Source organism: Bos mutus, chromosome 11 (assembly GCF_027580195.1).
Source record: "Bos mutus isolate GX-2022 chromosome 11, NWIPB_WYAK_1.1, whole genome shotgun sequence".
Lineage (NCBI taxonomy): Eukaryota > Metazoa > Chordata > Mammalia > Artiodactyla > Bovidae > Bos > Bos mutus.
In genome coordinates, this window is record NC_091627.1 from 21828522 (window position 1) to 21900610 (window position 72089).

A 72089-nucleotide genomic window follows, 5' to 3' on the forward strand; every position below is an offset into this window, starting at 1 on the left:
GGAAGAGCTGAAAAATTCAGAGATCTGGCTCAAAGCTTTCTGTTAACTCCTAGAGTCCTCACTCTCCTATCCAGTAGTTTTCAGATTGTGTCAATCTATTGGCAACGAGTGGATTCTAGAGTATAATCCTAGATCTGAATAATAAGGAAACGGTCAATGAGGGTGAATTTCATTTTGTTAAAGGGGATCAACACAGCACCGTGAAGATGACTGAGCAGTGGGCAGGTGAAGGGGGACCTCAGGAATATGAAATAGAAGAAACCTGACTGAGGGGGTGCTGTGTCACAGACCACTGGGCCATCAGCTTAAATTTACAACAATAATATAACAGAGTTCCATGCTACTAAAGCATCCTAGCTCACTCTTCCTCTTTCTTTCATTTTCCCTTCTGCTAAAAGCACCATGTCCAACACTGTTTAATATCTTTTAGAGAATGTACCTTTTTGAATGATTAGCCCAATGAGACACTTGACAGCCTTACTGCAGCCAACATTTCCTTTGCACAGATTGTACACTGGGTGCTGAGGGACACCCAGCTCCATGCTCTGGATTTTGCCTCTTCCTTTCATAGCTGAGAAGGACAGAGCTGTTTTGTCCGGATACTTGCAGAACATCATTTCCAGACTGAACATCGCCGTACTTGTCAGCATCAGCAGGGGAGTGACTGCTGCTTATCTGATGCTGAGGCAGACAACCAGCCCAACATCTGTAAGTATCAGTCCCCAGGAGGACTTCTGCTGACATTTTAGTTTTTATAAGTTTAAACTAGAAATTAACTAAGATGCTCAGATTGTGTGGAGCTGGTTAGATAACATTAACCAGCTCCTACCCTACTGGTTCCTATCCTAGGAACTCATTCCTAGGTAGGGTAGGAACTCGTTCTCCAGCATCTCTTGACTCATACTGGAAAGAATTCCAAACCCTTGTGGTTGGGGTGCTAGTTCTCTTTCTGCTTGAGGTTCTGCATCTCTTCTGTCAGGATGGTTTCTCTGCTTTTGCTACAGGTGGTCTGGTCTGCAGTGGAGCATAAGCTATTAACTTCAGGGACATAACTGGGTCTTAGTTTTGCTTCAGTATTTGCACATAGCATGATGTCAAAGTCCCCAGTGTCCAGGAGGATGTCTAAACTTTGCATTTTGTTTCCTGAGTCTGTGTTAAAGCAGAAGCTCTCTCTCTGTCTAAACTGAAGTCTGCCTTTTCTCAGCAGGATCCGTTGTTCTGTGACTTGGAGCAGTAGGAGGGACATTTTAAACCTCTGTTTGGAGGGAAGCATCACTTTATGATTAGAATCTGAACATGTGGACCCCAGGGTACTTCCTCTGCAACATCATTAAACACGAACCAAGAGCAGCGGCAGCTCAATAGTAGTTTGGGGGTATTATTGTTTATCACTTCATGCCTGGTGTCATCTGGGCTACATTAGCAGCGGTTGGAAAGCCCCCAAGCAATGCCTCCATCCCACGGGTCTCTGGCCACCTTTAGGCCAGATGTCATTGCATTATCTAAGGTCTTATGTGGTACAGATGCAAACCAGGCAGCCATGAGCTGTAAAACTCCAGATGATGGGCGTTTGTCCTGTGTGGGTACAGGAGTTATGCATGAAAAAGAATGAAGACAGAAGCTCTGTAGCCACAACCTGGAATTTATACTAGGTGACTGCAGCCTTGGGCATGAAGGCTAGACCTTGTCCATGTAGATCAGGGCCAAGGATGCTAAGGGGACTGGTCAACTTTTGGGAGAGAAACCGCCTCTTTCTGATGCCTTGCAGCCAATTGACCAACTTAGGGGATGCAATGATGGTTCCCCTGGTCCTTCACCCACACCAGCAAAGGCCTTGGAATCAGTCAACCACCCCCAACCCCCACAAGACTGTCTGTCCTCCTCCTGATGGTTGAGCATATTCCCAGCACCAACAACTTGCTTTTTTCTTCTGCATGCAAAACCCAGCTACCATCAGCTGGAAATATGATGAGCCATCTTAGGGGACATGAGGCTTTGTTCTACAAGGTAAAGTTAATGTACTCTCAGCTTAGTCTGTTCATGGCAGACAGAGCTTTGCCTCATTTGCAGAACAAATATATACCTTTGAACTTTTGGAAGATCCTTGCATATAGAAGAAGGACTGGATTGATATTTATATCACTATGTTCATAAGTATAAATAAGTCTCTGTTTATTACAGCATTCTCTTTCCAGGCCCAGCACACGCTCATTTCACCAGAGAAAGCAAACATCTGAAAGATTTTTAATGACTTTATCCTTTGAATCTCTGGCCACAGAAAGGAAATGGAAAATAAATACATCCTGCTTATTACTTCAGTGTATGGTTAACTCTGAACTGCATTTAATTTGATTGTTAGATGTACCTCTATGTCACTCTGAGTCAGCAAGCACACTTCCAAAGTTATATATACTCTCTTTTTCCAACCTCAGAATTCAGTTTTTCTTCATCTTAATTAAAAATGTGATATGAGCTAGCAGGAAAAACATCAGTTTTGGAATCATCAGACATTACTTTGAATCTCAGCTCCCTAAGTTATCATAGGGAGACTAGATTATTTACACTTTCTCAGCCTGCTTCCTTGACTAAATATAGAGATATACACTCATGTTTTGTGATGATTATCAAATGAGATTACAGTGCCAACTGCAAGTTCACAAAAGGAATCTTAGTTCAGTTTTCCTCTCTTCCAAGGACCTCCTAGTAGAGTTACAATATGAAGATTTATCTCAATTTTGCTTTGAAATGCTTACTGATTTGCCATTAAAAAAAATACAGCCTTTTGGAATTACTGCTTATTTCTTAATCCTTCAATCCCTCTGCAGTTCTGCTAACCGGCCTTCCAGCTTTCAACCACTCCACATCCTTTGTGGATGCTCACCTACCACCAGACTGCCACCATTCCTAAGCACATTGGACACATCATCTTGTCCAAATCGATTATAGCCCTATTGCCCACATAAGCAAGTTTGAAGGTTGTCATTCATTTACTCTTTTATTCATTGATTCCATAAACAAGTGTGTATTTATCCCTGGGATGCATATATTCCTTGGAAAGTGAAGTCGCTCAGTCATGTCCGACTCTTTGCGACCCCATGGACTGTAGCCTGCCAGGCTCCTCCATCCGTGGAATTTTCCAGGCAAGAATACTGGAGTGGGTTGCCATTTCCTTCCATTTCCTTGCCATTTCCAGGGGATCTTCCCTACCCAGGGATCAAACCTGGGTCTCCTACACTGCAGGCAGACTCTTTACCATCTGAGCCATCAGCGAAGCCCATACCTTGGAAGGTACAATGGAAACATGGGTAAATAAGGACCATCCTAAGACCACAAATCTCATGAGAAAAGAGACAAGCCATCTCTTTGAGTAAGACGATCTAAATATTCTTCTAGAGGGCAGTAGTCTCTCCCTAACTGTAATCCCTCAATTTAAAAAAATTTGATTTTGCTTGACTTTTATTTTGCCTCAATGGTGAGAATTCTGAATGACTCCAAAAGGGTCACTCTGAGTTGATGACAAACAATTCTTTAGTTTGAACCTGTAGCACATGATTTAAGTATTGGATTTCTTGGTACAATGTGAATGCCTATGGGCAAATGCTTTGCCACAATTATCTCCAAATCCCAGTACAGGACATGATCTGCTTTTCCCAGTAAATAGATGAAAGATGGAAGGAGAACTGACTTTACAGATGTGCTTTGAATTAAAGTTTTGCTTTGTCATCTGTAGGAGCCAGAGCTGAGACTTCATTTCCCTGAGGCTCAGTTTCCTTGAGTGTAAATAGCTACCATCAAGGATTACCTTATTAATAAAAATAATGCAAATCAGGTACACGATTCAAGACTTAGCACACAGTAGGTGCTCAAAACTTGTTAGTTCCCTTCTCCCTCTCCTTCACTCATGAAAATACACTGTAATAACAGATAAAGGCAGGTATTACAATGCTTAGTATCTAACCAGGAAACAATTACTTACCCCTTCCTCTGTTCACTGTGGAATCAGGATGCTGTGGTCCAGGCTTGTATTTGATTGGCAGCAGGTGGGGTGAATCTGTACATGTCCATTATCCCATGATTTACGTAGCATTCAACCACATTTCTCTGTGAGCACTGGATACCTGAGACCTGATTACTTAGCAACAAAAGATCAGCAGGCACAAGAGTATAATTTATCATTTAAATAGTATATAGGTCTTTGATCTACTGCGTAAATCCGTGGTTAATTAAACATCCATGAGTGCTGAATCTGCCTGCTGCTTGTACTTCTTACTGAGATCTTACTCCTTTTTTAAAAATATTGAGTGTGGCTCTTTCTCAACCTAGGTACATAGATCTTTTGTACATTTGTTCTGAATTTACTGAAATGCTAACTTTGCCTCAGGCTTTCCAAAAAGTTGGAATTCTTGAGACCTTTAAATGCCTTTCTGCTTAGATAAAAGGAAATAACTAGTTTCCCACACTTTGACATTATGCTATGTATTTATGAATTTTTGAAAACTTCTTTTGAGTCACAAGGCATTATGTATACGGGAAGCGGGGAGTGCCTGAGAAGAGATTGGATTGGGAGACTGGAGATTCAGGCCACAGGCTCTGTTTCTTGTTGACAATGTAATTCAACCTTTCTTCACCATCTGCGCTGGTAGCAAGGTGCTTGGAAATTCTTCGCTGAATGACTTTTTTGCAATTAAAAGCATATGTATAAAGTTTGGAATCAGGAAACACATTTTTTTATACTTTATATTTTTCTTTATGGCTTTACCCCCAAAGATTCAAATATTAAAGCCATAACTTCTTAAGTAGAGACAGGAGGAGGTTTGTGGCTGTAAGCAAATGGATCCATCACATGACTAGAATCTTGACTTGACTGATGCTTGTCCCATCAACTGTTCTGCCTTATCTACTTGATACACAGTTAAGGAAGAAGTTAAGCAAAGCTAAATGCTGTGAGGTAACATTTGAGAACTGTATCAGTCCCATTATCGATTCTGGATGACCTAGCGAACATGCTATTTCTTTTTTTTTATGTATGCACTCAGCTCACAAAGACTCAGGTCCTCTTATGTGGCAGATACTATTGAGTGGAAATCACTACAGCAATAATTCAATGAATTATTGTGAGTGAACCAAAAATTGATGAGAATCTGAGAAGACATCTCATTCTTTCACTCATTCTATCTGAAATTACAGCTCTGTGCTTAAAGCTGATTTCCAGGCTAGGAGGTGACATATAAATGAAAAGCACCACCCACCCACTCACTGCAAGCACAGCTTACTTAAGGGAGCTAAAGTGTGAACATACTGGTTAATTCACTGCGGAAAGAAATTAAGGCTCAAAGAGACTTTCAGGTGAGACAGAGTATGAATCTGGAGGAGAGAGAGGTCACCCCCTTCAGCCTCAGGATGTGGCAGCCTCTTCTATTCGCCTATTCGTTGGCAAGCTTATCCCATAGAGCAGAAGCTCTGTGCTTCCATTGGGTGGACTCTGTGAGTGTGTTGTGTTTCTATGTCTTAGAAGCTCCATGACCTCAGACCCTTCCCCTCCATCTGTCATTGTGGAGGTCGGCCTGGTACAAATCCAGACTGGAGTTAGAGTCTGGTCCTAAACTTCAGTCTGCTTGAATAGAGAAGAATTGACTCCAATCAATTCATCCCCATGGCTACCTGTTCCCAGAGAGCTTGAACTGGGCGTTTATTATTTTCATCTCTCTGGAACTCAAAATCCTCCCTTCTTTTGAGGAACTGCTCTTCTTAACAAAAATAATGTGATGCGGGTTAATGCACTATGATCCTCTATGACCAGAGACATTGTCCCAGAAGTGGACTTGCCACCAACTTAAGCCACATGGAGTCTATATGCAGTATTTTTAAACTCCCAAAGACTGAGAGGAGGAGAAGGGACCTGGATCCCAGAATCATAGGGAAAAAAAAATCTGTAGACATGCTTCCTGCCACACACAAAAAAGCCTGTCTGTAGTGCAGAAGAGAATCATCAAGTGGAATGGAGGAGGGGAAGGGGGAAGGTTTCCAGCCCCTCCTTTGTTAATAAACCTGGGGGCAGCATGCATTTCTGGTTTTCCCCAGGGCTGGTGTTTTAACCATCCCCCTCCACCAGCAACATCGTGTTTTCACCAGTGCTTTCAGGACAGCCGTGTTTACTGACCTTTCTCCTACAGGAAAGCCTTTTATTTTCCTGTGGAACAGATGTGGAAAAAGAATCTGGGCGAGGCCTTATGCTGCCTGCACCGTGGAAGCTGTTTCCCAGGTCTACTCCACGAGGGAAACTGTTTCAGCCCTCTCACCCGTCTCTTCTGAAAAAGCCTGGTGAGGTCCATGGGGCAGAGCCTGTGAGTGGGTGAACCCCCCTTCATCTGTGATTTCCAAGGACCCAAGACTGTCACCAGAGTATAGAGAGTATCCACTAATTTGCAAATAACTCTAGCTGAATTCTGACTGGTACTCAGCTGCATGTTCCCCAGGTGGCAAGTATTTATATTTTGTTTTTTGCTGAAGGTCAGACTTTCTATTCTGAGATTTCAGACCGACTGGGTCTCCTGTTAGACATTTTCAAGTCAAGTCTTGAATTGATAATTTGTCAGGCCTTTATTCTTGTTAGGTTAGAAACAAAGCTCTTTCCAGCTCTCTACATTCTAGAGAGAAACCAGGAGTCCTATTAACATCTAAAAAATATACGTATTTTATTGAACCACTTTGTATTTTATTAAGAAAAATAATAGCATCTTTCCTAACCACACTTTATCCATTATGATATGATGGTTTTTTCTCTCTCCAAAACCCATCTCTCATATTTTCTATAAATATGAATTTAAAATACAATAACTAAGGAGTTTTAAAAGGTAGAAATACCAACATCATATTTTAGAGTGATAGAAGCATACTAAAAATAATTAATTAAAAGAGTTAAAATGGGCACTAGGGCACTAGGAATGAAGGAATTTTCTTCCTCATATGCTGTGTAGAACTGTTGAACAATTTCAATTATATGCAAGTATGGACTTCCCAGGAGGCACTGCTCTGCTCTGCTAAGTCGCGTCAGTCATGTCCGACCCTGTGCAACCCCATAGACGGCAGCCCACCAGGCTCCCCCATCCCTGGGATTCTCCAGGCAAGAACACTGGAGTGGGTTGCCATTTCCTTCTCCAATGCATGAAAGTGAAAAGTGAAAGTGAAGTCGCTCAGTCCTGTCTGACTCTTCGCGACCCCATGGACTGCAGCCTACCAGGCTCCTCCATCCATGGGATTTTCCAGGCAAGAGTACTGGAGTGGGGTGCCATTACTAGCGGTAAACAACTCACCTGCCAATTCAGGAGATGGAAGAGATGCAGGTTGGACCCCCCTGGGTTGAGAAGATGCCCTGGAGGAGGGAATGGCAACCCACTCCAGCATTCTTGCCTGAAGAATCCCATGGACTGTGGAGCCTGGAGGGCTAGAGTCCATTGTGTTGCAAAAGTCAGACACTACTGAAGCGACTTGGCACACACACATGCATAGCTTTTATAACAATAAAATTAATTTAAACAACATGAAATGAGATAACATAATTAAGGTAACTTCCACACCATCCAGTATCAGGAATTCCACTTTCTACCAAATTATTTAACTGCGGGACCTCAAACAAGTCATTGTCCCTGCTAGGCTTGAGTTTCCTAGCTCAGTAAATGAGAGAATTCACCTAGAGTATAATCCTTTTAAAAACTAAGATTTTTTATTAACCTACTTAATATTTACAAACAATTCAGTGTAGTTATGCAGATGCCATCTTTGAAGATCAAAGATTTTGTCCTTAATTTTAAGATTTAACCTTTTATCATAAGCATGTTATTAAAGCAGGCAGGATCTAAAATAAACTTGCCATCCATCTTATTATGAAAAATTTGATACAATGAACTATCTAGAAGAATACGACTTTCACATCTTCCCATATTTCACGAAATGTCAGTATGCTTACCTTTTCTTTCCCCTCTCACTGACAGAAAAAAGTCTCCCCACCCTTTAAGAGAGGTTAAGTGTATCAGCAATAAAAGAATTCTCTCTGCTCCTAGAAACTGGACGCCACCAGGGGAGCATGGCAACTTGACATACATAAATTTGTTTCACAGTACCTGGTCCTCAGTAGACTCTGAACAAATACTAGTTTATAGGATCATAAATTCACAGTATATATTTTGGGGTAATTAAGAAGAAAAAAAAATCCAGAATCATGGCAGCCATATTCTACTGCCTGATTGGCAAAAAGTGTCTCTTAGAAAGAAGCACATGCTTTCTGCTCAGCATCCTTATAAGGGCTGATGCTCCAGCTGTGACTCTGATTAGCTCTTCTCTCTGCCTTCCACAACTCTGAACTGGCTCTCTGTCCTTACAAGAAAATCAAAGGGAAATTAAAACTGAACTCAGGGAAGATGGCTGGTGGGAGTTAAAAACAGAAGAGCTAGTGGGTTTGGAAGTTTTATAGGAGCTCTTATTCTCACCCCCCACACAACACAATTAATTTCAAGTTGAAACAGATTTATTTATATACATATCTTACAGAACATTCTAGGGAAGTTTTCTTGACTTGGGCCAATTTCTAAGTGCTCTCCTCCCTTTCATTTTAAAAGAAACTTCAGACTCTGGTCCTTATTAAAGAGGAAGAAAGCATCATTGATGTCCAGCTTTCCTCCAGCTCCTCTGAATTTGAGCAGACTGCATGACTCATCTTTCCTAGAAATACAACAATGAGATCATCATGTCTGTTTCCTTCCCACTCTGAGTACAGTTGAATTGGTTTCCTCTGTGTTAAGGACTAGGTTTTTTTTTTTTTTTCCCCCTGAAATAACATTTGCTTGTTAATACACAAGAATTTAACGATATAATTGGAACACAGCAAGAAAGAAAATGAGCAGAACTCAATAAATTCTTTCAGGTAGCTCAATCCTTCTCTAAAACCAAGACTGTGTAAATGATGGAAAGAGATGTCTGCATTTTGTTTTAATGCCTCTTGGGACAGGGGACTCACCATCTCCAGAAGCAATTAGTCCTGTTTCTAACAATTCCTTTAGATGATTCTTTCTTACAGGGATCTAAAGTCTGATGGGCTATAACCTTTGTTTGTTTCTTGATAGCTGATATCCCTTCAGATATGTGAAGACAATTATCATATCCCATGATTTGTTCTACGTCAAGCATAGGGTCCATAGAACATGGTTTACTTCACTTTAGCTATTTAGTTCTGCTTCTAGATAAGTCCTGGAGAAGGAAATGGAAACTCACTCCAGTATTCTTGCCTGAGATATCCCAAAGACAGAGGAACCTGGAGGGCTACAGTCCACGGGGTTGTAAAGTGTCAGATACGACTTTGCAACTAAACACACACATACACACACAGAGGATAAGTCCATGGGGTAGCAAAGAGTTGGACATGACTGATCACACATGCATGCACACTAGATGAACACGTTGTCCTAAACTAACAAAAAACCCCTCAACTGTCAGGTTTTATATTTCTTAAATTGCTGTTTCACCAAATTGACAAGTTGCTACCATAGAATAGGCAGCATATTTTTTGTCTGAATTACATGGATAAGTTGGCATTGCTGCTGTACAACAATCTAGACCAAGTCTATGGACAGAACTATGAACACTTCTATTTTTTTGATTTCTTAATCTATTCCTGAAAGATAGTGTCTAAATCAAATTACTATGTCAATCCATGTAGGATTCAATTTTTAATTTCTCACTGATTCATTTTGTATTATTTCTGTACAAACAGAATGTAGCAAAATGTATGATACTTATTCTATTTTTCTAGAATACTAATATTCAGAGATCATCCTCCCAGGCTATTCTGAGATTCCTCTTGAAACTGAAGTTGGATAGAATGCCAGATTTATACCCAGCTGCAAGACAAGGTTGCCCAAAGCAACAAACAGAAATGAAAACAATACAAAACAAAACCAGAGCATTAGGAAAATATCTGAATATCCCAAATAGTGGTCCAGCTGTAGGTCTATACGTGAGGAAGCATAAAATGAAATGGGATTTTAAATATTCAATCTGGAAAGAATCATACGATTTACTGTGTAGGTTTAAGGGTACCAGTGAGTTAATTTTCAAATGAATCTAATCTTGAAAGTACAGATTCAGAATGTGAAAGCTAAAATAGAATCTAGAGAGACAAGAGCTCACAGGTTAAAAAAAAAAAATCAGCTGTCAGAAACTGGGAAAAATGGCACCTGAGTCATTCTCTTGGGTTGGCCACTTGAAAACTGCCGTGAGAAGGATAAGAATTGAATGTCCTCTCTTCTAGATACAGTCTCTTCTTCCTGTTGTCCCCAGGAGACTGACTTACATTCTGCAGCATCACCGCCTTGGACATCTGAGTCAGAGAACCTAGCAGAACACTGGAGCCTGAAGAAGAGAAATCTGAGGATTCATGCTCACATTGCCTGTTCCCATCCACCGACACACAGCTTCTATTGTGTAGCCCCTCTCCCGTGGCCCCGGTTCTCTTGGGTTTCGTAACGTTCCTTCCTTTTCTGGTCCTTCCAGGCTTCGAGGGAGTTGTTACCGGCTCCCAGCTGGGCATGAAGACTGTCCTTCTGCCTGTTGGTTCTCTCAACCCTGCTCAACCAACAGAAATACTGCTCAGTCACGTCCGACTCTTTGCTACCCTGTGGACTGTAACTTGATGGGCTCCTCTGTCCATGGAATTCTCCAGACAAGAATACTGGAGTGGGCTGCCATTTCCTCCTCCAGAGGATCTCCCTGACCCAGGGCCTGAACCCAGGTCTCCTGCAAAGGAGGCAGATTCTTTACCCTCTGAGCCACCAGGGAAACCCTGCTCATACCTCTATGAATAAGCCCTTCGTTAAAAAGCCTTTGGTTACCCCTTTGAGCCTATTTTCTGCTGAAACTGATTGCTATGACACCTGCAGGTATCACATGGTAAGAAAGACGGGGTGAATATCTTGGAGGCAAGCACGTGTATTTGATGTTTTTGGAGTTAACAGTGGGTTCAGATTAAAATGACCTAGATTCTACTCTTAGTTCTGCATGTAACTGCTTTGTGACCTTGATAACATTAATCATCCTCTTAGAAACTCAACTTCCTCATTCATAAAGTGGGGATAATATTTAACTCTCAGTCTCACTGTATAAATGAAACCGTAAAAGCTTAATATAGTCATCCACTGCTTTTTCCTGAATTTCTATCTCCTTTGGTTTCTGATAGCATTTTAGAAATAACTAATAACTATGATAGGGGTTGTCCCCAGTATTATCTTTCCAGTCCAGTCTCCTAATATCTCCTGGATTCCACTTCACATCCTAAAAGATCCTGCAAGCAACAGCCCTGGCACCCAAACCCAGATCTAGTGAGCTCAGTGTCTGTGTGAGGACCACCCAGGCTAGGAGTGGCCCACTTTGGGGCAAATCTTTTTCCATCACTCGCACCTTCCCCAAGCCCACCCATAAAACCTTTCTTTATACTCACTTTTCTGAGATGCAGTTAAGTGGCTTGGACTAAGTGCCTTGTTTAAGACTTTGCCTGAGTATTTTCAGAGTTTTTGTAGGAAAGCCTTTTTTGGCTTTCTCCATGGTGGGCCAAGAAGGGCTTGTGCTTAAAAGATTCCCACTCTGACTATCCTAGGTTTCTGCTTCTCTATTGAATTTATTTGGGAATGTTGAAGGAAGAAAAGCCCAACAAGTTCTCTTCCCTGAAAGCAAAGCAAGTAAATATGCAAACTGCAATATGTGTATAAATTTGTTTTACAATAAAAGCCTCCTTTTATTGTAGCCCAATTGGATTGGATAAGAGCCAGTTTTCATAATGGGACTGACCTGAACCACTTTGGGACTTCAGTATCCTTAACCATTTCTGAGTTCTGATTTTTTCAAGATAGACACATTAAGACCTTGATGAGGAAGTAGCCAAGAATAAAGAACTTTGGGATAATAAGATATCATATGAGAAAATATTCAGCACAGTGGCACCTCGCCAGCCCTCATAAAGAGTTTCATTATGTATAACTTATTTCTCCTTTCATAGTATATGTTTTTTAAAAGGCCATGTTGACTCCTCTTTCTACATTTGAATTATTTCAACCAGCTTTCTACCAGACACTGTTTCTTGATAGCCATTGTGTTTTCTATGCATAAATAAATTGCTGACTTTGAATATATCAGGATTATCAATTAAAAAATGAGTGATTCATTCAGATTTTATGTGCAGCTGAGAAGCTAGGTTCTCCATTCAGTAAGCCAAGGGAAACTGTAGCAGTCATAAAAGTAGTAATAGCTACTACTCAAGAAGTGCTTACTCAGTGCCACACATATTGTACATAAATATTGTACATAATTAATGTGAGTTTAGCAAACTGGGAGATAGTGAAGGACAGGGAAGCCTGGCCTGCTGCAGTCCATGGCGTTGCAAAGAGTTGGACACAATTTAGGGATTGATCAACAACATACTTGTGGAATCCTCATAACAAAGCTATGTTATAGCTACTATTAATCACTATTAACAAGTGAGAAAACTGAGGGATGGAGTTCCACTTGCCCAAGCTTTGTAGACTGAATGATGGACATATTCTGCCCCCGGGGTGGGTGGGATAAAAAGACACCTGTCCTAATTCTTCTATCCCGCAAATTGGTTTTTTTACATGGAAAAAAGGGATTTTGCAGATGTGCTTAAACTAAAAACCTTGAGATGCAGAGATTATATTAGATTATCCAGGTGGGTCTAATCTAATCACAGTGGTCCTAAAAAGAAGGAGGCAGAAGGCCCAGAGTTTAGAGATGGTATGTGATGATGAACGCAGAGGTCAAAGTGATGCTGGGCTGTGAGCAAAAATGTGGGTGGCTTCCAGAATCTGGAAAAATACAAGGAAAAGGATTCCCTCTGGGTCCTCCTAACGATGCTCAGCCCTGCTGACTTTAGTTCACTGAGGCTGATTTTGGACTTCTCACCTTGAAGAAAATGAGCTTGTGTTGTTTTAAGACACGAGGTTTTTGGTAGTATGTTAAACAGCAAGGGGAAACTGATCAATCAAGTGACTCACCCAAGGTCATGCAATTATCTTGTGTGAGAATGGAGGGGGCTTGAATTCTAACCAAATAAGTTTGATTCCAGAATTCTTGCTTTTAACACTATATATGATTTCTTTTTAAACTTGTTAGCTAATATTCAACTCGTGAATAATAATGTCCATTTCACAAAGCATTTTCAATGATTATTAAAATTCTTGAAATATATTGTAGAAGATTGAAAGCAACATGGCTGCACTATTGCAGCTCAATTCATGAAGAGATGGCACCTCTTTCCTCCATTCCTGAATCTAGGGCTACCCTGTGACTTGTTTTTGCAGCAGAATGTGGTGAAAGTGATGAGTAAATTCTGCATTTGCATTGTGGAATGCCTTTGCCATCATCTAAACAAGCCCAGTCTAGTCTCCTGGAGGATGAGAGGCCATGTAGGGAGAATCAAGGGGCTTAGCAAACAGCATGAACTGCCAGACCTGTAAATGAGGCCACTTTAAATATTCCTGTCCCAGAAGATCTTCTGCTTTAAGGCAGAAGTCCAGGCAAGACAAAGCAGACTTCTCAGCCAACCCACAGAACCATAAGAAATGATTCACTCATTATTGTTACAAATCACCAGATTCTAGGGCTTTCCAGGTGGTGCTTGAGGTACAGAATCCACCTGCCAATGCAGGAGACACAAGAGATGTGGGTTCAATCCCTGGGTTGGGAAGATCCCCTGGAGGAGGAAAGGGCACCCCACTTCATTATTCTCACCTGGAAATTTCTACAGATAGAGGAACCTGGTAGGCTGCAGTCCATGGGGCCACAAAGAGTTGGACACAACCGAGTACACACTGGATTCTAGGGTGATTGTTTATAAAGCATTAGATAACTGATACACATATAAATTGCATGAACTGTATCTCCACCCTTTAGAACAAGAAAACATTGAATTCCCCCCAAAAGTCAATTTCTAAAGCAATAGCAAACACAGGTTAAATGGGGATTGAAATGAATTTCCTCTCTCAACTCCAGGTCCTGGAAATATGTTAATAACACAAAGTTGATGTCTACCAGGGTGCTAGGGATCTTACGTATTTAATTTTCTCAATAACCCAGTCAGAATCCCCATTTTAAGATAAGGAAATTGAGTCCCAGAGAGAGCTGAGTCTCTTGTCTGAGGTCATAGAGCCAGAAGAAGCAGAGAAGTATTTTTAACCTAGATCAGCCTGGAACAAAAGTCCATTCATTTTCCAAACTCAGCTGAAAATGTTCTTAACAGTCCCCATAGACATCATTCTGCTCTTGTAAATGTGTCCAACTAGTTTTCATCAGTGAGTGGAAAATAGCCAAGATACAATATTCTATGAGTTCTCCCTTAACACTCAGAATCCACTGGTAACGGTTGCCAGGCAAAATGTCTCATGTTAAAATTGCTTGTCTTATAAGATGTTAAAACAGTTTTAAAGAGCCTTCGCCTCTCAACATGCAAGATATTGTTAAATTTGCTCTTTCTCTCTCTCTGTAATACAATGTGGAAAAAAAATCCATATTTTAAATAAGAAACTTTGATGTTGAAAATTGCAGTTGAATCCTCCAAAACAATTGGGGAAGGAAAGGTGCCATCAGTTGAGATGATCTATTATCTTTGCAGAATCCATTCGGAAATGCACAGGCATGGAATATGGGGGAGGAAAAAAAGATTGTGTTTTTGTCCTTTTCCTTGTCTCACAATTTTGTCTTGTCACCATTTTCAATTGAAGGCCCTATGTGAGAAGCACGATGGCTTAGACTCAAGAACGGATGGAAGTGTATCTAAGAAATATAAACTATTTTAATTGGAGTATAATTGCTTTACAATGTTGTGTTAGTCTCCACTGTACAATGAAGTGAATCAGCTATTCACACACATACATCCCCTCCCTCCTGGGGCTCCCTCCCAACCCACCCCGCATTGCACCATTTAGGCCATCACAGAGCCCCGAGTGAGCTTCCTGCACAAACAGCAGGTTCCCACTAGCTATCTGTTTTACAGATATACTTCAATAGAAGTAAATATACTTCAATTAAAAAAGTTAAAATAAAAAAAAAGTAATATAAAAAAGGAAAATTCCAAACAGTTTCTGTCCACAGTCTACCCTCAAGGAGGCTGACTGTGCTCTCTAAATGTGGGTTGTCCATAGTGACTTCCAGGCAGGCTTCAGTACAGAAAAAGACCATCTTTAAATGGAGACACCCAACTAACACCACTCAGCTGAGTGAAAAAGGTCAGCATCGCCAGTGATGAGTCATAATGATCGAAAGCACCCTTAACACGATGTAATGAAGATGGCACTTTATCTCCATGATTTTCCTTCCCAAATCCTATAACTCCAGTGCGATGAGAGAAAAAAAAAAAAAAAAAAAATCAGATCAGTCCTAATTGAGGAGTGTTTTACAGAAGGCCTGACTAGTAGTCCTCAAAACTGCCAAGATTCTTAAAAATTAGGAAAGTTTGAGAAATTGTTATAATCAGGAGGAGCCCAAGCGGACCTGACCTCTAAATGTAACATGATGTCTTGGATGGAATCTTAGAATAGGGGGAAAAAAAGTGTTAGGTAAGAATTAAGGACAAATGAATAAATTTGGAGTGAGTAATAAAATGCAATTTTGCTTATAATTGTGACATATATACTGTGTAAACATACTGAATTTACAACAGAGGAAACTGGATGTATGGAAACTTTCTGTACTATCTATGATTTTTCTGGCATTCTAAAGCTATTCTAAAACTTCAAGAGTTTATGTAAACATTTTGACTCTAGGAGACCATATGACTCAATGGAGTGGCTTTTGATAAGGAATACATCAGTCCCTGGTGGAATTTTGTAAATTATGGGGAAGTTTCTCTTGAGGGGCCATTACTTGAATTTAGTGGGCCAAAAGGGGCTGCCAGATGTCCTGTAATATGAAGGATGGTCCTGAATGATCTCTGGGTATTCATGTAGGAGGGGCTTCTCAGGTGGCAGTAATGGTAAAGAACCCAACTGCCAATGCAGGAGATCTAAGAGACTCGGGTTTGATCTCTGGGTCAGAAAGATCCCCTGAAGAAGGGCATAGCAACCCACTCCAGTTTGCTTGCCGGGGAAATCCCATGGACAGAGACACCTGGCAGGCTACGGTCCACAGGGTTGCAAGAGTTGGACATGACTGAAATGAATTAGCATGCATGCACGCGTTCGCGTAGGAAACAAACAAACAAACCAACCCTATTTACAGTTATCTGTGTATAAAACTCAACTTCTTGTTATTTGGTCACTAAATCGCGTCTGACTCTTTGAGACCCCATGGACTGTTGCCTGTCAGTCTCCTCTGTCCATGCGATTTCCCAGGCAAGAATACTGGAGTAGGATGCCATTTCCTTCTCCAGGGGACCTTCTTGACCCAGGGATCGAACCCATATCCCTTATGTTTCTTGCATTGACAGGCAGATTCTTTACCACTGAGCCTCCTGGAAACTCCAAAACTCAACTTATAAATACAAAATATTTTTCATGATATTAATATACAAATTCATTTCTTGTATATATTGAGGAATGGTTATAAATTACTTTGTTTGGAACTTTACTAAGACTTCGTCACGATATTGAAAAATCATGTCACCAAAGACATCTCTGATAATGAAATTTTCATGTCTGATACAAAGCACAGAAGCTTGTTTGTAGTTATCACATACATAGTTATTTTATATAAATGCACAAGTAACTGATACATTATATCTATTAGGATAGTCATTCTCTGTATTTACCTCTTGAAGTATCTATTATTGCAAGCTCCATTTATTTCTCCATGATATCATATGAAATAGTTCTATCTGCTTGTTCAAAAATTGTGTGTAGGTAGATTATGTAATTTGTGAATTTATTTCCAGATGGTCGAAAAAGCAGTCAACCATTTGTTATAAAATAAGGACATTTGAATCTGATAGAGTTGAGAACCACTAACTCAGTATAAACAGACCTAGGGTGGAATCTCTGACAGAGGCAATTAACTGTCTACCAAAATTTTCAGCTACTTTTCTGTACTGGATATCCAACCTACAATTACATTTTCAAACATTTCAAACTATATTTGCCTCTACTTAAGACTTTGTGACTTGTTTTTAGCACTTACTATTGCAAGATGACCAAGTTTTCTCTACCTTCTCCTTCCTAGAAGGAACTAACTCCACAGACTTGGGGGATGATCAGCCTCAAGCTAGAAAGAACTAAATCTAAAAGAAGAAGATGAAGAATCTCTGATCACCAGAAATATCCATATTTGACTATGTTGGAGGGAGACATTAAGAGTGATGCCATTGACATCATGGGATTTTTGTTATAGCAACTGGTGTTACTAAACTAACCAGAAAACCAGCCTCGTCACTCACTCAGTTAAGTCATTTAACCAAGTGAAGGTCCTTCAAAATATTTACAAGCAGGTTAAACTTAGCAACTTCCTTTTACTGACGGAGGTCTTCCCTGGTGGCTCAGATAATAAAGAATCTGCCTGCAATGCTGGAGACCCACTTTGATCCCTGGGTTGGGAAGATCCCCTGGAGAAGCAAATGGCAACCCACTCCAGTATTCTGGCCTATAGAATCCCATGGACAGAGGAGTCTTGTGGGCTACATTCCTTGGGGTTACAAAGAATTGGACGTGACTGAGCGAGTAACACACACACACACAAACTTAGTAATAATCTTAGTAGAGTTATTGTGAGGTTTAAGTGAGATTATACTTAGAAAATCACTGTACTCAATGAGCTGTAATTAAGTTCCTTCATTCTTTGCTTTTTTATTCCAACTTTTGTACTTATTTGCCTGTCATTTGACTCCAATAATAAACATCCAATAACATCCAGTAATAAACTCCTAGGCCTCAAGTTCATTTAAACTATGGCAGATTGTGACTAGGGCTCTAAGCAGGTCTTTTTAATTCAGAGCTTCCCAGGTCACATTCTCTGCTTCCTCACTCTTTATGTTAAATGTGCCATTCAAAAAATATATAGCCATTACTTTCCCTCTGAATCAAGTCTTACACATCAAAGATTCTCTTGGATAGTTTGCTTCATTGATTCATCAGAAAAATATAGTGTTTTTTTCTTGGTGAAAACTATTGCTAATATCCATCACACTTCTCCAAATGGGAGAATTTGCAAATTAATGTAGTAGAAGTTCAGTGTTCAAATCCTGTTTAACCCCCTTGTATAAGTTCCTAGGGGGGCTTCCAGACTTTGCATTTTGGCCCTTCATAAAATACGGGCATTTGTTTAAAAATCTTGTAGAAACTATGAATATGGAAATGCTGAGGCTAATGCCACTGGGTGCGTCAGCCGTTCAATGTTTTATTCAGGGGCATGGCCCATAGACCCAAAGCACTTGCGACAATCCTTTTCCCCAAATGCCATGCTTCCTATAGGAACGAGTGGGCAAGACTTTTCAAATAGAGGACTTTGTTTGCAAATAATACCTTGTTTAAGACTTCCCAGATGACCCATTTTTGAAAAAACAGAGACATTGCCAAAATTTAAGAAGGGATATGCATATCTGGCCAAAAATCTTTACGTTCTTCTAGCTTATCACAAGGAACATTTTTCTTACACACCATGAAAGCAACAATTGCACTTATTCATATTAATGACATGGGAGCAAATGGTTTCATTGCATGTTAAGGATTTCTAAAGCACTGACTTGATCGTTTCGTCCTCATCTGAATGATCTGAATGTACAATGGTACATTGTAGTCTATGGAAATATTTGGGGTCAAGAATGTCTTTGAAAAGCTCATCACAGTTTTGTATCATTGAATCCTCTCCCACAAAAATTGCCTATTCATAGACAGAATATATGACATTTTAGCTTCCTTAGGAGCATCTAACATCAGCACATGGACCCCAGGCTAAGATCTTCTGGATTTTAGGACGAAGGCCTACCAGCTGAGACTCCTTTCAGACTCTCATCTGCCCCATAGCTTCTTCTCTGGGCCCTTCTCACTCTGCTGTGCCTTTCACCTCCTTCACATTAGCGGTACCACAAACTCTGTCAGATTCTTAAAAAACCCAGCGTGTTCATGCTTCTGCACCTTTCTGCATTCTAATCTCCTTGACCTAGAGAAGCCATCCTGCTCCCACTGTCTATGTGATTCATCCATTAGTCTGTGGAATGTAAGCTCAGATTCTATCTTCTCTGTGAAATCTGATTTTCCAGGTATACTCTCTCACTAACTTCTCTGTGCCCAGAGAGCATAGACCGTGTTACTCATTAAAGCATTCATTAGTCTATATTATATTAATTCCTAGACAAGGACTAGGTTCTACTAATATTTGTATCTCTAATCTCTAACATGAAGTCTGATAGACATAGTGGTGTTCAATCGATGTTTGAAGAATGAATGAAGGAATGAATAAATAAAGGAGTGCCTCCTTTCTATTTTAAAAGAGAGAGGACTAAGCTTACATTTGGACAATTGAAGCAAAGAGCAGCTCCCAGTGTCAGGAGCAAGGCATCAGCACACTTTATCAATGAATGGCGATTGCCAAGCTAATTTAATTAGTTTGTTTCAGATCACATCAGAGGCCGTGTCAAGAGATGAGTACAGGGACAAAAAGCAGTGACCAACAACATTGTCAGGTGGAAAAGGCAGGAGTGGTTATTATGACTTTGAACAGTATTTTATGAGATAAAAATATGTTACAGGAAAATTAGTTTAAACAAAAAAATAAAAGCAAACCATTTGAAAAGACCCTGATGCTGGGAAAGATTGAAGGTGGGATGAGAAGGGGATGATGGAGGATGAGATGGTTGGATGGCATCACTGACTCAATGGACATTGAGTTTGAGTAAACTCTGGGAATTGGTGATGGACAGGGAGGCTCGACATGCTGCAGTCCATGGGGGTCACAAAGAGTCGGACATGACTGAGCAACTGAACTGAACTGAACAGAATGAGCAGAAAGGCTGAGTTGAAGCCCCAGGAAAGGAGTGGGTTGCTGTCCACAGTAGGGCATGGAATTTGGATACCAGGACACATTCTTCACAGATCTGCTTCTCTCACTGAGAGGAGGCTGAGAATACAGAGAAGATAAAAGGAAGCAAGTTTCTGCAGGTGCCCACTCCTCTCTTATTAGGCCTCATCCAGCTCTATAATGCAGGAATCCCACTTCTAAGGCTGATGATGAGGACTGGTGAGCACTGGGTAAGAAATCAGGATTCCAGTATGCCCTGCAACCTACTTGTTCTTGGATACAAGGTAGGTTATTCACTCTGCCACCCCGGATTTCTTAATCTATGAATGTGGGCCAGCTACACTTCCCTCACGGGTGTTAAAGGGGAAGCACATGGGAAGATCTGAGCTCACCAGGTGGCACTGTGAGCACTTTTGTATTGTACATGGTTGGCTGAATTCATGTGTGTTTTCCATGAAACTATGAGCTCTTTGAAGGCAGGAACCAAGTCTTACTTATCTGTACTTCCTGAGAGCCTGGAATACGATAGACAATAAATAATATTCACTGATAAGAAAAGAAAGAGATTTAGTGCACACTTACTATGAAAATGAATTCTGTAATGCGATAATTCCTGGAGGAAAAACCATGAAAAGAATAAAGACAAAATCACGGTTTATTGCTCCCTATGAAGGCTGGGTTTGCCTATGCAGATAGGACATAGGCTATTTCTAAAGCATTAGCATGATATAAAGCAATATGTCAGTAAGTTCTTATAACATAGAGCAGGAGATGTGTGTCACAGTAATTGGGCAAAGCTTGTTCATACACAGCTCTTCATATATCCTTTTAAGTAAATAAAGAATATCTTCCAACGACAGAAATGTTCTCATATTTCTCAAGCATGTTATTTTCCCACTTCATTGAGAAAATTATATGAATTTGACTTTAATCCACTGGATAGAAGTTCTTTGAATTCCAAACACAAATACAGAAGCACAGTTATTAGTTTAGCTGAAACATCTGTTTCCAACTTCCTGAAAGGAAAAGGAGAGGTTGCCAATGTATATATATATATTTGAAACAGGGTTTATACTGCAGACATGGATACAATACACATTTGTAAAAATTTTCCAAGAGGTCTAAGGTCCATTTGGTCAGGAGAAATAAGATGATGGAACCATGTGATATAAGAAAATAATTACTGCAAACTCCTCCTAGGAATTCTAGTTTCTAAGAGAGAGTGTCGAGATCACCACTCAACGGTCAGTACAAGCCAGATTCTGGCCATTTGGTCTGATGTTTACCTGTGGGTAATGCACTTCTGAATGATTCCATCTCTCCCAAAAGAAGGAAGAAAATGTTCTGTTAATAGTTGGGATTGGGGGGAATGACTTTGCATATGAAACTATAGCTCTGAGTGCTGGCAGATTTTCATTTACAAATTTTCTTTATGCTTTTGGGAAAAGCATCTCCTCATTCCATCCTTCTGGGTCTAAATTCTTTCACCGGTGAAATGAAAGACAGTGACAGGAAATGGATCAAAGATTCTGGATTCCTGATCTCTTGAAATGGTAATAGTCCTTAAGTCAATAAACAAACAGCCAATAGGATTGAGAATATGGAATTCCTAGACAATATTCTAATTGTCCTAAGGGGTTAATCTCCTAGCACTCATTAAATCCCAAGCCCCCTCCTCACTCCAGGTAGGAGGGATGTGACTAATCTTAGAAGTTGCTGAAAGTAATCACATTCTCTTCCAGGCTCCTGCCTGACAACTAAAGCCCCAAAGCCAATATGAGCTGGTTACAGAGGAAGAGAGGCTGAGAACTCAGATCAGCAGGTATGATGGTGTGATGTGATCTGAGATGTTTTGGTTGGGATGTACAGATGCGATGACCCGGGAAATCTTTTTATTTTCTGACCTAGAGATAATAAAATGAAACAAAATACAAAGATAGAGCATCCTAAGAATTCTTTTGGAAACTCAACCTCTCCTTGTGTTCCTCTGAGCCATAGGTCAGACCATAAAGGATCTTCCTCTTACTATATCATGAAGAGCATTGAATGAATGAATGAATTTTGGATATAGGGACGCACTGCCTAACATCGTTGAACTTCAGTTTTCTTGTTGATGATGAGTAAATAGAAGGTACCTTGCTTTTAGTTTTTTAATGAAACCAGCTAAAGGAAGATCTAGCACAGAACCTACATGCCACAGAAGAGTAAAAATCATTAGCTTTCCTATGCTACAGAATTGTCTTTATAAAACAATTCCTTTTAATGAAACGGAATCTAGTATCACTGTTTCCTGGGCCTTTTCAGCTGCCTTTTCCTGCTGTACTTACTGTTAGCACCAGGCGCTGGTACTGCCTCATCTCTGATAATCATATTTTAAAATTCAAAGTTATAACCTTAATGTGGAATCCTGAAACCTGGCCCTGAGGTCACTCACTTAGAAGCAGGAGATTTTTCTCTAGGTCCACTGCTATTGTTCGGGGAAGAAAACACTTCAAATGGGACAATTGGGGTGAGAAAGTTGCAAGACATTTCTCCGGAGGGTAAAGGAGTTAAGGCATAAACCAATCTGTAGCATGACTGATCCACCAAGCAGAGCAGAGGTGGCACCTGGCCAGACACCTCAAAGGGTAGGAGGGAGGCAATTAGATGCCCTGGGTGGGTGAGGTGAAGTTGGGGTGGTAGTGGTGGGAATCAAGCTTCATGAATCGCTTCAAAGCACTGGAGACCCACTCAATACCAGGAAACAAAATCCCCTGAGATTCTCACTGGCTCTTTACAGAAATGTTTGCCAAGCATTCAAAGTAAATTATGGCTCATTAGCCAAAGAGGGAGCACACAATATTAAGAATTCCCTGTAAATTTTGATACATTGATACTTTTGAAGGAAAGGGGGCACAAACATATTCTTTGAGGCTCCAGAGTACAGGAAAGGAATGCATGGGTGGAAATCATAGGGAGAGAAATTTTGGATAAATCTAACATAGTTTCATACAGAGTTGTTTAACAGTGAGTGGCTTCAGGTGATGTTAACTTCCATGAGCTTGTGTGCATGCTAACTCGCTTCACTTGTGTCAGATCCTATGGACTATAGCCCACGAGGCTCCTCTGTCCATGGGTTTCTCCAGGCAAGAATATTGGAGTGGGTTACCTTGCCCTCCTCCAGGGGATCATCCTGATCCAGAGATCAAACCCGTGTCTCTTATATTTTCTGCATTGGTATGGAGGGTCTTTACCACTAGCACTGCCTGGGAAACCCCTAATTTCCATGTAATGCTCATTAATTTAGCCAGGAAGCTAACAAACTCAAATATTAGACAATAGCTGAAATAGATGCTCTAATTGGTTCTTGAACATTTAGGGTTTCTTATGTTCTTGGCTCTTTCTAAAATGAACCATAGCCTTTGCTGGTTCTCACACCTTGGGGACGGGTGACACATAGTCTCAGAGTTGCAGATATTATCAGACATCTTGTTGGAATGTTGCCCCTGAACATCAAACCAGTATCGTCAGCACCTGCCTTCATCCACAGTTTCAATCAACCATAGGTCCAAAGTATTTGGGAAAAAATTCTGTAAAATTCCTCAAAGCAACAATTTGCATAGCATTTGCATTGTATTACACATTATAAATAATTGTAGAGATTATTTGAAGTTTATGAGAGGATGTCCTTAGTTTATATGCTTAACACTGTGCCATTTTATATGAAGCACTGGAATGTCCACGGACTTCAGTATCTTTTGTGCCTGAGTCATTCAGTTACATCCTACTCTTTGTAACCCTGTGGACTGTAGCCCACCAGGTTCCTCTGTCCATGAGATTTCCCCGGCAAGAATACTGGAGTAGGTTGCCATTTCCTTCTTCGTGGGATCTTCTGATCCAGGGATCAAACCTGCTTCTCCTCCATGTCCTGCATTGGCAGGCAAATTCTTTACCACTGAGCCACCTGGAAAACCCAGAGGGTCCTGAAAACATTCCCTTTAGGATACCAAGGGATGATTGTGTATCCACTGCTTGTTGGTCATTTCCACAAGGTGACCCACAGGCACTTCATACAACATATTTAAAATTGAAACATGACACATACTGAGAAATGGCTCCCACTGTTTCAGTCTCCTTCTAGCAGAGCTGAAGAGAGACTGCATTTCCCAGACTTTCTTTTTTTTACAGCTATAGTTATAGAAGTGAGACTAGTAGAAATGTTTGCTTCATCAACGTGTGGCATTTCCAGAGAGGCAGGGTAATGGACGTGTGTGCGTGTGTGTGTCGAAAGTTGTCCTGTGATAACTCAGATTACAGCCAGCTCCTTGAGCCCTCCTAGGGGTTTTGCAGGAAACTCTACTAAGTCCCCTTCTTGTTTAATTAGACAGCATGCCTTCTATTTTCTTCAAGTGAACCCTGACGAATGTCATGGTATGATGCTATCTCACACTGCATCTAGACCTGCTTCTCTTCAGGGATCCCTTGCCTTGCTGAATGGTACTGCCCACCACATACACCCAGCCATCCGATGGGCATACGGATTTTTTAAACTTAAATCTAAGTCCATCTCCCCCAGGAAAACATTTTCTCAGTGCTCTTCAGAGCAGCCGTGACCACTCCTTTTTCTGTACCAACTGTCCAGACTCATACCATAGTTTTATAATTATACTTATTTGCTCCCATTTTCCTATGGAGGAATAAGATTGGTCTTGATCGGTTCACTGAATACAACACCTTTTAATCATAAAGTGATGTTACTACCTGACAGGAGACATCACTACAGAAGAGATCCATTGGCCTGGAAATATGCTGTCTCTCCCTCCTTACCCTCATCACAACCCTGTTTGCAATCTGGCTCATCCATCTGACTCCTGCATAGACAGAAACCAAGCCCCTGGAGGCAAGAATAAAATACTCCTTCCTGTATTCTGAGCATCTAGTCTTTCAAAAAGAGTCTTCCAAAAAGTCTATGTTTCTGAGTGAATAAAGAAACAAATCGTCCCAAACAGACATGAATTCGTCACTCATGTTGTCCTTAAGAGAATTTGTAAGACTTGAGTTAAAAAATATCCATTGTAATGTGAGTATGTTTGTGGTGGGCCCTTTGGGACATGGCTCCCAGTGTCTCCACCACCTGCCTCCTCTCTGTCCACTCTCCTGCGTCATCACTTCCCCTTGAAACTGGGTTGAATGCAGTGACGTAATGTGAATGAAGAGGGTGTGGCAAAGTAATGGGGTGATGCACTCTGGCTTGGTTATAAAAGATCATGACGTCCCTCCCTGGATCTTTGCACAAGTTGGCTCTGATGCAGAGGTCACCTGGCCGGGAACTGAGGGAGGCTTCCATCCATCACCCAGCTAGAACCCAGATCCTCAAACTCACGGCCTTAAAGGAGCCAAATCCTGTCTACAGCCACTGAGTGAGCGTGGACGCAGATCCTGCCCCAGTTGAACCTGGAGATGACTGTAACCCTCAACGGCAGCCTTGTGAGAGGCCCCAAAGCAGATGAGCCACACCCAGGTCACTGATCTGCCGAACATACTAGAAAATACACGAGTATTGTTTTAAGCCATTTATTTTGGAGATATTTGTTTAGTAATAGATAAATAATGAAATGTTCATGTTTTGAGTACAATTAAAAATTTAGAGAAGGAATACATGAAAGAAATGATTAGCATGATATATTTTGTTTTTGCTCTGATGTGCTGATCATGACACATGGGTTCTGTGTTTGTGGGTGTGCATGAAACAGCAGCAGGGCAGAGTGAAAAGAACTGATTTTTTTTTTTTTTTAGAATGAGTGAAAAAGAACTGAGTGCAAACTTAAGCTCTGCCAGTAATGGTCTGTTGGAATTTTTATTAATTTCCAAATCGGTTCATACCAATATTGTGTCTCTCACTACCCTGAGGATAAATGGGAGAGTGAACCTGACAATAAATTTTGAATCATAAGGTTACAAAGTGCCAGAGCTCGAGGAAATATTGTGGTAACCTGATGTCATAGAATTCCTTAAACTCATTGCAAATATTTCTGTACAGGAGGGTAACATATAAACTGAAAAAACTACATAAAAAAATAAATAATCTTTTAAGTGGTAATCTATTTTCTGTGTCATCCTATACAAGGAATCCTCTCCATGTGATCAGAATCCTCTTTTATTTCTCTGACCCATGACAAAGGAACAGACTCTCTAACATGGAGAGTCCTCTAAAAGCAGAGTGTTCCTAGGATATTTAAAGTGGAAAGAGCTAGTGCCCCAAGGAGAGCAATGAGCTTTTATGGGAAATGACATTTAGAGTATGAGATCTGATCCTACATAATACAATTTTCTCTTTGAACAGTGACCAATAAAACTCAATTCCATTGTGATAATATTTTTATTTGCAGTCTATTTTAGGGTAGTCATTAATCATGTGTTCAGACAGTAACAAGACTCCTAGAAAACTGAAGATTTAAATATGTGAATATGGCCTCCTGAAAATTACCAAGGCAGTAAAATTTTACAAAATATCTATATCGCTAAAAGTGAATATTATTTTTAGTGCCTGGATTTTAAAAAATAAGCTTTGCACTTATAAATGTATTTATTGAAGTACAAGGTAAGTGCAATTTGCCCTTTCTTGGACATAATTTTCTTTTTTTCCAATCTCCTCCCATTTTTCTTCTCAACTTAATGGTGATTACCTTAAGGCTATATGAAATGATAATTGGGAAAGCCATGACATTCATGAAAGACTCTAGATTTGAGCAGTTTAGTTCAACTGAGACTACATACTGGGTTTTAGTCACTAAAATCACTAAAAATCTCTTTCAATTGTAAGTGTTACTATTTGAGATCTGGTAGCAGCTTGCTTTTCTAATACTGTAGAACCCTCTATCTTTGGATTTTCTCAATTTTTATAGACATCTATTTGAAAATCAGTCCTGTTCTTGCCTGAACCTTTTTTTTGTGTGTGTGTAATACTGTGCTAAGTAAAATCAATATAATTTGACATGCAAATATTGTAACTTTTTCCAACTATTTCTTCTAGAGCTACAGAAATCAAGTTGACTGAGAGCAACCATTTACTAAATATTCTATCATAGTAAGTCAAAGTTCTTCACTCTTCCGACCTAATTTATCTTTACCTGCCACCCTCAAATTAGCCACTAAACCAATACCAAGGTATCGGCTTCTATAATAGTTGCGGGGCAGCATGTGCTTTTGAAACAAATAAACCTTCACACCTTAGTAGCTTAACAATATAGGTATTTATTTTTAAGTTATATGAAGTCTAATATGGTGTTCTGTGGTGGCTTTCTAAAGATAATATAGGATCCATTGCAGTGTCTCTATTTAGTTTTTCCACTATAACCTAGGAGAATGGAGTCCCATGAACCAGTGAACAAGGAGGAAAGGATAAGAAACCATTTGTCAGAAGCTATTGTAATACAGGCCGAGAAACAGTGTATGTCATGTTCATCTTCATTTTCATTGGCTAGAAATAAGTTACACATAGTCATATAAGCTATAATGAAGGCTGGGAAATGTTATCCAGCAGTGCGTTCAGGGATAAGAGGAAATACACCTGTGAATATCTAGGCAGCCTCTATCACATTTACAGAAAAATAAATAGCTAACATGCTAGTCTATTAAAGGAAGAAATAGAACTTTACAGTAAACTCATTAATCTGACACAGCTCATTTTTTATCTGTCTGTCTAAAATCTCCTTTTAGAATCTGCTGGAATGAATCTAGCTGGGGCCTGGCCTGAGCATGGTGGTGAGGAAACTCATGACAAGTTTAAAAAGAGTGGGACCAAGGATGTTTGAATGCTGGTTTCAAAGACCAAAGACAAATGGACATCATGCTGGTCTTTCTATCAGGGCATTGGTCAAAAATGGATGGGAAGAGACATGAAAATCAACTTAGAGACTTCCCTAGTGGCTCAGTGGTAAAGAATCCACCTGCCAATGCAGGAGACACAGGATCAGTCCCTGGACCAGGAAGACTTCTCATGCTGCAGAGAAACTAAGTCCATGGGTCACAGCTATTGAGCCTGTGCTCTAGAGCCTGGGAGCCAAAACTACGGAGCTCATGTGCTGCAAATGCTAAGGCCTGTGTGCCTAGAACCCGGGCTCAGCAACAAGAGAAGCCATGGCAATAAGTCCGTAAACCCGCTCGCCACAACTAGAGAAAAGCCCACATAGCATAGCTTAAAACAAATTAATGTGGGGAGGGAGGAGGAGGAGGGTTCAGGATGGGGAACACATGAGAAGTAAAATATTAAAATTTTTAAAAAAAAAAAAGGAAAAAAAAATTAATGACTTAAAAAAATAAAACAACTTTAAAAGTCAAAACTCAGGGTCGAGCACTCTGAGAAGAATTGGCTCAGATGCTAAAGAATCCACCCGCAATGCAGGAGACCCAATTTCGATCCCTGGGTGGGGTATATCCACTGGAGAAGGGAACGGCAACCCACTCCAGTATTCTTGCCTGGAAAATTCCATGGACAGAGGAGCCTGGTGGGCCACAGTCCATGGGGTCTCAAGGAGTTGGACATAGCTGAGTGACTAACACAAATGAGTGACTAACACTTACGGATGCTAAAGATAAAAATATATGGACTAGCGATGGAGGAGCAGAGTAGGCAAAGTAGTGTCTGAGATGCTTCCACAAAGTCCAAGGCCATTTCCCTAAGGATTCTTAACTCCTGTTAGAAGTGGGGAATGAGCTTTTCGGAGCTCTGAGTGCATCAGGATAGCACTGGCTGTAAGTGACAGAGCTTTGTTTTCTTCTTTGTAAACGTGTAATAAATCCTCAAAACCTAAACGGGGAATATGTTCACAAGTACTAGCATTGCCTTCACTGTCACATTTTTCCTGGCTTTGCAGAGGTTAAAGGGATTATGGCATGGCAGCTTCCAAGCCTGGAAAAAAGAGGTAATCAAATTGGCTCACATCCCAGGGAAACTGTGAGGTCTTACTGAGCTTGAGTGCCAGCGGAAAGAAGCATTTTGAAATGCAAACTGGGAGGGAAAAGTCCAGAAACTCTGTGACCAGGAACTGTCTCTGAGAAGCGACTCTAATCATAGGGTTTCCGCCCAACTCAGAAAGGTTACTCCCCTGGTTTCCTCCTCCAAGTTGTATAGAAAATAGGACATTGTGCCTCACATTGTATTTTTACCCTGACCTTGCCAGTCATCCAGACAAGATTTAAGAAACAGAGGAGGAGCGGTCACTGCCTGACCATGGGCTGTGGGACAGCATAAAGAGGAAAGAAGCCTGCAGTGGGGATCCAAGGACCCTAACTGGAGTCCAGGCCAACCAGTGTTTGGCCAGCAGCCAGTCACTTGACCTCGCAGAGCTTTAGCTCTTCCATCTCTAAGATGTTTACAGGCATTCCTCAAGAGCAAGGACAGTATTACCTTTCCTATGTGTCCTCAGGCTCAGTGCAAGTACTCAGTAAATAATTATTGAGATCATAAACAAGGAAACAAACAAATGATGTTCCAGATCATGGATGTGTTGGTGTTTGGATTACAGTAAGATTATTCATAAGACATTCAATAAAGTTATCATACACATGTTCTACAAGTTAGTATTCCATTGAATTTGATCCTTACAAAGGCAGGTTCCATGGGGAATAGCAGTTTAATCAATTGTCTGTCCCTATCTACGTCTTCTCTTTCTACAGAATTCCTTAAACCAAAGCAACGAGTTCTGGCTGGATGGCAGGCAGGCACAGGGCTGTGCACTCTGAGAAGACTTGGCTCAGATGATAAAGAATCCACCTGCAATGCAGGAGACCCAGTTTCGATCCCCAGGCTGGGAAGATCCCCTGGAGAAGGGAGTGGCTACCCACTCCAGTATTCTTCCCTGGAAAATCCCAAGGACAGAGGAGGCCGGTGGGCTACAGTTACGGTCTATGGGGTTGCAAGAAGTCGGACATGACTGAGTGACTAACACTCACTTTCAGCTGGAGAGTAAACCAGTACCCTCTTGTCTGTGAGAAGCCCTTCTGTCCTCTTTGGAGGGCTGTGCAGCTCTGTGACAGGCACTCAGTAAGAAGGGAAAAGGTCTGATAGGGTCCTTCTGCCCTCATCGTCATTCTGCGTCAGGTTCCCAACTCTATCACCCTTGACTCAGGGATCTCAACCTGGGGCTCCATAATAACCTAGAGGGGTGGGATGGGGAGAGAGGTGCAGGGATGTTCAAGTGGGAGGTGACATGGGTAAACCTATGGCTGATCCATGTTGATGTTTCGTAGAAACCAGCATAATACTGTAAAGAAATTATCCTTCAATTGAAATTAAAAAAATCAAATAAATACAACATAAGCTTGGTTCAATAATTGGTGAGATAGCCACGTCTATGTACTCATCAATAAAAGCATAAATTCAATAGTAAGACAATGTCTATACCAGATAGGCTGTGTGCTTAGATGCAGGGGGAGTTCAAGGCCTGGAGTTGGCAGAAAATGCTTCCTGGGTATACAGCCATAACACCCTGAACACGCCCCATCTCGTCTGATCTCAGAAGCTAAACAGGGTTGGGCCTGGTTAGTACTTGGATGGGAGAAAAGCTTCTTGGACGCAGAGGTACTTGACATGCATCTTGAAAGCTGCTTTGTATTAAGGAAGAATGAGACCTGAAAACACTTCTAGAGTGAGGTCCTTGGGCAAGGAAAACCACAGAAATTCATGTATGATACATTCAGGATGAGCTTGGTGGCTGGGGGTGATTATGCAGGCAGAAGTGGAGATGAGAAAAGGCAGGTCAAGTGGGATTAGAAAGTGGTATTGCTTTTTTGCTGGTGATAGGAAGTCAGTGATTGAAGGCTTTTAAGGACAGGAATGACATGACTAGACTAGGGTTTTAGAAAACATTATTCTGGTAACAGTGTTTGGAAAATGATTACATAGGCAAAGAGTAGAAATGGGAAATGAATATGGTTGGAGTGTGTTACCCACCTAAGCTCTGGAATGCATTCTTGGACCAAAACATCCCTGGGGTCAAAACGGTCAGGTCAAGGCACGTGGTCAAAACATCCTGGTCTTATTATACAACAGTTGCTTGGGAATCCAAACGATGAGTCAGTCGTTACTGGAAGGAGTCTCAGTGGTGATGTTTAGGAAAATTCTCTGCACACAATCTGTTTAAGGAGTGACAAGGGCAAAACACTTGGAATAATGATGGCTGTGAAGTTGTCCAAAAAAGTGATCAGATAAAATTGGGTCTGGGTAAAAGTTCTTCTAAGTCTTGAATGAACTACTTGAGTCAAATGATTGTCAGATGAATCCCATCTACTCTTGACATACAGACAGGTGCATTAAGTGATGCCTGGAATACATGCATTTCTCCATAATCCTTTGGTGGGTTTGCAAACACAGTTTGTGACAACCTCTTCTTTTTCTACTTTTCATACATGTTTTGGCTCCAGGTATCTTGCGAATGATTACAGTGGGTCAAGTGAAGGGTATATTGCTGCAATCTGTTAAAGAAAAGCAAATCCCAATGCCAAGAGCAGAGGAAAATTCTCCTGGGGAGTGAGCCAATGTCACTGTCTTTGCTTGGAGAAATGTGGCCAATAATTATATCCGAGCTGTGAAATAGAACGTTTTTCCCTCCTCCAGCTGGCAGAGGGATTTGGACCACATCTGTTAAATATTTATCAGTAGCGGATACTAGTTTATCTTAGTTTTACATTCATGCACTGATCATCAGAATTTTTACCTCATTAATCTAGAAAGTTGCTGGTGGAACCTGATTTCTCTTATGGAAACTGGTGTGCTTTGTAGATCAGAGGTATGTAAAGAGAGAATGACCTTTGAGCAGATGAAATTGTACACATAGTGTGGAGATTTTCCCTCAATTGCTATATAAACATTTATTTATTTTCTTTAGCAACTCAAATCTGAATTGAACATTTGTAATCTTAGTTAACTTCCAACATATTGAGAAGGTGACTTAAATGTAAAATTTTTCATAGAATAATTTATGCTTCATGACATAGGGCTATGGTATTTGTAACTCTTTAGAGTTGCTATTTTGATGAGAGAAATTTGGTAGTGAGCCAATCTCAGAGAGTTTAACATTATGCCTTAATTCTCTCATCTTCTTCTTTTAACATTAACTGTAACTGGTATGACTCTAAACTTGATCATTTGAAACTACTACATTTAGTGAACTAGATACTCTTCAAAAAATCGACTATTTGATTTCTGGCAAGAATGTAACATACAAAAGGAACAACAATATTTTTCTGATCTGTCCGTTTAAATGATTCAGCTCATTAACTTTTCTTTCTGCAAAGCTTTTTCCCAAATGGAAGAATTTTCTTTCATGGATAGGTTGAGACAAGATGACAAAGGAGAGACCACTGCATCATAAAGTGATGTTCATGTTGCATATCTGTAAATGCAGCCATTCATCCTTTCTAGCCTTATGGTTCCCCCTGATGTAAAACTGGGCTTCCCAGGTATCGCAGTGGTAAAGAAGCAAGGGGAAAGTTGCAAGAGAGGCGGGTTCAATCCCTGAATCAGGATGATTCCTTGGTGTAGGAAATGGCAGCCTGCTCCAGTATTCTTGCCTGGAAAATTCCACGGACAGAGGAGCCTGGCAGGCTATAGCCCATGGGGCCGCAAAGAGTGGGATGCGACTGAGCAAAGGGAAGGAAGTTCAGTTCAGTTCAGTTCAGTTCAGTTGCTTAGTCATGTCCCACTGTTTGCGACCCCATGAATCGCAGCGTGCCAGGCCTCCCTGTCCATCACCAACACCCAGAGTTCACCCAAACTCATGTGCATTGAGTTGGTGATGCCATCCAGCCATCTCATCCTCTGTTGTCCCCTTCTCCTCCTGCCCTCAATCCCTCCCAGCATTAGGGTCTTTTCCAATGAGTCAACTCTTCGCATGAGGTGGCCAAAGTATTGGAATTTCAGCCTCAGGGTTGTAAAATTGGGACAATCACATCTGTCCTGGAGATTCCACCATGGCATTAGGAAGAAAAAAAATGGCAACAATGGTGCTGATCCTGACAACTACAATAATATATGATGGGCACTTATTCCATTATAGGACTATGCTATAAGCTCTGCAAACATTCATCATTTAAAGCTCTTAAGAAACCTATGAGGGAGGTATATTTCCCATACTTGGAAAGTAGCTGCCAACTCCTGGAGTTTGATGCAATCAACAGCCATATCATGTGAATGTTTTCACAGATTCTACAAATGCAGAATGTCATAATTTTACAATGATAAACATAGACATTCTTCTATAACTATTCATTTCATCTTAGATAATCTGTTTCCTATCAGAGCAAATCATCAACTATGTGTTGAGTGTCTTTGTAATCCAAGTCCTTGATAGAATGAAGAAAACACTTCCAGAGGTGGACTGGGCTCAGAGATAGCAGTCAAATGTGCATTCCTCCTGATCAAGGGCCACACTATCTTTTAGGAACTTTCAGTTCAGTTCAGTTCAGTCGCTCAGTCGTGTCTGACTCTTTGGGACCCCATGAATCGCAGCATGCCAGGCCTCCTTGTCCATCACTAACTCCTGGAGTTCACCCAAACTCATGTGAATTGAGTCGGGGATGCCATCCAGCCATCTCATCCGCTGACGTCCCCTTCTCCTCCTGCCCCCAATCCCTCCCAGCATCAGAGTCTTTTCCAATGAGTCAGCTCTTCACATGAGGTGGCCAAAGTACTGGAGTTTCAGCTTTAGCATCATTCCTTCCAAAGAAATCCCAGGGCTGATCTCCTTCAGAATGGACTAGTTGGATCTCTTTGCAGTCCAAGGGACTCTCAAGAGTCTTCTCCAACACCACAGTTCAAAAACATCAATTCTTTGGTGCTCAGCTTTCTTCACAGTCCAACTCTCACACCATACATGACCACTGGAAAAACCATAGCCTTGACTAGATGGACCTTTGTTGGCAAAGTAATGTCTCTGCTTTGGGAATATCAAATTGATTTTGTCTGTGTGAATAAACGCAAGGGTACATGGAGGAGGTTGAATTGAGGGACTCTAGAAGCTGTGTGCCCTAGACAACTCAACTTTATCTGTATAATTGGCAATAATGATTTTTATTCTGTTGAACTGTTATGCAGATCAGCACTTAAGAAAGTGAATCATTGTGTAGAGCAAGGATGAATATTTCCATCATACAAGCATGGCAACAGGCTCAGACACCACTCAAGGGTGCAGTCTGAGTGGTAGGGCTAGGATTCTATCGAGGAACTCCCCAAATCAGATCTGCTTCTCCCACTTGTGATGTGCTGCCCTCCACAGGAGTTTGATCCAATGAATCTCCACCATGCCGGTTATACCTCTGTCTTTCTACAACATTCATCTGCAACCAGAGTTATCACCTTCTTTGACTTTAGAAGAGATAGTCCCTTAAATCAGGAGAAACGTGGCCAGATGACGGTGAAATCCACAGTTTCAATTTGACTCCTTCTGTATTTTCTCTTTCTCAGTGTTATAACCAGACTCCATTTATACCCCAGCCCTGAATTCATGACCTCATCACCATACTTCTGTTCCTCCTATTCCCCCAGACCTTGATTTCCCTTACCCACTTCCCACCCCCCAGTTTCCAGATGATATCTCTGTACAGTGCTGAGCTTTTCATTCTTCAGAACTTAAACAAAATACTCTTTTCCTCCATCAATATATCCTTGAGCTCAACAACCAGATTTAATTGTACCACCCTTTGAATTTTAGCAGAATTTGTCTCTACTTATTTTATACACTCACCACTTATTTTTTCCACCTTGTGTACTTGTATTAATGAACACCTTCCTAACATGTTAGACTGTAAGCTCTTTAAGAGCAGGGGTTACGTGTTATATCTTTCTTTTGGCCACTTCTTTGGCTTTTTCCCCATCTCCACCTCCAAAACTCATACAGGTCCTATCACACAGTTTATTTATTTTTCAGATTCTGATATCTTCTAATAGGCTCCTAAGGTGATGAGTGAATTTTTTTCTTTTATGAGTCTTTTTCAACCTTTATTCAGATGTACTTGACATTTGATATGAAAGTGAAAAACAAAAGTGTTTAGCTGCTCGGTCATCTCTGACTCTTTTGAGACTCCGTGGACTATAGCCCGCTGGGCTCCTCTGTCCACGGAACTCTCCAGGCAAGAATATTGGAGTGGATAACCATTTCCTCCTCCAGGGGATCTTCTTGAACCGGGAATTGAACCTGGGTCTCCTGTGTTGCAGGCAGATTCTTTGCCATCTGAACCACCATGTACACATTGTGAAAGTATCCCCATCAAATTGATGAACACATCCATCACTTCTTATACTTATCTTTTTTATTTATTTTGAGAACAAGATAAATTGTACTTTCTTAGAAATCTCAGAGATATAATACATTATCAACTGTCATTATGTTACACATTTGCTCTTCAGATCTTATTCATCTTACATGTGCAAATGTGCACCTTTTTGCCACCTTCTTTCTATTTCTCCCACACCCCTCTACCAGCCTCTGGCATCCATCCTTTTATTCTCTGTTTCTATGAATTCAATTTTTTTTATTGCCCATATAAGTGAGATCATGCAACATTTGTTTTTCTCTGTCTGGCTTGTCTCACTTAACATAATGCCCTATGGGTTCACCCATACTGTCACAGACGGCAGGGTTTCCTTCTATTTCAAGGCTGAATAATATAAATTTTTATATATATATATATACACACAACTTTAATGAATTCATTAATTAGTTCTAAGAGTTTTTTAGGTGGAATCTTTGGGGGTTTTATATATAATATGGCATCATCAGCAGGTAGAGATAATTTTCCTTTTCAATTTAGATGCATTTTATATCTTTTTCTTGCCTAATTGCTCTGGCTAGGGTTTCCAGTACCACATTGAATAAAAGTTGCAAGGATGGGCATCCTTGTCTTGGTTCTGATCTTAGAGGGAAAGCGTTTAGCTTTTCACGATTGAATAATACTAGCTGTGGGCTTGTGAAGGATTACTCTTACTAATTCCTTTTCTTAATGATTATTTGTTGAGATAAACAGAATTGGAAGTTCTAGTAACAAACAATGATGATATAATAGATGTACAAAGTAGAGAGATAGCTCAGAGAATGGACGGACAGATAATACTGAAAAAGGAAGAACTTCCAGGGGACTCTCCCCAGAATGAATGGCATCTGAGCTGAGTTATGAGGGAAGGACAAAGGACATGAGGGAATGAGAAACGAACTTCCCATGAAGAGCTGTTCAACTCCTCATCCAACAAATTCTTGATGTGGTGGTGGTGGTTTAGTCACTAAGTCATGTTCGACTCTTGAGACCCTATAGATCGTAACCCACCAGGCTCCTCTGTCCACAGGCTTTCCCAGGCAAGAATACTGAAGTGGGTGGCCATTTCCTTCTCCAGGGGGTCTTCCTGACTCAGGGATCGAACCCAGATCTCCTGAAGCGCAGGTGAACACTTTACTGCCAAGCCACCAAGGATGCTGTAACAAACATTTATTTTGTCCTTTTTCTGTGGTTGGCACAGAACACTTTGCTGAATTGAAAATAGTTAATAAGACCAAGTTGGCTACAAAGGTATGAAACAAATTGCAAAAACAGTCACTTTGAAAGGGAATAAAATATTGAAAAGCTTTTTAAATACCTTGGCCACTGTTTCTCACATGTAAAATATAAATCATAATAATGATGATAAAAATACCTAATTCACAGTGTTATGAGGAAGGTCAGGGAGATAAAATGGAGAAAAGAGATCATATACTTCAAAATTATCTCTAAATACCAGTTCTTCTCAGCCAGTAGAGGATAACTCTCATTATCACAGGACTCATAATTTCCTTTAATTGCATATATCTTGCATATAATGCTCTTAAAACCCGAAGGAAAAAGAAATCACTGTGTAAGACAAGTGGTAGGTTCTGAACAGAATCAGCAGGCAAGTTGAAATTACGAATCTAGTATAAGAAAGTGAGAGATAAATGACCTGATATGTCCTGGGCTATCTTTAGCAAAGGCGGGAATCTCATTTAGGCAGTAATTAATTATAGGTGCCCCAACATTTTCAGTTGTTATGATTAACTTGGCTTGGGTGATCCATCTTGGGTGTCAGCTCCAGGAGATAGGTGGGGTTTTCAGTCTGATATGGAAATTATTTCAAAATTAATCAATCCTTAGCCCTTCTCTAATGACAGCATTTCCCTGTTACCAGGTCTTGAAGCTTGATTAGCAGGCTGGACATTTTATGTACATTCCACAGTAGCAAAAGGAATACCACGAATTATTTTACAAAAGTTTAACCAAGTGTTGAGACTAAGGCAAAATATCTCTTCTTTGGTTTGGGGGAAAAACAAAAGAAGGAAAGCTGATGCAATAATCATCTCTGCCTGGCCTCTTGGCTCACATCCTTCCACAAACGCTGTCTTCCTTGCTCTTTTCCAATAGATCAGGCATGTCCATCTCTTAGATGGTTTGCACTTATTCCCTTGGCCTGGAATATCCTTCCTGTTTGTACCCTTTACGTCTGTGACGTCTCTCCTTGCCAAGTCATTTAGAACAGAATAAATCATCCCCTTTTCAAGTACTTCCTGTTCTCCTTTCCTCCTTTGTTTCTTCTCCATAGCTCTGATTAGACAAATGATACGATGATTTCACTTCTTAATTGTTTTTATTCGTCTCCTCCCATCAATGCACACTTGTGTGACGGAAGAGGTTCTGTCCCCCTGTTCCTTGCTGTGTCTCTCAAAGGAGAGCGATGCTTGTCACAGAGAAGCCACTTGTCACAGAGCTTGGGAGTAAATGAATGAAACTTTACATGTGATGGTCTTATCATGTTTTTAAAATATTTCCATGTTGTAAAAATTAAATGTCTCCATGACCCACCTGCCAATGCAAGTAGATGTAAGAGATGTGAGTTCGGTCCCTGGGTCCGGAAGATGCCCTGGAGGAGGGCATGGCAACCCACTCCAGTATTCTTGCCTGGAGAATTCCGTGACCTGGCGGGCTATGGTTCATAGTGTTGCAAAGAGTCGGACATGACTGAAGCGACTCAGTATGCATGCACACGTGACAGTTCTGATTTACAGCATAACCATAACTTGCTAAGAACACAAACACTTACATGTGATTTCCAAGAGGTGATTATTTAAGGGCTGGCAGCTTCATTGCTTATTTTAAAATTTAGGTTTGAGTTTAAAATTGAACATATCCCCAAAGACAATAAAATGGGGAGAATGATAGATCGAAATAATTACCCTTTTCTAACAGAATACAAGGAAATAGAGTCAGTTTACTAATCCATCAATTAGCATATATCTTGGAGCACCTACAAATGGTTTGCCTATTTTATGACCTGGAAGAAAGCCTTAATATGTAAGTTAAAATGGCTTACCCTCTAGTTTCTTTGGGGTAATACTGAGCATTAAGGAGACATTATTGGAACTGGAAGACCACTTTGATATAGTTCCTGCTATATCCTAAAGGAAATCAGTCCTGAATATTCTTTGGAAGGACTGATTCTGAAGCTGAAACTCCAATACTTGGCCACCTGATGTGAAGAACTGACTCACTGGAAAAGATCCTGATGCTGGGAAAGACTGAAGGCAGGAGAAGGGGACAACAGAGTATGAGCTAGTTGGATGACACCACCGACTCGATAGACATGAGTTTGAGCAAGCTCCAGGAGTTGGTGATGGACAGGGAAGCCAGGCATACTGCAGTCCATGGGGTTGCAAAGAGTTGGACAGGACTGAGAGACCGAAATGAACTGATTAACTCCCTGAATCACATTAGTCAGGTAAACTTTAGATTCTGAGTATCAGTATCTCTCTCTATTACATAATAATAGTGCAGGAACTCTACACTCCTTCTCAAAGCAAAATACTAGATTTTACATTAGGAGGTAGGGCAGAGCCGAGCACATGACTGGCTTCTCAATAAACACTCCTCGGTTAGCAAACCTGAGTCTCTTCTTTCATCCTAGTGGGGAGCAGCTCCTGCAGCTGGTAAAAGGTAATCCTCACGCTCGAGATTGAGCAGCGCGGAGTAGTCCGGATGGAAGAAGATACAGAGAGGAAGCACAAACCCATCAGCAGCTGGAAGATAAACACCCTCCTACCGCCAGCAGCCCTTAGGCAGCCTGGTGATGTGGTTCTGGCGCCACCTGGTGATTCTTCTCAAAATTTCCCTGCAGCTCCAAGGACCCGCGTGACAGACTTTTTTTTTTTTTTTTTCTGTAAAACACCCTTCAAATGAAGGCTCATCTGATGAGTCCATGAAACTGAAAAGATTTATTAATAGTGTTAAATATCTAGCTCAGAGAATGGGAGAGGAAGCAAGTATATTCTAAAAAAGATGAAGAAATGAAGAACAAGAGGCCCAAGCACTGCATTTTAAAACAGTATTCCGATAGTGGCCAATGGTAAACCTGAGGTGTTCTCTGTCTGATTAAAACAGTTCAGTAATTTAATTTTCTATCACTGGTTTTCATTCACAACAACACAATTTGCTGGGCTTCTTTTGAGGCTTGATGTTTGTGACGGCAGAGGAGCACAGAGCTGTGTTCAGGCCACAGGGAGCTCCATTCGGGCTTTTCGCCCAGGGAGTGCACCACGGGCCGGAGGGTGGTCATTCTCCTGTGAGAAGTGCAGGGAATGTTACAGGAGCTCACAAGCGAAAAGGACACGCTGTGTCCTGAGAGGTGAAACCTGAGAGGTGAGCAATGCCTGGGAGGCGACTTAGAAGGTGGTTCAAATTGTGAAGAGCCAAAGTGAAGAAACACGGTGTATATAAAACAGAAAAGCAACAAGGACTGACTGTATACACAGGCAACCATATTCAATCTCTTGTAATTACTGACAATAGAAAAGAAGTTGAAAAGTATATGTACATGGATACACAAATATGTATGCGCTTCCCAGGTGGTGCGATGGTAAAGAATCTGCCTGCCAAGGCAGGGGATGGAAGAGACATGAGTTCGATCCCTGGGTGGGGAAGATCTCCTGGAGGAGGAAATGGCAACCCACCCCAGTATTCTTGCCTGGAAACTTCCGTGGCCAGAGGTCCTGGTGGGCTACAGTCCATGAGGTCTCAAAGTGCTGGACACGACTGAGTGAGCAGGCACACGCATAACTGAATCACTTTGCCGTACCCCTGGGACTAGCACGGGGTTGGAAATCAACTAGACTTCAATATAAAAAAGTGAAGGGGTAATTTGAGGTGGAAGGAATCAGTGTCAGGGAGCATTGGGGGTCAGGAAGGTCAGGATGTCCTCTGGGAGGATGGCTGGGTATACCTGCTAAGGTTTCTGCTCAGGGGTCAGGAGGGCTTCTCACAACCCTTACCCTAATTCAAAGGGCTGGACTTACTGCCCATAGTGGCGAGGGCTGTGGTATATTGGGAATTCATGGGACCAAAGCTTCATGTGAATTCAGTAAAGGAAATGCTGCCATTTTATTAAAAATCTGCGACCTTTAGAATTAGCTGGAATTCAATTCTAGGGATCTTTAATTGGGAAAGATATTTATCACACTCATGTTAAGGTTTTCACCTTAAAGATTTTTTTTTGGATGGGCAAATATATTTCAAAAGCTGTTAGTCAGCCTTGAGAGAAAATTGGATATCGAAAAAGTAGAAATACATACGCTTTGTCTAGAGTAAGTCAGACAAATTAAAGTGTGGTCTTTTCCACATTTGTGAATATTTTTGACATTTCCTGTGAGTCTGGATTCAGGGGAATGAATACAATGAGTTAGGTGAATAAAAATGCAGTGCCAGTAATAAGTACAACTGCAGAGAATCTGCTCACCGCTTTAAAGCATAGATGGCTTAAATGTTTCCCACAGAATTAATATATGTCAGATATCAGAATTACTGTAGGAGGATTAAACATACTGGTTATGTTCTGCACTTTGAAAGTGACAACACAGATAGATGAATGGAAAAATATTTGTCATTTTTAGCTATCATTTATCTTTAAATGCTGAAAATTTTGAAATGTTACATGAAGAAGTAGAAATATACATTTTAAAAATTCACATAATGTTTGATATTTGTATGTTATTTTCATGTTTTCTAAACACGCTTTTAAATCCTAGTTTTTCTGGAGAACATTCCAGATCCTCTTAAATCAGGGTGGATTTTCCAGGTGAATTTTATGATCTGGCAATTTGGGGAAACACTTAAAGAAATTGCCCTCTCAAAATCCTCATCCGCTAGCTATTGATCATCCCCACAAGTGTGTGAACAATGGCTCAGAGAGCCTGAGTGGCCCAGGTCCCCAAAGATGGTTCTGACTTCTAACTTAGGTCAGTCTGTGTGTCTCTGAAGCCCAGCTCTGCCCAGTAGTCCTCACTGCAGCACGGTAGTGACGGTTTGATAAAGGACAGTTTGGAAGTCTGTAAATAAAGCATTCCTTCTACAGATCCTAAGGCGCATCTATACTGGGCCATCTATGACGGACAGGGAAGCCTGGCGGGCTGCAGTCCAACGGGTCGCAAAGAGTTGGACATGACTGAGTGACTGAGAAGCTCTATACAGTCAGCAAAAGCAAGACCAGGAGCTGACTGTGGCTCAGATCATGAACTCCTTATTGCCAAATTCAGACTGAAATTGAAGAAAATAGGGAAAACCACCACATCATTCAGGTATGACCTAAATCAAACCCCTTATGATTATACAGTGGAAGTGAGAAATAGATTTAAGGGTCTAGATCTGATAGAGTGCCTGATGAACTATGGACTGAGGTTCATGACATTGTAAAGGAGACAGGGATCAAGACCATCCCCATGGAAAAGAAATGCAAAAAAGCAAAATGGCTGTCTGGGGAGGCCTTACAAATAGCTGTGGAAAGAAGAGAAATGAAAAGCAAAGGAGAAAAGGAAAGATATAAGCATCTGAATACAGAGTTCCAAAGAATAGCAAGGAGAGATAAGAAAGCCTTTCTCAGCGATAAATGCAAAGAAATAGAGGAAAACAACAGAATGGGAAAGACTAGAGATCTCTTCAAGAAAATTAGAGATACCAAGGCAACATTTCATGCAAAGATGGGCTCGATAAAGGACAGAAATGGTATGGACCTAACATAAGCAGAAGATATTAAGAAGAGGTGGCAAGAATACACAGAAGAACTGTACAAAAAAGATCTTCATGACCAAGATAATCATGATGGTGTGATCACTGACCTAGAGCCAGACATCCTGGAATGTAAAGTCAAGTGGGCCTTAGAAAGCATCACTACGAAAAAAGCTAATGGAGGTGATGGAATTCCAGTTGAGCTATTTCAAATCCTGAAAGATGATGCTGTGAAAGTGCTGCACTCAATATGCCAGCATATTTGGAAAACTCAGCAGTGGCCACAGGACTGGAAAAGGTCAGTTTTCATTCCAATCCCAAAGAAAGGCAATGCCAAAGAATGCTCAAACTACCGCACAATTGCACTCATCTCACATGCTAGTAAAGTAATGCTCAAAATTCTCCAAGCCAGGCTTCAGCAATATGTGAACCATGAACTTCCAAATGTTCAAGCTGGTTTTAGAAAAGGCAGAGGAACCAGATATCAAATTGCCAACATCTGCTGGATCATGGAAAAAACAAGAGAGTTCCAGAAAAACATCTGTTTCTGCTTTATCGACTATGCCAGAGCCTTTAACTGCATGGATCACAGTAAACTGTGGAAAATTCTGAAAGAGATGAGAATACCATACCACCTGACCTGCCTCTGGAGAAACCTATATGCAGGTCAGGAAGCAACAATTAGAACTGGACATGGAACAACAGACTGGTTCCAAATAGGAAAAGGAGTACATCAAGGCTGTATATTGTCACCCTGCTTATTTAACTTCTATGCAGAGTACATCATAAGAAATGCTGGGCTGGAAGAAGCACAAGCTGGAATCAAGAGTTCCAGGAGAAATATCAATCACCTCAGATATGCAGATGACACCACCCTTATGGCAGAAAGTGAAGAGGAACTAAAAAGCCTCTTGATGAAAGTGAAAGTGGAGAGTGAAAAAGTTGGCTTAAAGCTCAACATTCAGAAAGCAAAGATCATGGTGTCTGATCCCATCACTTCATGGGAAATAGATGGGGAAACAGTGGAAGCAGTGTCAGACTTTATTTTGGGGGCTCCAAAATCACTGCAGATGGTGATTGCAGCCATGAAATTAGAAGACGCTTACTCCTTGGAAGGAAAGTTATGACCAACCTAGATAGCATATTCAAAAGCAGAGACATTACTTTTCCAACAAAGGTCTGTCTAGTCAAGGCAATGGGTTTTCTAGTGGTCATGTATGGATGTAAGAGTTGAACTCTTAAGAAAGCTGAGTGCGAAAGAACTGATGCTTTTGAACTGTGATGTTGGAGAAGACTCTTGATAGTCCCTTGGACTGCAAGCAGATCTAACCAGTCTATTCTAAAGGAGATCAGTCCTGGGTGTTCTTTGGAAGGACTGATGCTAAAGCTGAAACTCAATACTTTGGCCACCTCATGCAAAGAGTTGACTCATTGGAAAAGACCCTGATGCTGGGAGGAATTAGGCGCAGGAGGAGAAGGGGACGACAGAGGATGAAATGGCTGGATGGCATCACCGACTCAATAGACATGAGTTTGCGTGAACTCCAGGAGTTGGTGATGGACAGGGAGGCCTGGAGTGCTTCGATTCATGGGGTCACAAAGAGTTGGACATGACTGAGCAACTGAACTGAACTGAACTGAGCGACTGAACTGAACTGATTACTGGACCAGGGGATGCAGGAAAGTTCAGGATGTGGGTCCCTAACTATCCTCTCACAGGCAGGGCCAGGCCACAGTGTTAGAAGGCCTATAGGTATGCATGGGGGTGGTCTGGTTGGCTAGTGGGTTACGAAGCGAAGATCTTGACCCTCAACTCTGCTGATGATCCCCAAATTGATCTTTAAAGGGCTGTAGGAAGGTGGCTTGGGATTGCCAGGCCCCTAATCTGAAAACATTCATAAAGCAGACTGGTGGCCTCCAGAAAGATTTCCTGGGCAAACTTACTTCTTATAACTCACATAAGAAAACTGTATGGGTGTTATTTGACACCCATAATGTTTTTAGTTTAGAGATTAAACCAGTCAATCCTTGTTTGATTGGAAATCAGGAAATCAACCCTGAATATTCATTAGAAGGACTGATGCTGAAGCTGAAGCTCCAGTACTTTGGCCACCTGATGAGGAGAGCTGACTCACTGGAAAAGACCCTGATGCTGGGAAAGACTGACAGCAGGGGCAGCAGGGGGAAGAAGAGGATGAGATGATTGGATGACATCACTGACTCAAAGGACATGAGTTTGGGCAAACTCCAGGAGATAGGGAAGAACAGGGAAGCCTTGCATGCTGCAGTTCATGGGGTTGCAAAGAGTCGGACACAACTTAGCGACCAAATAACAACAATGAATATTTAGTTAATTCTTGTTCAAGTTTTATCACTCCTGAGGAATGAATGCATCTTCTAAAGATCAGAATAGAAGCCAGTTAGAATGGGAACATGTATCAACAAAACTAGCAACTTAGAATGGGTTTTCTTAAAAATCAAACAGGAGACTAGTATATCTCCAGTCTCTTTTATTTGAGTTGGGTCATATAGTCTAGTGGGGCTTCCTCAGTGGCTCACTGATAAAGAATCTATCTGCAATGCAGGAGATGCAGGAGACACGAGTTCAATCTCTTGAGTCAGAAAGATCACCTGGAGGAGGAAACAGCAACTCACTCCAGTATTCTTGCCTTGGAAATCCCGTGGACAGAGGAGCTTGGCGGGCTACAGTCCATGTGGTCACAAAGAGTTGGAAATGACTAAGCACACATACGTGTGTAGTCTACCATATCCTGGAGGTCAAATGAAACCAGTCTCTAAAAAGGATTAATCTGTAGGTGAGAGATCGAAAGTGATTTTCCTTTCCTGCGTGGTTTTAGAGAGGACACCTTCAGAGGTTTAGGGGCTAAATTCTGGGCAGGTGACAGGAGACTAGGCTAGTGTGCTTAATGAACTTAATTTTTAATTTTAAATAAGAACATGATTTTGGAAACAATCTGACAGAGAAAATGCTCATATCTTGAAGCAATTACATTAGTAGACCAAGGGAATAAAGGATGATTTTTTCATTGTCTGATATCATTTCATAATATGTGTCCAAAATAGCTAGTCAGAAATAGTGTTTTAACTATATATATATTCAATATATGTACCGTATAGCATATACTATAGTATAATGGACTTCCCGTACTATTCTATATAGTATACACCAATCTATTTACTTAAGTAGTATTATAGATCAAATATTTTGATTCTATGACTAAATAAATCCTAATTTTTCTAGATGGATCCCATGGAAAAACTTTTATTATTTAGGTTCTTGATTAGGTTCACACCAATCTAGCTTTAATTTATTGTAATGTCCTCAAATCATAGTAGTTTTGGGGGTGCAAGGAGATTGAAAAAAGGAAGGAGGCAGGAGCCTAATGTGGGGTTTGCTGAGGAAAATCTCTTTTAGATAAATATAGCAGGCATCACCCAGATACAGACCAAGTCTTGTTTTTCTCTGTGGAAGATGGAGAAGGATGCTGGGCTGGAAAAGGTCACTCTTCAGAAGGAGAGCATCCCAGCCTGGCTGGTCTGGTTGGTGGGACTGTGATTTGCACTGGCTTAGTCCATCAGACACCTGCATATTCCATCATTATAAATGCCAGGCTTGTACCCAGTACTGATGGGGGTAAGATAGAGAGTACATGGGGTCTGGCCCTCAATGGATCTGATGCTCCATTGTGTTGCTGGCTGTCAGACTTGATGGAAAGGTCTTTGAATGCATTTCCTCCTTTGTAAAGTAAGTGAAGTGAAGTCACTCAGTCATGTCCGACTCTTCATGACCCCATGAATTGTAAGCCTGCCACATTCCTCTGTTCATAGGATTTTCCAGGCAAGAATACTGGAGTGGGTTGCCATTTCCTTCTCCTTTGTAAAGTAGGGATAATGGAAATGACTTCACAGGATTGTGAAGAGGATTAGAGATGATGTGCATAAATTTGCCCACCTGATATGAAAAGCCTACTCATTTGGAAAAGCCCCTGATGCTGGGAAAGACTGAAGGGAAAGGGAGAAACAGGCAGCAGAGGATGAGGTAGTTAGATAGCATCACTGACTCAATGGACATGAATTTGAGCAAACTCCTGGAGATGGTGAAGGACAGAGGAGTCTGATATGCTGCAGTCCATGGGGTCACAAAGAGTTGGACACGATTAAGTGTGTGAACAACATATAACGTATCATGCATGGGCCTCACACAGGGTAGGCACTCAATGGTCATCAATCTCTCTCTCTCTGTCTGTTTCTCTCTCTGCCTCTATCTGTCTCTCTCTCTTACACACACTTGCACACACACTCCAAGTCCTGATCCAATATAACAACAAACTGTGACTTTTTTATTTTTTTTTCTATCCTTGTCATTGTTGCTGCTATAACCATGATCCACTAGGTCAGACCACTAGTGTTTACTCAAGGATTATGTACCTACTTCCTCATAACTGAGGATATTAAGGAGTATGACTCACCTTGCAAAGTTTTTTAAATATGTGAAATATTACTCAGCCAGAGGTCATTTTAAAATGATCTACCTTCCAGCTCTCTGTTGTCAATGGAGATCTTAAAACTTTTATTTGTTCTTAATAAAGAGGTTGTAGGATTGAGATTATTATTATTATTTAAAAAATTTTTTTCTCCAAGCTTTTTGGATTCTTGGCTTCAGTATGCTAATTTCCCTGGTAGCTCAGGTGGTAAAGAATTCGCCTGCAATGCAGGAGACCTGAGTCCAGTCCCTGGGTCAGAAAGATCCCCTGAAGAAGGGAATGGCTACCCACTCCAGAATTCTTGCCTGGGAAATATTCTTGCCTCCTCCTCCTGGTCAGAGGAGCCTGGTGGACTACAACCCATGGGGTCACAAAGGGTCGACACGACTGAGCGACTAACACACACTCAGCATGTCCGGTGAGGCATGTGATGGTCTTCAATATGCCAGGTCTGGACTGCAGAGCGCCCTGGCAGGTACCCTTGCCCCATATTAACTGCCAAGCAGGTTTCAAGCAAGAAGGTAGTAACCGACTAGCAAATCCCACTGGATATTTGGGGTTTACTTGCATGTCAGTTCCATAGTCCTGTTTCATATTTCTTCTACTTTGTCGTTAAAGAGTTCAGTTCAGTTGCTCAGTTGTGTCCGGCTCTTTGAGACCCCATGAACCGCAGCACGCCAGGCCTCCCTGTCCATCACCAACTCCCAGAGTCCACCCAAACCCATGTCCATTGTGTCAGTAATGCCATCCAACTATCTCATCCTCTGTCGTCCCCTTCTCCTCCTGCCCTCAATCTTTCCCAGCATCAGGGTCTTTTCAAATGAGTCAGCTCTCTGCATCAGGTGGCCAGAGTATTGGAGTTTCAGCCCTCCAATGAACACCCAGGACTGATCTCCTTTAGTTTTCTATAAAATGTATAAGTTTCCTGGCCTCCTTGATCTGGGTTTCTTAAGATTTCTGCACCGTTTCTTCCATTTCCCCAAATCAAGATGGTCCTTGTCAAGTCCCTACTTAGACTCGATTTCTGCTTATTAAGACCCAGCTCACTGCTTCTTGTCGACCATCCCATATGTAACTCCCCTGGACTTTCATTATACTCTAATCCTGACAGATAGTGCTGTTTGCTTTTGAGCAGCCATTTTTCATTTTCTTCCTTGCTAACCGAAAGCAAAAATGATTTTTGCTCATCAGATGAGTAGCAGGGCATGAAAGGAAGGAAGGGAGAAAGTTGCTTGACCCAGTCCTAATATTTTTGTTTAGTGGAAGCCAGTCTTGTAATCCTAGTTCTCTCATCTGAGGATGAAGTGGGCTGGAAGAATAGAGAGATATAAATGTATATGTTTTCAACTTTTCTTGTTAAGACTTTCTTTCTTCATAGACTGAAAATCTGTGGAGAAAAGGGCTACACACATTTTTTTTTTTTTTTTTTCGCTGCTGCTCCTTCCTTCCCCTTGTGAGGCTGCTGTGCAGCCATCATTTTATGACCGTGAACAAGGGACCAAGAATCACAGAGATGTCCACCAACACCTTCTATCTTGATGCTAATTAACAAGTTTGGGACCATCTTCCTCTAAGCATCTCCCAAACACAGCATTCATGTCATGATTGGATATGTGCTTATAACTCTTTGGGGCTTCCACACACTAACGGTCACTGTGTCCTTGCCTTACTCTTTTCCGGGCTATGGGTTCCCAGCCACAGGGTAACTACAGTACAAGAGTTCATGGTTAGAGGAAGAAGAAAATGGACAGAGAATGGCCTTCCATTAGGAGGAAAGTCCTCAAAGCAATGCTTTTTGTTTGTAATTTTAATAGCATTTTGTTCTCAACCTACAGGAAAGTTTAGTATTATTAGTCCTATTCCCTTGTAGCTCAGTCAGTAAAGAGTCTGTCTGCAATGCAGGAGACCCAGATTCGAAACCTGGGTTGGGAAGATCCCCTGGAGAAGGAAATGGCAACCCACTCCAGTATTCTTGCCTGGAGAACCTCATGGACGGAGGAGCCTGGCAGGCTACAGTCTGTGGGGTTGCAAGAATCGGACATGACTTAGCAACTAAACCACCACCACCACCAAGAGATTAGAAAATTGAGGATTAGAGAGTTTAAGCAACTTGCCCAAAGCTTCAGATTTTGCAAACCATGTGAGGTGTGTATAGTTTCAAGGTTTATATTTATACAGTTTACAACTCTGCCCTGGTGGCTCAGACTGTAAAGCATCAGCCTGCAGTGTGGGAGACCGGGGTTCAACCCCTGGGTCAGGAAGATCCCCTGGAGAGGGAAATGGCAACCCACTCCAGTACTCTTGACTGTGAAGGAGGAAACAGACAGAGCTGGACTCCATCTTAGGCCAGGCTGCAAACATTAGGCTACATGCATGGTCACCCTCCCAATGGACTCTGAACTTTGCACCTGGTGTCTACAGAAATGGCATACCAATGGAAAACCAGACCCCCTGGATAAAAGAGCCTCAGGACTTGTACTTGGACTCTCTGTCACCTAAAAGAATATGCTAATTATCTCTGTAACAGAACAAAGTCATAAATACCGTTATGTTTATTGGGATATGACCACAGGCCTATTAATAAATGTCCACTGTTTAACTATCTAGGCTTATGACACATGAATCCTGGGTTAACTTTGATTGTATCTCTCTTTTACCTTGTCCAGACTAGTTTCAAGGAACTTGGGGAGGTGGGTTTGAGCACGTACGCTTAGGGTATATAAAGTTTTCACAAAAACTGGTCGGGGTCCTTGGCTAAAAGGAGACTCTGGCTTGGGCCCGCTGGTGTAATAAACTGCACTCCACTATCTGCATTGTCCTTCTGAGTGAGTTTGTTTCCCAGAACGTGTGGCTACAACACCTGGAAAATCCCATGGACGGAGGAGGCTGGTAGGCTACAGTGCATGGGGTTGCAAAAGTCGGAGACAACTGAGTGACTTCACTTTTCTTTTACAACTCTGCTCTGTGCAATAAGGATGAAATCTGAATCCTAACATGATTTTCAAGACTATTATTAACAATTATTACTTAAAATTCCCCAAATGTTCAAAGTTCCTCTCTCTTCTGTATCTTTGCTTATGCCATTCCCTCTGTCTGGAATGTTCTTCTTCCTGTTTTCATCTGGGTAAATCCTATTTCTCTGAACTGAGCTAGGACATCACGTTTTCTTGAAAACATCCTGTACTCTCCAGTCAGTCAGATATGCTATCCTTTATATTTAAATTGAACTTGTATGTTCCTGTTTCTTGTGCAAATTTCTGTTCCCTGTGAGCTGCATTCCCTGAGCTGAGAGCAGATTCCTGCTCCACTGGGGAATAGTCCTTATCCATCCTCATCCTTGAGGACACAATAGATTTAACTTTGACTTCAACTCCACATGGTGTATCAGGTGCTCTAGGGCTTGAGGAGGGGAATTTACATTCTGAAATCTCCACTGATGATTATAATGTGTATTCCTGGTGATAAGCGAGAATAGCAAGTGCTCAAAAGTATTTCTTGTGCAAATTCTGTACCAGTTCCTTGACTGGTAAACAGAAGACTAAAGTGAAGTTGCTCAGTCATGTGGGATCCCATGGACTGTAGCCCATTAGGCTCTTCTGTCCATGGGATTTTCCAGACAAGAGTACAGGAGTGGGTTGCCATTTCCTTCTCCAGGGGATTGAACCCAGGTCTCCTGCATTGCAGGCAGGCGCTTTAGCATCTGAGGCACGAGGGAAGCCCAACAAAAGACTAAAAACACAAACAAATAACTAAAAATGTTCAATATTCTCCACCTAGTTATATGGACTAATTCAGTACCATCATAATCACTGAAGCCAAGAATACTGTTTAGAAGTCCACAGTAAAACAAAGAAAGCAAAATATAAATAAGCCAGACTATCCACAAGTATCCCAACTCTAAAAGGTCATTGCACATTCCAATATCGGTCAGACAATTAAATCGTATAGGAATGACCTAAATCAGTTTCCGAGTGAATTTCTATGTTCCTTGAAAAGCATTCAGATTATATATTTTTATCAGAACTTAGAAGGAATTGACGATTTAAGAAAGAAAATCAGTAGACTGGAATAAAAGTGAGTATAAACTCTTTGAAAACTACATTTTATTCAAATGTAACTTTTCTATTTCTGATAAAATAACTCATAGGGTGTGCACATGTGGGGGTTGAATTCCTTAGGAGACAGAATGCTACTGGAGAAATGGGAGCTTAGAATAGAGAAAACAGGTCACTGGCAGATGTCTTGCCTGGGGACAGAGAACAAAGAGTAATTTCAGATGGCATCCTGGAGAGGGTAGAGGAAATCCACTCATAATTATAGATTACATGGGTAAACATTAACTCTACTGAAAATCCCTGCAAAACAGAGTCCTTCCATAAACTGTCAGAGATGGTGCTGATAATTTAAAATGAAAGAGCTTAGATATAGCTAAATAGAAAAAGAGAAAAAAAAAAGTTTGAACTTGGAGAAAAATGATTTTCTGTTCACAGAGCTACAGTTGGCAAAGAGAAGCATTATCATAAAATTTATGTTAAAATGGACATAAACAGGGACCTCCATTTTGAAAGGGAATGTTATAGTCTTGAAGGAGTATGAATGGACAGAAAAAAGAGGTTGAAACAATCTTGTAGTATAACCCTAAAATATCTGTGTTCTGTGTTTAGAAAGGACAGGATTTGGAGTTATCAGGACTTTCAATCAAAGCCAGATCTTCTATTCCTACCAGACATGACACTTGAGTCTTAATGCCCTAATTTGTTATTGTAACAATTAGTAACTTTTCTTTCACAAAAGGAAAAGGTGCCATGAGCCTGAGACAGAATCTCAAATAGGTCTCTAAAATAAATCACAATTATCTATTACTCTTAACATAGAGACAGAGGTTAGAAATAAATTCCCCAACAATGAAAACTGGTCTTTGACATTCTTGCTACCATCACAGTGTTCTAATATTTGGGGGAAAAAAACACATTCTGAACAGTTTCTTTGGTATTAGGAGGCTTTCACTGAGAAGCTGGTACTGGCATTAGATTGTGTCATATCTAGCGGAAATATGATCTTGCTTGTGTGTAATTCTACACATCTCAAAGCATTTTTCTTTGTTTAATTTGATCTTCCCCGGACAGGAATTCACAACTGGATATACAGATTATGGAGTAGTGAAATTTTAAAGTCAGAAAATAGTTCAACTATTTATTAGAATGACCCAGTGCCATGGTTTTTGGCTTTTATCTTGTGTTCCAAGGTAGTGAGACAAAAGCTGGAGGAAGGATAGTAATGTGGGGAGAGAGTCCCTAGCGAGCAGGGTCTTCCTGAATGTAAGGCCAAGAATGGCCCTCTTGTAATTGGGATTAGAGCAGGAGAGGGAAGTTCAAGTTCCTCTGAGACCAGACAGTTCTTCACTGCATAGGCTCTCTGAAAACTGGAAGCAGAGCAGCGAGATTAAGAGAGAGATCCAAATGTATGGAAAGTTCGACGACAAGAAGACGAGGAAGAACATATGAGGGTGATTCAATAACTGGAAGGCAGAATACAGAGGGCAGAATGCGTTTCCTGAGTTCTGAAAGGTAATGGCTACGGTAGAAAAAATAAAGAAATCTTTAGACTCTAGTCAGTGTGCAATATTCCAAAGAATGTAGTTTTGATTCTGCCTTGAAAATACGTGAAGCAAGTTGAGAACTAAACAAAGCCACAACACAGCCTAGACCTATCTTAACTGCAGATTGGATCCTTGTAGCCTCCGTATTGGTACCTCTCATGTCTTTCTTCAGATCCCTATTCTTCTTTCATATAGAATCTCTAGCACACAGTTATAAACTAGGGGAAAGCAAAGGGCTGAAAAATATAAACTATCATTAAGATAAAAAATAGTCTATAGAAACAGGACCAGAGGTGGCCTCAATGTAAGAATCACTAGAACATGACTTTAATAATGATAATTATGTTAACAGAGTGGAAAAGGAAGACAACATGAGTAAAGAGATTGGTGATCTATGAGAATTAATAAAGTAATAACATTTGAAATAGAAAAGACAATCAGAAATTAGAAATGAAGAACTCACTTGTTGAGTTAAATAGCAGACTTGAAATAAGAATATGTCAGTACTTTTGATGACAGTTCTATTTCAATTCACTAAAAAATCAGAATATTGAAGAGATATTGGGACTCCACTCCAGGTTCATTGCAGCATTATGCAAAATAGTCAATATATGGATACAACGAATGAATGAATGAAGAAAGAAATGTGTAAATCAGTGGAATATTACTCAGCCTTAAAAGAGAAGAAAATCCTGTCCTTCGTAACCATGTGGACTAACCTGGAGGGTATTACGCTAAGTGAAATACATCAGTCACAGAAAGACAAATGCTGCATGATTCCACTTACATGAGGTAACAAAGCTCACAGATCTACTTGGAAGCCTGCTCTGCCTTCCCCAGGAAGGCCCATTCTGTACGTAATAAATGTTTTTATCCCTTTCTATGTATGTGTGGTGTCATCAGTCTCAACATCTGCACCAAAGGCTGGATGGGATGATCCATTCCCTCTCAAGTTTGACTAAACACAAACACTGACCATCACCAAACATACACAGTAAGAGCGCCTTCCCACTGGGTGTGCGACATTTCATGAGCCCTATGAGAGAATTTTTGGCAGCTTCTTATAAATCTCAGGGGTACTACCCAATGTTTTCTCTCCTAGATATTTTCCCAAGAGAAATGCAACAAGTACCCAAACACTCATTCAAGAATGTTCCTAATAGTCTCAAACTAGTAATGCAAATAACCTGGGCTTCCCAGATGGCTCAGCAGTGAAGTGCCTGCTTGCAACGCGGGAAACCTGGGTTCAATCCCTGGGATGCGTCCCCTGGAGAAGGAAATGACAATCCACTCCAGTATTCTTGCCTGGGAAATCACATGGACAGAGAAGCCTGGTGGAATACAGTCCATGGGGCCACAAAAAGTCAGACACGACTTAGCGACTAAACAACAACAACCCAACTGTCTATCAACAGTATAAAAAGCACATTGGAATGGAATTGAATGCTAATGAAAAGAGTCAACAAATATTTGAAAGGATCTCAAAAATTATGGAGAGAGCAAAAATAAATATATCCAAAGGATGTCTATAGTATAATTCTATTTATTTGAAGACCAACAGGCAATGCAGATATGAAAAGTGATTGCCTCTCTTGCCAACTGGAATTGCTCGGAAAGGGACTCAGGGGAATTTCTGTCATGGTGGAAAAGTTCTATATTCTGTTTTCTTTGGAGGTTACCATGAGCATATAAAACTGAAAATTCATTCATCTGAAAATTTAAGATCTGCTATTCCTGTTGTTCAGTCCCTAAGTCGTGTCTAACTCTTCGCGATCCTGTTGACCATAGCCTGCCAGGACCCTATGTCCATGGGATTTCCCAGGCAAGCACACTGGAATGGGTTGCCAGTTCCTTCTCTAGGGGATCTTCCTGACCCAGGGATTGAACCCAAGTCTCCTGCATTGGCAGGCAGATTTTTTTTTTTTTTTTTACCACTGAACCATCTGGGAAGAATATATTCAAATTATACCTCAGTTTAAAACAGTGAATACAGGCTAAGCATTCTATACATTAGGAAAATTAATGTGTTAAATTTTCTAGCAGTTAACCTTTATTGCAGCATATGTGCAGTTTCTTCAAGGACACTGAGTGAGCACGGGTGCTCTGTTTCTGAATCATTTCTGACTCTTTGAGACTCCATGGCCTGTAGCCCGCCAGGCTCCTCTGTCCATGGAATTCTCCTGGCAAGAATCCTGGAGTGGGTTGCCATCCTCCTCCAAGGGATCTTCCTGACCTAGGGATCAAACCTGCATCTCCTGCGCTGGCCCACAGATTCTTTACCACTGAGCCACCTGGGAATCAAGGGCACTTTACTTACTGCATAGGACATAATGTTGTGCATTAGGGATTTAATTTATAGACCTGTTTGCCATATGAAGAAACTGGGTCCAGAAATGCAAATAATTTCTCCATTTATGAAACTACTGGTACAAATGAAGAGAATTCTACTCTTTTGACTTGAAACATCATGAACCCCTCAACTTCCATGAGGTTGATGTTTTCTTCATGTGTCTTTATCTTACTGTGACTTTCAGAATTGATTACCCGAGGAGGTGGTTCTGTCCACAGACACTTGCATTGCTCGAGTGTTCTCAATGCAAGTGACTCTGCCTGGGATTTATGATTCTGAAAGTTAGAGCTTTTCTGGAAGTCTTTTCAATGACTAGCTAGCAAGCATGAGCACCAAAAAGCTAATGGCATCTTAGAGTATGAGGTAATGATTTACATGACAAGTCTCTCAAGTGTTAAAAATGCTGGCCATTCACATCCGTGAGGCCACATGCATAGAACTTTTCTCTTCTGCCATGGACTGCTGATAAAATACTTTTAATTATATTATGCAATTATCTCAAAGAAAATAGATAGCTTTCAGCTGCTAAGTTTCCTTTCAATGACCTGATTAAAATGCATCAGGGGAGATAAGACCCAGATGTTCTTGTCATTAACTGATAAGATATTGCCTGTAATTTCTACCAACGGCTGAAATCATAGGGAAAATGCAAATAGCAGGAAAAGAGCAATGTCTTAATAGCAAAATATGGACAGCATCTCCTATGAGCAGTATCTTTTGATGATTTATCTTTCTTTACCTTTTAATGTTTATATGTATTTTCCCTGGGGTTTGGCAGCCATTCCATGCTATCTCTGCTGGTTCACTGGGGAAAAAATTACAACAGGGATGGCAGGCGTGCCTTTTAAATTAAGTTTATATATATATATTTTTTTTTTTAGATTTTTATTTTTTTATTTTAAAGTTTATTATTGTAGAGAAACTTTTTGCATTATATTAAATTGAAGCTAAAAATATATTCCTACAATTGAATATAGCATTGTACATTTATTCATTTTTTCATTTTTTTAAATTTTATTTTATTTTTAAACTTTACAATATTGTATTAGTTTTGCCAAACATCGAAATGAATCCGCCACAGGTATACCCGCGTTCCCCATCCTGAACCCTCCACCCTGCTCCCTCCCCTCCCCTCCCTCTGGGTCGTCCCAGTGCACCAGCCCCAAGCATCCAGTACCGTGCATCGAACCTGGACTGGCAACTTGTTTCATACATGATATTATACATGTTTCAATGCTATTTTCCCAAATCTCCCCACCCTCTCCCTCTCCCACAGAGTCCATAAGACTGATCTATACATCGGTGTCTCTTTTGCTGTCTTGTACACAGGGTTATTGTTTCCATCTTTCTAAATTCCATATATATGCGTTAGTATACTGTATTGGTGTTTTTCTTTCTGGCTTACTTCACTCTGTATAATAGGTTCCAGTTTCATCCATCTCATTAGAACTGATTCAAATGTATTCTTTTTAATGGCTGAGTAATACTCCATTGTGTATATGTACCACAGCTTTCTTATCCATTCATCTGCTGATGGGCATCTAGGTTGCTTCCATGTCCTGGCTATTATAAACAGTGCTGCGATGAACATTGGGGTACACGTGTCTCTTTCCCTTCTGGTTTCCTCAGTGTGTATGCCCAGCAGTGGGATTGCTGGATCATAAGGCAGTTCTATTTCCAGTTTTTAAGGAATCTCCACACTGTTCTCCATAGTGGCTGTACTAGTTTGCATTCCCACCAACAGTGTAAGAGAGTTCCCTTTTCTCCACACCCTCTCCAGCATTTATTGCTTGTAGACTTACGGATCGCAGCCATTCTGACTGGGGTGAAATGGTACCTCATAGTGGTTTTGATTTGCATTTCTCTGATAATGAGTGATGTTGAGCATCTTTTCATGTGTTTGTTAGCCATCTGTATGTCTTCTTTGGAGAAATGTCTATTTAGTTCTTTGGCCCATTTTTTGATTGGGTCATTTATTTTTCTGGAGTTGAGCTGTAGGAGTTGCTTGTATATTTTTGAGATTAGTTGTTCATCAGTTTCTTCATTTGCTATTATTTTCTTCCATTCTGAAGGCTGCCTTTTCACCTTGCTAATAGTTTCCTTTGTTGTGCAGAAGCTTTTAAGTTTAATTAGGTTCCATTTGTTTATTTTTGATTTTATTTCCAATATTCTGGGAGGTGGGTCATAGAGGATCCTGCTGTGATGTATGTCAGAGAGTGTTTTTCCTATGTTCTCCTCTAGGAGTTTTATAGTTTCTGGTCTTACGTTGAGATCTTTAATCCATTTTGAGTTTATTTTTGTGTATGGTGTTAGAAAGTGTTCTAGTTTCATTCTTTTACAAGTGGTTGACCAGTTTTCCCAGCACCACTTGTTAAAGAGGTTGTCTTTAATCCATTGTATATTCTTGCCTCCTTTGTCAAAGATAAGGTGTCCATATGTGCGTGGATTTATCTCTGGGCTTTCTATTTTGTTCCATCGATCAATATTTCTGTCTTTGTGCCAGTACCATACTGTCTTGATAACTGTGGCTTTGTAATAGAGCCTGAAGTCAGGCAGGTTGATTCCTCCAGTTCCATTCTTCTTTCTCAAGATAGCTTTGGCTATTCGAGGTTTTTTGTATTTCCATACAAATTGTGAAATTATTTGTTCTAGCTCTGTGAAGAATACCGTTGGTAGCTTGATAGGGATTGCATTGAATCTATAAATTGCTTTGGGTAGTATACTCATTTTCACTATATTGATTCTTCCAATCCATGAACATGGTATATTTCTCCATCTATTAGTGTCCTCTTTGATTTCTTTCACCAATGTTTTATAGTTTTCTATATATAGGTCTTTGGTTTCTTTAGGTAGATATATTCCTAATTAAATTTATAGATAGTGTTGATTTGAGACAAAATTATGAAATAAGATAACTCTACTTCTAATGCTTCACATGTTTTTGCACAGAATAATTATTTTTGAGATTCTAAATAAAACTTAATTTTTAGTCAGATTATGATAATAGCTCTTAGTCTTGCCACTGGCCTCTCTGTGTTCCTGTCCATCTTTTAAAATGCCTCGAGGCCCAGGTGGTGCTAGTGGTAAAGAATCTGCCTGCCAATGCGGGAAACATAAGAGACCCAGGTTTGATCCCTGGGTCGGAAAGATCCTCTGGAGAAGGAAATGGCAACCCACTCCAGTATTCTTGCCTGTAAATTTCCAGGCAAAGGAGCCTGGCAGGCTACGGTTCATGGGTCTCATAGAGTTGGATATGACTGCAACTGAGCACAGGTTAATATTTGTAGGACATGTAAATCGTCGTGGCTCCACTCTGCCCAAACACTGTAGGTGGAATGGGAGGATATTTAGTATTAGATAAGCCAGAGATCAGCAATCTTTCTCTGTAAATAGAAAGTAAAGTTTAAGGCCCTGCAGGCCATCTAGTCTCTGGTGTTGTGGCATCTACAAATAGTATGTAAATAAATGGACATGGCTGTGTTCCAATAAAACTTTGTTTCCAAAAATAGGCAGTGCATCAGATTTGACCCATGGGTCATGCTTTGGTGACCTCTGAATTAGTGAACCAACAATTTATTCTGATATAGAATTACACACATTTAAGATCTGTAGTTTATTTTCAGTTGTCTGAAAATAATTGCCAAAGTTCCTAAAGTGTCATAAAAACACAAAATTTGTTCACAAATGTGAAAACAGTCAAGGAAGCAATGTTAGAGCTTAATTCTTATTTCCATTACTAATCAAAGTCCTCACTCTTGATAGGGCAAAATATACGTACAATCATAATTGTAAATAATAACTAGATGCTAAATCTATTTTACAAAATAACCTTGGAAAAACGTCCCAAACCAACTTATGATTTGTGGATTTAATATTAGAATATTTTCTATACTCTTTGTTGACAAAATATAGCCTTTGTATTAGAAACAAGAGACTTGGGGGGCTAATTATGTGAATGGACCTTTCTCCTTGAATAGAGCAATCTGAATTGGCAAGTTATGACATAAAGTAATATTTTATGCCTGCATTTGAAGTTGACAGCAAATATTAAATAAAAACATAAAACATCAGAGATCGTCAAGTTATCTACTTGGATGTTCCATGGTTACTTTCAAACTAAAATGGGTAAATCATAATTTTCTCTCCCAAAACTTCTTCGTCCTTGGGTGCCCCATTCATCTGGTATAAAGATATTTACTGAATAAGTATGTGAGGGAAAATAAAAGGTGTGAATTCCTATTAGAGGACTGTTAACATTGCTTTTGTTTTCTTTAGTTTTTAATTTTTCTGTCTTGAGGAGAAGGGGCAGTATTCCTCATGGCATTCAGTCTGTGCTAGTTTTTTGGAACGGAAAGGAGACAGAATTTCTTCTCAAAAAAGCATGCAATAGAATTTTCATCAGTGAGGATGAGTGTAATCAATATAGATGACTCTACTCCTGTCTGTGTTAAAAGTGTACAGTCCCCATGTTACAGTGAGCCCTGACCACAGAAAGGAAGGTTCTCTGACAGAGATCACCCATGGCTTGACCAAGACTAAGCTAATGCAGAAGATATTTTCAAAGGCGATAATAAACCCTCACTTTCTGCATGCTCTTTTGCAATGTGGTCTTGCCTCCCTCCCATCAAGAGGTGAATTCTTAGCCTCCCCTGGAATCTGATCGGGTCCTATGTCTGATGTTGACAGACAGAGTGAAGCAGACAGGATATTGTGTGACCTCTAGGCCTTGCAGCTTCCACTTTCACCCCTTTGAAACCCTGGGTAATGATGTACAGGAGTCCCACTCTTCCTGGAGAGACCATGTGGATAGAGAGGCCCCCTCCCCCCGAGTTATTGCAGTCATTGCGGTGAAGCACCATATGACTAAGACCATGTTGGATCATGCTGCCCCCAGCTCAGCTGAGCCTTCAGAGGATGTCAACAGCAGGAGTGACCACAGGTGAGACCAGAAGAACAACCCACTACACATTGCAGAATCAGGAAAAAATAAATGGTTCTTGTGCAGCAGACATAATGGATATGGTTCCTTCTATGTGTTTGGTCTATATGAGCACAATGGAAAAAAAAATCTTTGTCATGTCAAGGCACTAAGGAGATGGAGGATTGAGTGACTGTTGGCTGTTTGCTTCACACTTCGTTATTATACTAATCTTTCTGCTGCTGCTGCTGCTAAGTTGCTCAATCGTGTCCAACTCTGTGCGAGCCCATAAAGGGCAGCCTACCAGGCTTCTCCATCCATGGGAGTTTCCAGGCAAGAGTACTGGAGTGGGTTGCCGTTGCCTTCTCCGATACAAATCTTAAAAAACACCAGAAATTTGCTCCTGATGTTGAGCCAGTGCTACTGGTGTAGGTACCCTTTCCCTTCTGTAGGGGTTCTTTCCAGGTCTCCCACATTGCAGGTGGATTCTTTACCAGCTGAACCACAAGGGAAGTCCAAGAATAACTGGAGTAGGTAGCCTAGCTCTTCTCCAGGGGATCTTCCCAACCCAGGAATTGAATGGGGATCTCCTGCATTGCAGGTGAATTCTTTACCAACTGAGCTATCAGGGAAGACCATCTATTTACACAGTACTAGTAAATCGGAGGACTTCCCTTGTAGTTTAACTGGTAAAGAATCCTTCTGCAGTGTGGGAGACCTGGGTTCGATCCCGGGGTTAGAAAGGTACCCTGGACAAGGGAACAGCTACCCACTTCAATATTCTGGCCTGGAGAATTCACAAAGAGTCGGACACAACTGAGCAGCAAATTAGAGAGCTTGTAGATAAAGGAAAAAATGACAATTTTATTTTCTGATATTTTGCAATTTTCAAAGAAATTTCATTATCATCACCTAATTTGTGATTTAAAACATATCAAAGAGATTCACAGGGGAGATATCATGACTTACATTAAAATTTTGAGGGTTCAGGAGGTTAATAATGACTTTATCAATAGCTCAGGTAAGAACTGACATAGCTAAGATTTGAAATCATATTTTTAAGTTTAACCTCTGTTTTATTACTGTTTCTCAGGTGTTAAGCTTATGTTGTATATGAGAAACAGGGAGATGTCTTTGGTATAAAACAAAATTCAGCTTTGGCAGTTAGCATTCTATCACTACAAATGTTTGTCAGTGTCTAGGCTAAAATATTCATGATGGTACAGAAGTCTGTTTTTATTGATCTTTGGGTAAACTGAAGCATGTTAAGTGATGGATAGAGTGTCTGTCACATAGTATATTCTAAAAATAGTGATCACTATTCTCATTATTCCTCATTCCATACCATAATTATTTATAACTCCCCCTAGTATGTACTAACACATTATGGATTACACATGACCCAGGGATATTAATGTTCAGTTTTCAAGATTAAAATCATATTTTGGTGCATGAAAAAATCCTGTGTATTGTTTTGTACTGTTAGCACCCTAATATTATCAGGTGAGCTTTGATTTTTATCATTTCTATAAACTGTAAGTGTACCTGCATTTTAATAGCTGGTTTAGACATGGGAGCAGAGATGATTATTTCGAATCTTTCTACATGAGGTTTAATTTTCAAGTAAGAAGAAACATTTATACTTTCATAACTTTTTAATAAGATGCATTAACAACTATTTAATAAGGGGCTATGGGGAGGTTTATATAAGAAGTCTATTTTTGTTGTGGCTATTAACTCTTGCATTTAGGATTTTCAATATTTTAAGGGTTATGAATAATTATAGATAGATCAATTCCTTGCTTTCTCACAAAATACTTTATCTCATTTTTCTCTACTACTGCTCAGCCTTTTCTAATGTTGGATGACTGATCCGAAAGGACAGTGGTTTTATAATCAAGTCCTCTCACCTACACACTAATTCTCATTTTCTATCCAGAATCTGAGCTGGTTTTCCTGTCATATAAATCTTTCTAGTCTTTGCATTAGGATTTGCTTTCTAAGTTATCCCAGCTTTTCTTTTGGAATTGAAATACCTTCGAACTAGAATATTTAATGGAAGGGAGAGAGAGAAAAAGGGAGGAGAGTTTGAGAAGCTATTTCAGATGAGTTTTATGATTTTTGATCTGGCTCTACTTCGAATAGAGTTCAAGCAAACCACATGTGTACTTCAGATCAGAGGCAGCACTCGGATCCCTGCAGTTCTTTCATTAGACCAGATCTTTCTGTAGCTGACCTGACTTGGTCTCATTGAAGAGGGTTATTGTGAAAATCCATTTCCTGTCTACTCAGGTGACAGGAGCTCAGAGTGTATTCTTTATACCTTTTGGAAAAGTGGAATAGTCAAAAAGGACTGATTTTTTACAGAGAGTTTTGCTTCTTTCTACCTGTGGGATTTCCCCTGCAGGACAGGTTTACAGCAGACAATGGCCCTGATGGGAACATCGCAGATGCGGAACTAAATCTCAGAGAACAAAATCCTTGGATTAGATGTTTGAATTTAAGAGAAGATAATAGTTCTCTATAATAAAAGAGATTTAAGATCTATTCTAAGCATTTACAATACCATATAATATTCTTTGGGGCTGGCATTCATGTATATTGCTTCAATTGTACTGAGTAACACAAGGCAGTTACAGTCTGTGTAAGGTCAGGAAAGTACAGTGGGGTCAGATTTAAGATTCAAGAATCTGAACTCACCAAGTCACACTCATTTGAACCTCAGTCCATTGAAGAATCCTAAAAGTCAGTAGATTCAGTGAGGGGATGGAAGAGAGACCCTCTTTCTCTTCTCATTTAGTGAATTTAAACACCAAAGGAATAGGTAGAAGATTGAGGGAGTGAGGAAGAGACAGGAAGGAAGGTTACCTACATCTGTCCTGAGTGATAACTGGAGAATGAGCTTCTTAGGATGAGCTTGCACAGAACAGACTCTGGAGCTTGATCAAGCTGGACCAGAATCCCAGGTCTGCCACTTCCCAACTGTGTGACACTGGAAGAGCTACTACATCTTCCTCTGACTCAGTCTCCCCATCTGTACAATAGGGCTACTAAGAGAATTTTGTTCATATGGTTTTTATGGACATAAAATGAGTTAATTTGCTTGAGAACATAGTTCCAGGCACAGGATAGACTCTATTTAGATTTATGAGCTCACTTTATGATAAAAATGCTACTTGTTATTCAAAGGAATCTGCGCCGGTGAATGAGGTGGACCACTACCTAATTAAATCTCTTGCATTTCCCCCATTTCTTACATATTTCCCAACAGTATCTCTATTTGGGGTCTTATTGTCTCAAATCAATCCACCAATAGGCAGCCATTATCAATGTGTTCTTTTTGAATGACTGTGTCATTAGTCTTTTTTAAAAAAAAATCATGTCCCATTCTGCATCAGATCCCAGCTACTAAGTATGAGACTCAAGCCTTCCCACAATCTCATCTCAGCATATCCTGCATGCCAGGCTTCATCTCCTCCTACGCTTCTTTCTACAGTTTCTGCTCATGAATGTCTATATTTCACTGCGACATTGTTTTGTTTGTTTTTGCTTTAAACTTTCTTTTCCTACAGTTTACCTGTGAAAACATACATAAACATCCAAGAGATAACAATGATGCTCTCTTCCATTCTTTAAAAGTCTGGGTGTGGACATGTACACACTGTTATATTTAAAATGGATAACCAACAAAGAACTACTGTATAGCACAGGGAACTCTACTCAATGCCGACTGGATGGGAGGGGTATTTGAGGGAGAATGGATACATACATTGATATATGTATTAATATGGCTGAGTCCCTTCACTTGGAACTGTCGTGACATTGTTTATTAATCTGGCTGAGATTCAACCAGTCCATTCTGAAGGAGATCAGCCCTGGGATTTCTTTGGAAGGAAGGATGCTAAAGCTGAAACTCCAGTACTTTGGCCACCTCATGTGAAGAGTTGATTCATTGGAAAAGATTCTGATGCTGGGAGGGATTGAGGGCAGGAAGAGAAGGGGATGACAGAGGATGAGATGGCTGGATGGCATCACTGACTCGATGGACGTGAGTCTGAGTGAACTCCGGGAATTGGTGATGGACAGGGAGGCCTGGTGTGCTGCAATTCATGGGGTCACAAAGAGTCGGACACAACTGAGCGACTGAACTGAACTGATACTCCAATATAAAATAAAACGTTTTTAAAAAAAGTCTGAGTGAAGATATGTGTTTCTGATTTAATTCCGATCTATCTGTCTCTTAACTACTGTGTTTACTGCATTGAGTGTCAAAAAGGGGACATGTCTTACTTTAAGAAAATTCACCATTAATTCAGGTTTTCCCCTTCTATAACTTCTCTCCTTATCTTGATACCTCTATTTGATGCCCAAAGCTTCAAGAATTCCTTCTTAACACTTTTGAAAATGTTTCTAATATATTGCCATAGCCCAGACCTCATTATTTTAAATCCAAACTACTCCCATGTCCAGACATATACCTATCCTTTTTACAGGTCTTAAGTTACAAAGAAATGTTTTTAAAATGTCAATTCGTTTTGCCTATCTGCTGAATACTTTCCAGTATCTTTGCTATAGTGCAAATCCCTTCAGCTGGTGTGGTGAGTACTGTTTTCATTTCAATTCATTTCAATCACTCAATTGTGCCCAACTCTTTGCTACCCCATGGACTGCAGTACACCAGGCTTCCCTGTCCATTACCAACTCCCGGAGCTTACTCAAACTCATGTCCATTGAGTTGGTGATGTCATCCAACTAGCTCATCCTCTGTCATCCACTTCTCCCCCTTCCTTCAATCTTTCCCAGCATCAGGGTCTTTTCCAATGAGTCAGTTCTTCACATCAAGTGGCCAAAGTATTGCAGTTTCAGCTTCAGCATCAGTCTTTCCAATGAATATTCAGGACTGATTTCCTTTAGGATGTACTGGTTGGATCTCCTTGCAGTCCAAGGGACTCTCAAGAACCTTCTCCAACACCACAGTTCAAAAGCATCAGTTCTTCAGCTCTCAGCTTTCTTTATAGTCCAACTCTCCCATCCATACATGACTACTGAAAAAACCATAGCTTTAACTAAATGGACATTTGTTGGCAAAGTAATGTCTCTGCTTTTTAATATGCTGTCTAGGTTGGTCATAACTTTTTTTCTAAGGAGTAAGTGTCTTTTAATTTCATGGCTGCAGTCATCATCTACAGTGATTTTGGAGCCCCCCCCCCCAAATAAAATCTGTCACTGTTTCCCTATCTATTTGCCTTGAAATGATGGGACCAGATGCCATGATCTTAGTTTTCTGAATGTTGATCTTTAAGCCAACCTTTTCACTCTCCACTTTCACTTTCATCAAGATGCTCTTTAGTTCTTCACTTTCTGCCATAAGGGTAGTGTCCTCTGCATATCTGAGGTTATTGATATTTCTCCTGGCAATCTTGATTGCAGCTGGTGCTTCATCCAGCTCAGCATTTCTCATGATGTACTCTACATAAAAGTTAAATAAGCAGGGTGACAATATACAGCCTTGACATACTCCTTTCTCTATTTGGAACCAGTCTGTTGTTCCAAGTCCAGTTCTAACTCTTGCTTCTTGACCTGCATATAGATTTCTCAAGAGGCAGGTCAGGTGGTCTGGTATTTCCATCTCTCAGAATTTTCCACAATTTGTTGTGATTCACACAATCAAAGTCTTCGGCATAGTCAATAAAGCAGAAATAGATCTTTTTCTGGAACTCTCTTGGTTTTTGGATGATCCAGCAGATGTTGGCAATTTGATCTCTGGTTCTTATCTTTTCCAAATCCAGCTTGAACATCTGGAAGTCTCGGTTCATGTACTGTTGAAGCCTGTTGAGTATTGTTTTAGGAATCTCAATTATATCTATTCTTAATACCAGGCTTCCCTGGTGGCTTGTCTGGGCTTCTCTGGTAGCTCAGGCAGTAAAGAATACTACTGCAATGAGGGACACCTGGATTTGATCCTTGGGTTGGGAAGATCCCCTGGAGAAGGGAACATCTACCCAGTCCAGTATTCTGGCCTGGAGAATTCCATGGACAGAGATGCCAGGCAAATTACAGTCCCTGGGTCATAAAGAGTTGGACACGACTGAGTGACTTTCACTTTATTCACTTTTAATGCCAGGCATGTATGAGTCCATCCACACAGATTTGGAATGAAGACCACGCTTGCCTACTGCGAAGGAGCTTTCTTGAAAAGACATGGTAGTCAAGTCACATAAGAATGATCCTATCACACTATTCCAGTTGTGGAGGGAGAGGGTAAGATGGAAGGAATAATTCTGAACACAGTCCCTGTCTACTCATAGTATCATCCAGCCAGTCCTCCCAGAAGCACAACTCAGCTTAAAAGAAAATGTCCACAATAAAGTGATTACATATTTTAGATTCTTAATAAAAGGGGAAAATAAATCTTTTGAATCTTAAGAGAACAAACTAGCAATGATACATTAGAAACCAGAATCCCTTGATATTTATCCAGTTTCATCCTAGTATTCTTGTCTTTTGGATAAAGCAAGATAGAAAGTGAGGTGATAAGTGTTACTGTTAATGATTCAAGTTGGGAGTGATGGAGAGGGTTTGTCCCTTTATATTCCTGGTAAGTCCATGAAGAATAACTGCAGTAGGTACTGGGATCTAACGGGGGCCTTTGCTCTTATTTAATGTTTTTATGAATATCAAAACTCCAAGGCAATGTGGCCCTGTGCAAGCCATCTTCCCTCAGGAGGCCTCAATGTCCTCATCTGTCTGAGAAGAGTTTCAGATGAAATATTTAGGCTTACTCACATACACATTTTTCTGTCCACTAAGGAGCATGTATTGTGAGTAAAATCCCAGCTCTGTCTTCCCCGGGGATAAGAGTGGATCCCTCTGCAGTGACTGATGCAGTTTTCCTCTGTGACTCAGAATCAACGCAAAGGCATCACTGGCCCACCGAGCCAGCATGTGTCAGGATGTGTATACAGGCCCTCAAAGTTCTTTTCCCATATGTCACTTCTGAAAACCTAGGACTCTCCCCTCCTTTAAATCAGTGCTTCGTCACTTAATAAGATACTAGAAGGTAACACACATTTTTGGCTTGTGCTAGATATGATATTAAGTCTGTGAATCCACTGATAATAAAGAAACTATACGCAGCAATTTTAGAAGGAAGGGAAGATAGAAGGCAGGGAGGGAAAGAGAGAGAGAGGAAGGAAGAAGGAAAAGGAGGAAGGGAGGGGGAAAGAAAAGGGGGAAAGAGAGAAAGAAAGAAAGAAAAGGAGGGAAAGGAAAGAAAAATAAGAAAGGAAGGAAGAAAATCATACCCCATCCAGTCCGAACTAAATCCAGCTGAACATATGTGCAAAATAGCTATAACATGCAAAGATAGATGATGATTGCCAGAAGGAAGTCACTCTGTCAGATTTAACATTTAAAACTATGTCATTAAAAGAAATAAACTTTGACTACAGATTTGTCTTATCATAATCCTTAGCAAGACTCTTTACTAACGATCTATAAACTTTGCTGTTCACAAGAGTTACTCTGGGTAATTTGCTATTAACTTACTTCTGCCCTTTTGCCACTGTTCATGCATTTTGTGAATTTCTTTTTGTGTTTCTGGAGCAAGAAAACAAGATCAAGCTGAAAGGCAATGGCCTGAGTCATATTGCCACAGTAAGCAGAGAAGGAACATGTTCTAGAATTGGTTAGAAAAGGCCCACTGTGTGATGAAAGAAAACAAAGTGTAGACCTTGCTTTCTGAAGTTGTAGGTTGAAACCAACTTGGTCAAGGAATCCTTAGCCTTCTTTCAGTTCTCTTCCTGAGGGGACAGTGAACATAGTAATTGCTCAATAAACATTACTTTTTGAAAGAACAAAAAACAATTGCTAACTTACTCATTCTCACTCTACAGTTCCATCTTCTCCAGAATTTCGTACAGTTGAAATCATAGAATATGTATCACTGATATGATGCAGTTTTGTCTCTCTGATATTAATTAAAATCTAGATCGATGTACAATTGACATTCCGGCATCTTCCATGGATGGCAGATATATATATTTTCTCAAGTCATTGGACTAAGAGATTGCTAGTACCATTTTTCAGCATCATTTCAGTATTCTATAATTTTGATGGAAATTTTCTTAGGCATCTTTAAACAGCCAGTGAGTACTAGCTAGAGAATAATACTAAAGTCTTAAAAATAGTATCTTCTAGTTACTGACTATTTTCTATCTATGGGCACCATGCAGGTTACTTTATATTTGAATTATTTAGAACAGTCTTGCAAATAATTATCATTTTAAAATGGCAAAACTGTGGTTCATTGATGGTGACAGTATTATTAAGATCAATTTATAGTTATAGATATAAGATAAATATTTAGGGATTGCCGGGAGCCAGCCTGAGGAACTCTGCCCGTGGCAAAAGTCATGAGGAAGGAGGCTCGGCATATGCAAAGGTGGGATTGAGCCTCAGGGACTCCTGAATTTCCTCCTGGAAATTCTCGAGCATCTACCCCCCAAACCAGAGTCTGCCTACTTTACTGCTTTGTGCTCTCACCTACACCTCTGACTTTATGGGGGGCTGTCGCCCACTACCATCTCTCTCTCTGAAAAAGAGTTAACTTACAGCTCCAGTTAATAAAGTTCCTGGGTGTGACAAGAGTGTTTCAACCTACAAACTCCTTTGGAAGTCCTCTAGCCTGCTTGAATAGGTTCTTCCGGCTATATGTGATTGTTCAGAGCTTTCCAACTGTGAGAGGCATGAGATGTTCTAAACTGTCTAAATACAGATTCCTTTGAGCAGTTAAGTTGATTAGAAATTGTATTGGTGAAGGATTTTTCACTTGTTGGGCCAATGTTTGCTGCTAAGTTTCCATATCCCTTACCTACTATGTCCCTCGCAGTGTATTGATTAATATAATTGGTGTATAGGAATGTAAGTAGTAGCTTTAATGTTTGCAACCTTGGACCCTTGAGTTAATTCTTTTCTTGTTATAGCCCACCACACCTTTGCCCTATAGGAATGCAACTTTATCTAATGCTTTTGGAGGGTGGCGCCTGACTTTAAAATAATCACCTTTAAAGAAAAATAAGTTTTCTGAAGAAAGGATCTTAAAATGTTAACAGGCTTCCTGGCCAGAAGATGATGTAAATCACCTAAACTTTTGCATATGATAAGTTTGAAAGCCTGGCTTCGATTAGGATCAAGGACTACTGTCCTTGCATGACTCTACCCCTTCCCCCATTATCCTCTATGCACAACTTAAGGTATAAAAATTACTTTGGAAAATAAAGTGTGGGCTTTGTTCACCAAAACTTGGTCTACCCATGTCGTTCTTTCTCTCACCTTCTGGCTGAATTCCCATCTGGGGCATGGAGGCTCGTCAAGCCTACTAATTTTGCCTGGGCTTCTAAGATCTGACCGGGGAGGCCTTAGTGTCTCCTCTCCTTCGGGAGAACAGGAGGATGCCTGCGGCCTATGTAGGTGATGTAAATTCCTTGCCTTGGAATTTTATTAGCTTTCCACGTAAACCAAGTTATTCAGCCTCTTTTCTCCACTGAATTTTCTCACTGAGCTATCCTTATTTAACCACTCTTTATATCCTTAATTAACGTTTAATATTAAGCAATTGTTTCCTGATCCCCACCGACGCCGTCCCCGCTTCGAATTCCCTGGATCCACCAGGGCTGGACCCCAGCAAGGATTGTCTGATTCTGAGCCCCTTCTCTCTTTCATACTCTAAGCCTTGTCTTTCTTCTCAGCCAGAAGAAGAAGGCATTTTGTTGCCTCAGACAGTTTTAAAAGTTCTTGCACCTCCCCAAGACTGGGCTTTTTGTTGTCTGATTATAATCTTGAAAATGAAGGTCTCCATTTGTCCTTCAGGAGCCATTGAGAAAATATTCCTACATGTACTGTTCCTTAATGGCTCTACTGCTGTAAATAATGTATATGACATGACCTAGATCAGCCCTCATTAAAAAAGATGGAGTTCCCAACTATTCACTCCTGTAGCCAACGGTGGATCAATAACACTGTGATTAACTGTGGGCTCCTGCCTGAGAATTGCCTGCTATGTGCAGCGACACCAGTGTGCTATTATGATGTTGATGAAAAGAGCTAGGAGCTGTAGTTTATATGACAAATAATAAAAGACAAACCAGGGCTTTGGCTTCAAGAAACAACGACATACTGGGAAAATGCAAAAGAGGAAATTAAGTTTCTTATTTTTTTAAACATAGGTTTAGTTAAACCTCACCTGGTTTACTGCTATATTCATGTGAAAAGGTATGTTGGCAGGTCTGATTGCCTGGGGAGCCTAGTCTGTTTTGCGGAAGCTTAGGAAGGGCTTCCCTGGTGGCTCGGTCTGTAAAGAGTCCACCTGCAAAATGAGAGACATGGGTTCGATCCCTGGGTTGGGAAAATCCTCTGGAGGAGGGCATGGCAACCCACTCTGGTACTCTTTCCTGGAGAATCCCCATGGACAGAGAAGCCTGGCAGGCTGCAGTCCATGGGGTCACACAGAGTTGGACATGACTGAATGACTAAGCACAGGAAACCTCCTGGGACAAAGGATGTGAGCATTCAAATGCTCAAGATTATTTCAAGGATGGTACATTATTTTAAAGAGTATATTTTATTAGAAGGTTCTTCCTTGTCTGTTTCTTAAAACTGTCCCTTTCTTAGTTCTTAGGGAACTGTACCTAAATTCCAGGTAAGACTGTGATAAAAAAAAGTAAATAGAGGTAAGAGAGCTAGAAAACTTGAGGGCAGAAACTGATGACAACCTTGGCCAGACACAACAGCCTTCCCATTGGGAATCAGGGCCATCGACATTAGTATTGCTGGCTATACCAACAGTAGCCCTTATGCTGGACACCAGCACTGGGGTAACCTCAGTGGGATCTGCTGTTTAACTCTTCTGTTAGTGCTCAGAAGAGGACACAGGCAGATGCTATGGATGGTCAAAACGTCTAGCTTAAGGAGCATGTTGAGCTACTCTCTGGGACTCCTATAGGTGAGATAGACTACAGTGGCCTTAGCAGGAAGGAAGCAAGCAGTGGGAAATAGGGTAGAACCTCTGAAAGTATGGATGGGGCTACAGACTGGAGCTTCCCTAGTAGCTCAGATGGTAAAATCATCTGTCTGCAATGCTGGAGACCCGAGTTTAATCCCTGGGTGGGGAAGATCCCCTGGAGAGGGAAACGGCAACCCACTCCAGTACTCTTGCCTGGAAAATTCCATGGATGGAGGAAACTTGTAGGCTACAGTCATGGGGTTGCAAAGAGTCAGACACAAGTGAGCGACTTCGCTTTTACTTTCAGTTTTCACAAACTGGTGGCAAGGAATGCTCACATATTACTTGGAAATTGGGAGGAGTCCACTCACTGACTGGCTGTGTGTGAACATTTTAGGTAGGTAGACGTCCACAGCCTTATCTTGTCAACCCCTGAGGAACTCAGAATATGGAGCTGAGCCAGCAGAGTGTAAATTGTAGGATTTGATACCAAAAGGTTAATACACAAAGAGAAAAAATGATTATTTGAAGTCATTTGAACAGATAGAAAATATAATATTTAAGAAGATTAAGATCCTGCAGAGACATAGAGAATTTACTAAGTGAAATTGCAAACATTTTAAGTGGATAATGTAAGAGATAATTTTACATTAAAAAGAAAAGGATTATCACCCAAAGAAGAAATTTTCATTCTAAGAATTCCACTGAAAGAGCCTGCACAAGTATGGAATGGGAATTATTAAATAACCTACACTAAACCACACTGAAAATTCTTTATTTTGCACAGTGAGTCAATCACTACAGGCTGTCTGGAGTTAGATAATTTCAAGCCTTGGTTATTCATCCCAACCCCTCTATGTTCTCAGGTTAGTGCTGAGAACTGCAGGTGTTCAGCTTGCCCAGTTCTGGAAAAGCTCAGGAGGAGATGGCTGCAGGATGGGGACGAGGGGGTGATGACTGTGCTACCATAGAATAGACTTGAGAGGTTACCCGAGGCTAAGACAGGACCTGAAAGATACAATTTGTAACTAGATCGAATTTCTCCATTAGCTATTCTGCCTTTGAGCTTCCTTTATCTGGAGATATTACTTGAGTAATATAATACACACCTGTTGGACCTGGTTTTCATCAAACTGGATCCATGAATGGAAAGAGGCTACTTTGTTTATCAGGTTGTTTTAAGGACACTTTGTGTCTGAAACAGTGCCAATGTTCTTTTAATGCACACATTGCCAGTTAATTTTATATATTTTACACGAGTTAATAGTGGCCTACTCTGTGCATAATGCTTATCCTTTCACTCTGCAATTTACGATTGATAGCTAGGATAGGGAACTGCAGTTTAGCTTAATCAGAATGGTGGTAAAAGGCATTGCTAATGACAATGAAAATATGGGAAGACAGTGAACCCAATTTGGATATCCAGTAAGAGTTCCTCAAAGAGGTTTCACATCAGCTGTATGTGGAAGACATCAATGCTGGCAGCCGAGAAACAGAGCAGAACGTTGGAAGTGCTGAACTGGAAGGACTGATGGAGGGTATGATTCTCCATTTTGCAAAACTGGAAACTTTCCCTGACAAAGCTACCTTCAGTAGGCTGTCAACCTGCTCAAAGGCAGAGCCTCCCCCAGACAGGTCAAAGGGAGTACAAGAGGGTAAGAGTAAATAAACACCCACAATTAGAA